General features: G+C 51.9%; 3 protein-coding genes and 1 non-coding gene across 11 annotated transcripts in view; 2 read left to right on the forward strand and 2 right to left on the reverse strand.

Annotated features, from left to right (window-relative positions):
• Positions 1-5,125: 5,125 nt before the first annotated feature.
• On the reverse strand, positions 5,126-5,229 carry LOC138990089 (U6 spliceosomal RNA). The gene has a single exon (XR_011466255.1). It is a non-coding gene; the product is annotated as a U6 spliceosomal RNA (small nuclear RNA).
• An 8,064-nt stretch (positions 5,230-13,293) lies between these two features.
• Positions 13,294-43,332, forward strand: ZER1 (zyg-11 related cell cycle regulator). 2 transcript variants are annotated; one of them, XM_005908488.3, is made up of 16 exons: positions 13,294-13,448; positions 24,527-24,777; positions 26,059-26,209; positions 26,632-27,068; positions 27,333-27,509; positions 28,764-28,878; positions 29,023-29,169; positions 29,508-29,681; positions 32,747-32,962; positions 33,880-33,921; positions 34,081-34,200; positions 35,073-35,188; positions 35,807-35,995; positions 37,041-37,138; positions 39,759-39,861; positions 41,644-43,332. In XM_005908488.3, exons 2-16 carry the CDS (start codon positions 24,620-24,622, stop codon positions 41,699-41,701), a joined length of 2,301 nt encoding a protein of 766 aa, XP_005908550.1. In that variant the 5' UTR covers positions 13,294-13,448; positions 24,527-24,619; the 3' UTR covers positions 41,702-43,332. The 2 variants fall into 2 exon arrangements, with proteins under 2 accessions (XP_005908550.1, XP_070234975.1); XM_070378874.1 differs by having other exon boundaries at positions 29,508-29,675.
• A 4,576-nt stretch (positions 43,333-47,908) lies between these two features.
• ZDHHC12 (zinc finger DHHC-type palmitoyltransferase 12) lies at positions 47,909-51,429 on the forward strand. 2 transcript variants are annotated; one of them, XM_070378888.1, is made up of 6 exons: positions 47,909-48,068; positions 49,723-49,859; positions 50,215-50,292; positions 50,461-50,627; positions 50,667-50,691; positions 50,769-51,429. In XM_070378888.1, exons 1-6 carry the CDS (start codon positions 47,969-47,971, stop codon positions 51,078-51,080), a joined length of 819 nt encoding a protein of 272 aa, XP_070234989.1. In that variant the 5' UTR covers positions 47,909-47,968; the 3' UTR covers positions 51,081-51,429. The 2 variants fall into 2 exon arrangements, with proteins under 2 accessions (XP_070234989.1, XP_005908548.1); XM_005908486.3 differs by lacking the exon at positions 50,667-50,691.
• PKN3 (protein kinase N3) overlaps positions 51,370-61,569 on the reverse strand; it is a 13,503-nt gene continuing 3,303 nt past the window's right edge. For 3 of the 6 annotated variants that reach the window (XM_005908487.2, XM_070378886.1, XM_070378883.1), the window contains exons 4-22: positions 60,389-60,500; positions 60,188-60,315; positions 58,984-59,167; positions 57,193-57,339; positions 56,997-57,106; positions 56,742-56,885; positions 56,240-56,315; positions 55,995-56,163; positions 55,696-55,798; positions 55,520-55,587; positions 55,138-55,201; positions 54,902-54,993; positions 54,296-54,472; positions 53,206-53,268; positions 52,987-53,063; positions 52,405-52,547; positions 52,209-52,316; positions 51,996-52,076; positions 51,370-51,890 (exon numbers count right to left, since the gene is read on the reverse strand). In XM_005908487.2, coding sequence (XP_005908549.2) covers positions 51,678-51,890; positions 51,996-52,076; positions 52,209-52,316; positions 52,405-52,547; positions 52,987-53,063; positions 53,206-53,268; positions 54,296-54,472; positions 54,902-54,993; positions 55,138-55,201; positions 55,520-55,587; positions 55,696-55,798; positions 55,995-56,163; positions 56,240-56,315; positions 56,742-56,885; positions 56,997-57,106; positions 57,193-57,339; positions 58,984-59,167; positions 60,188-60,315; positions 60,389-60,500 — 2,259 coding nt within the window. In that variant the 3' untranslated portion in view covers positions 51,370-51,677. The remainder of the gene's footprint in view (positions 51,891-51,995; positions 52,077-52,208; positions 52,317-52,404; positions 52,548-52,986; positions 53,064-53,205; positions 53,269-54,295; positions 54,473-54,901; positions 54,994-55,137; positions 55,202-55,519; positions 55,588-55,695; positions 55,799-55,994; positions 56,164-56,239; positions 56,316-56,741; positions 56,886-56,996; positions 57,107-57,192; positions 57,340-58,983; positions 59,168-60,187; positions 60,316-60,388; positions 60,501-61,569) is intronic. The other 3 variants (XM_070378885.1, XM_070378887.1, XM_070378884.1) reach the window with 3 other exon arrangements.

A 61,569-nucleotide genomic window follows, 5' to 3' on the forward strand; every position in this document is an offset into this window, starting at 1 on the left:
ACACGCCTTTCACCTGGTCCTCTTCCTTACGGGTTCCACACCTGCAGTGAGCTGCTGAGCTGTCCTTTCAAGGATGTCCTGGTGATGGTGTAGTCGCGAAGTCGCGTCCGACTCTTGTGATCCCATGAACTGTAGGTAGCCCACCCGGCCTCCTCTGTCTGTGGGATTTCCCAGGCAAGAATACTGGTGTGGGTTGCCATCTCCTTCTCCATCAGGGATGTAGACCCCAACCCCCTCGCTAAGCTATACAGGCCTCCCTGGCTGGTCTTTTCACTGCTGAGCCCCGGACGCCTATAGGAGTGATCACACTGAACAGATGGTTCAGTAAATACTGAACGGAAAAGCAGGACCACAATTCAGTGATTCCTTGATTTTTGGATTTCATGAATATGATAGTTACCATAATATCAGAACAGAAAAGGAAAAACAAAATTTCAGGATCCTTCCCAAGAAAAAAAAGTTGGCAGCCATACATATGTGTACTTATGCGCTAATTGTCCTTATTTTTTAATGTCTCCACAGATCGGTGAAAACTTTGCCACTGGACTGTATAATCTTGAAATCTCCAGCTCTCAGCTGCTGCCCACCAAGACTTCACTGCCCCGTGGCCCAGGCACACAGACATCTGTTCCTTTATTCACTCACCACACAGTTTCTGCTCCCACTGTGTGCTAGGTACTGTGCTAAAGGGCTCCGCACAGCACAAAGGTTACGTTCCTTTACATGAAATATAAGAAATGAATAAATGTTGACTTAATTGCTGGTGGCTCAGATGGTAAAAAAAAAGATCTGCCCGAGAGACCCAGGTTCAATCCCTAGGTTGGGGAGATCCCCTGGAGAAGGGAATGGTTACCAACTCCAGTATTCTTGCCTGGAGAATTCCACAGAGGAGCCTGGTGGGCTACAGTCCATGGGATCGAAAAGAATCAGACACAACTGAGAAACTAACATTTTCACTTTTTAAAAAATGACTTAGTTGCACAACAGGAAAGAAATTTTTTTCCCAAATAAAAAGAATACCAGACAGCCCTTTGAAAGTTTGATTAGGAAGACAGGGAAAAACACAAGCCATGTGTTAAGAAAAATAGACCCTTGGCTATCATTTGGAAGAAAAGAAAAAAGATCTATTCCTATCTATTATCTGACTGAAAATTTAATTCTAAATGAATTGAAGCTCTATAAGGGCAAAAACCTATGGGATTGAAAGAAAAATGTATAGAAAAAATATTTATAATCTTGGAGAAGGAAGACAGAAGGCCCAGAAGCTATGAAAGATAAGACAGATGTATAACTACACAAAAATTTTCAGTCTCTAACGTCCTTGGTGATCCAGTAGTTGGGAATCTGCCTGCCAATGCAGGGGACATGGGTTCAGTCCCTGGTCTGGAAGGATTCCATATTCCTCGCGGCAACTAAGCCCATGTGGGGCAACTACTGAAGCCTGAGTGTTTAGAGTCTGTTCTCTTCAACAAGATAAGCCACCACAATGAGAAGCCTGTGAACTGCAATTAGAGAGTAGCCCCCTACATGCTCCATGGGGTCGCCAAGAATTGGACAGGACTGAGTGACTTTCACTTTCACTTTCCCCTACTTGCTGCAACTAGAGAAAGTCCATGCACAGCAAAGAAAACCCAGCATAGCCAAAAATAAATGAATTAATTTCAGTCTCTTAATGATAAAGTAAAAGACAAGCATCAATATGGAAAAATACGCGCAGCTTTTATGATAAAGGGTTAATCTTCATAACATATAAAGAGTTCTTAAATCAACAAGAAAAAGAAACACCCCAAAAGGGGAAAGCAATCATTCATTCAAGAAATGTACTCAGTGCCTCTGATGTGCCAGGTATATCCTAGGCATTGGGGATTTAGTAATGAATAAAAGACAAAATCCCTTCCTTTGAAGCATTGAGGTTTTAGTGAGGGGAGTTAGATTTTAAACAGGGTAAATAAGTAAACTGAATGGTACGTCAGATGGTGATAAATTCCTACAGGGAAGATAAAGCAGGAGTAGGCAGTGGGATGGACATGAATTTGAGTAGGCTCCAGGAGTTGGTGATGGACAGAGGAACCTGGCGAGCTGCAGTCTATGGGGTCACAAAGAGTCAGACACGCCTGAGCGACTGAACTGAACTGAGGTAGTGGAAGGGGGCTGCGATTTTACACAGTGGGATCAGGAAAACAGCTCTGAGGTGACGTCCAAACAAACATCTGAAGGAGGTAAGGCAGCAGAGCAGGCACTTCAAAGAAGAAAGAAAAATCCGATCCCTGAAACGACACTGACTTGGACTCACACTCAGGAATGCCAGTCAAACAACCATATCGTGCCTCTTAGACTCGAAAGAGTCATCAGTATTTATTACACCCACCATCACCAGGGTGTGGAGAACCAGACCTCTCAAACAGCTTTCAAAAGACTTGATGTGGTACAGCTTTTTCACAGTCATTCGACAAGAACTAATGCCATTTAAAAACATTTTTATTTTATTGGCTGTGCTGGATCTTCACTGCTGCGTGGGGGCTTTCTCCAGTTGTGCAGAGCAGGGGCTGCTCTCCAGTTGCAGAGTGCAGGCTTCTTGTTGCAGTGGCCTCTCTTATCACAGACCACACTACTGCACGTGGGCTGGGTCGCTGTGGCTCCTAGGCTCTAGAACACAGGCTTAGAAGTTGTGGCACACGGGCTTAGTTCCTCCACAGCGTGTGGAATCGTCTTGGAGCAAGGAGCAAACCAGTGTCCCTTGCATTGGAAGGCAGACTCTTCACCATTGGATCACCAGAGAAGCCCCAATTTTTTTTAACTTTTTATATTGAAGTATTATAAGCTTTCCCTCAGTGGTTTCTTTTTCTTTTTTTTTCTCGGCCACACCACAAGGCTTGCAGAATTTCAGTTCCCTGAGCAGGGACAGAACCTGAGCCTCTTCACCGAAAGTGTGGGAGTCTTAACCCCTGGACCGCCAGGGAATTACTACAATTTTACCAGCTTCTGGATATAATCATCTGTAAACGACTCATATTTAAAGTGTACACTTCTATAGGCTTAGACATATGTGAAACCACAATTAAAATAATAAATATACCCATCACCCCCAAAGGATTTCTCCTGCTCTTTTCTCCTTCCTCCCCACCTCCATGCCCAGGCAACCACTGATCTGCTTGCTGTCACTACAGATTAGTTTGAGTTTTCTAGACTTAATTTTTTTATCTGGCTCTTTTCACTCAGCATAATTACTTCAAGATTCGTGCATGTTGTAGCATGTACCAGCACTTTTCATTGCCATAGATTCCATTACTAGATGAATCAACCGCAGTTGATGCATTCATCTTGGTTGAACACTTGGGTTGTTTCCATTTTTTGTCTGTTACACTGAAAGCTACTATGAACATTGATGCAAAAGTCTTTTTGTGTGCCCATACTTTCTCTTCCCTTAGACTGGAATGCTGGATGAATTTAAAATTTTTTTAATCTGCTAAAGCATTTTCCAAAATGGCTGTATCATTTTACAGCCACTGCAGAAGTGTGTGACAGTTTCTCTTGTACCATCTCCTCACCACTGGTGGCTTAGATGGTAAAGAGTTCGCCTGCAATGCAGGAGACCTGGGTTCAATCCCTGGGTTGGGAAAATCCTCTGGAGGAGGGCATGGCAACCCACTCCAGTATTCTTGCCTGGAGAATCCCCATGGACAGAGGAGCCTGGTGGGCTACAGTTGCAAAGAGTCAGACACAACTAAGTGACTAAGCGTGCGTGTGCGCACACACACACACACACACCTCCTCACCAGCACTTAGTGTAGTTGGTCTTTTTTATCTTAGACATTCTAGTAGGTGCATAAAAAGTGAAGTGAAAGTGTTACTGACTCAGTCATATCCAACTCTTTTCTACCCCATAGACTGTAGACCACCCCCAACCCCCCAGGCTCCTCTGTCCATGGAATCCTCCAGGTAGGAATACTGGAGTGGGTAGCCATTCCCTTCTCCAGGGGATCTTCCCCACCCAAGGATGGAATCCTGGTCTCCCATATTGCAGGCAGATTCTTTATCTTCTGAGGCAGCAGGGAAGCCCTGTGGTATCTTCCTGATGTTCTAATATGCATTTCAATAAAGATTAATCTTGTTGAACATATTTTCATGTGTTTGCCATCTATGTATCTTCTTTGGGGAAGTTACCTGTTCAAATCTATTAAAATTTTCCCATTGTTTCCTACTGAATTGCTTGTTTCCTTGTTGAAACTGAGTTTTGGGAACTCTTTAGATATTCTGGATGAATGTATTTTCTTTTTAATTGTGGCAAAATGAACATAACATAAAATTTACCATCTTAATTATTTTTAAGTACAATTCAGTAGTGTTAAGTACACTCAACATTGTTGTGGATCTAATCTCCAGAATTATTTTCACCTTGCAAAACTGAAACTCCCACTAAACAACTCCCCATTCTTCCTTCCCCAGCCTCTAGCAACTTCCATTCTATTTTCTGTCTATGAATTTGACTACTCAGGTACCTCACGTAAATGAGATAGAGTATTTATTTATCCTTTTTGTGACTGGCTTATTTTGTTTAGACTCATCCATGTTTCAGCATGAGTCAGAATTTCCTTCCTTCTAAAGGCTGAATAATATTTCATGTTTTGTTGATCCACTCATCCATCAGTGGACACTTGGGTTGCTTCCACTTTGGGGCTACTGAAAATAATGCTGCTGTGAACCTGAGCGCACAAACATTTCTTCAAGACCCTGTTTTCAATGCTTTGGGGTATATACCCGAAAGGTAAATTGCTGGGTCATATGGCAATCCTCTTCTTAATTTTTTGAGAAACTACCATACTGTTTTCCATAATGGCGACACCCATTTACATTTTTACCAAAAGTGCACATTTCAATCTCTCCACATCGTCACCAACACATACTTTTCTATTTTTATGATCATAGTCATCTTAATGGGTATGATATGGTACGTCTTTTTTTTTTTACTTTACAATATTGTATTGGTTTTGCCATACATCAACATGCATCCGCCACGAGTGTACACGTGTTCCCCATCCTGAACCCCCCTTCCACCGCCCTCCCCATACCATCCCTCTGGGTCATCCCAGTGTACCAGCCCCAAGCTTAATGTATCCTGCATCGAAAAAATATGGAACACTTCACGAATTTGCGTGTCATCCTTGCACAGGGGCCATGCTAATCTCTGTATCGTTCCAATTTTAGTGTATGTGCTGCTGAAGCGAGCACCGTCTTTTAATTTTTTCATTAAATTTTTTCCTATTTTTTGGTTGTGCTGGAAGATCTTAGTTCCCCCACCAGAAATCAAATCCATGTCCCCTGTAGAGAAAGTGGTGTCTTAACCACTGAACCACCAGGGAAGTCTCCATCTGTCTTTTGTAAATGTGTGACTTGTAGATATTTTCTTGTGGTTTGTGGCTTGCCTTTATAGGCTTTTTTTTTTTTAAAGAGCATTAGTTCCTAATTTTGATAAAGTCTGAACAATCCTTGATGTCATATCCCTCAATCTTTTACCTACTCTGATATCACAAATATTTTTCTCCTACAGTTTATAGTTTTAGGTTCTATTGTTGGGGCCAATGTGAAGAAAGCAATGAGGACTCCATCTTGAAGTCTGTCATCCATCTTAAAAACAAGCTGTGAACTGGGCCCTGAACCCTGCCCAAGAGTGAGGAAACCATTGCTAGTGAAAACCAAGTCTCCTGGAGACCTCCCTCCTTACAGATGACAAAGGGAGACTGTAGCTGAGGTCAGGCTGCCCCTGTTAGATTAACCATGGAGACATCCCCCCTTGATGTGTAATCATTATTCCCCCACTTTAACCTTAATTGTTTGTTCTCCTAGCACTTACTTGTTGTAAAGCTCAATCATATACAACAAAAAGGTTGCTAACATGTAACCTGTCACATAGTCCGGGCTATAAAACTGTGCTTCTCAGAAACATCAGGGTCCTTGTTGGGAACTGATTCCCCCTGGACCCGCTGGCCTAATAAACTGTACTCCATGGTCCTGAGTGTCCTTTGGGGTGTGTTTTGTGACTCTGGATTCCACGAAACTATATTTAGATCTGTGATTCATTTTAAAACATTTGCGACCCACTTTGAATTAACTTTTGTAAATAGTGTTGGGTATGTATCAAAGTTCATTTATTTTCATATGAATATCTAATTGTCGAAGCACCATTTGTTGAAAAAGTTATCTTTTTTCCAACTGAATCAAAATCAATCATGTACTTGCAGGACTTATTTCTGGACTTTCTGTTGCATTACACTGATCGCCTCGTCTATCCTTTTAGCCTCACAACACTACTTAAGTATCTCTGTAAGCCTTAGAGCTCTACACGTAGCCCTATAATTCTGTAGCTTTATAAATTCTTAAAGTTAAGTAGTGTTAAGTCCATCAACTCTGTTTCCTTTTTAAAGGTTATTCTGGTTTTTGACCTTGATAATTTGTGTTGTATAGGAATTTCAGAGTCTGCTTGTCAATTTCTCAAAAACAAAATCTGCTGGGATTTTGGTTGGGACTTTTGAAACTACAGATCAATTTGGAAAGAGGTGATATCCTAACATTATTGAATCATCTGATCCATGAACATAATACATGGCTCCTGGGATTTTGGTTGGGACTTTTGAAACTACAGATCAATTTGGAAAGAAGTGATATCCTCACATTATTGAATCATCTGATCCATGAACATAATACATGGCTCAATTTATTTGGATTTCCCTGGTGGCTCAGTGGTAAAGAATCCATCTGCCAGTACAGGAGACCCGGGTTCCATCCCTGGGTCGGGAAGATCCCCTGCAGAAGGAAATGACAACCCACTCTAGTATTCTTGCCTGGAGAATTCCATGGACAGGGGAGTCTGGTGGGCTACAGTCCATGGGGTTGCAAGAGTGGGACACGCCTTAGTGACTAAACGACAACAGCCATTTATTCGGGTCTTTAGTTTCTCTCGGGATTTTCCTAGTGGCTCAGACAGTAAAGCGTCTGCCTACAATGTGGGAGACCTGGGTTCGATCCGTGGGTTGGGAAGATCCCTTGGAGAAGGAAATGGCAACCCACTCCAGTACTCTTGCTTGGAAAATCCATGGATGGAGGAGCCTGGTAGGCTACAGTCCATGGGGCCGCAAAGAGTCGGACACGACTGAGCGACTTCACTTCACTTCACTTCACTTAGTTTCTCTCAGCTGTGTTTTGTAGTTTTCAGTGTACAGGTCTTACACATAATTGAGGCCTTAAAAAGCATCACTACAAACAAAGCTAGTGGAGGTGATGGAATTCCAGTGGAGCTATTCCAAATTCTGAAAGATGATGCTGTGAAAGTGCTGCACTTAATATGCCAGCAAATTTGGAAAACTCAGCAGTGGCCACAGGACTGGAAAAGGTCAGCTTTCATTCCAATCCCAAAGAAAGGCAACGCCAAAGAATGCTCAAACTACTGCACAATTGCACTCATCTCACATGCTAGTAAAGTAATGCTTAAAATTCTCCAAGCCAGGCTTCAGCAATACGTGAACCATGAACTTCCAGATGTTCAAGCTGGTTTTAGAAAAGGCAGATGAACCAGAGATCAAATTGCCAACATCCGCTGGATCATTGAAAGAGCAAGAGCATTCCAGAAAAACATCTATTTCTGCTTTATTGACTATGCCAAAGCCGCTGACTGTGTGGATTACAATCAACTGAGGAAAATTCTGAAAGAGATGGGAATACCAGACCACCTGACCTGCCTCTTGAGAAACCTTTATGCAGGTCAGGAAGCAACAGTTAGAACCGGACATGGAACAACAGACTGGTTCCAAATAGGAAAAGGAGTATGTCAAGGCTGTATATTGTCACCCTGCTTATTTAACTTATATGCAGAGTACATCATGAGAAACGCTGGGCTGGAAGAAGCACAAGCTGGAATCAAGACTGCTAGGAGAAATATCAATAACCTCAGATATGCAGATGACACCACCCTTATGGCAGAAAGTGAAGAAGAACTAAAGAGCCTCTTGATGAAAGAGGAGAGTGAAAAAGTTGGCTTAAGGCTCAACATTCAGAAAACTAAGATCATGGCATCCGGTCCCATCACTTCATGGCAAATAGATGGGGAAACAGTGGAAACAGTGTCAGACTTTATTTTTGGGGGCTTCAAAATCACTGCAGATGGTGATTGTAGCCATGAAATTAAAAGACGCTTACTCCTTGGAAGGAAAGTTATGACCAACCTAGACAGCACATTAAAAAGCAGAGACTAGTCAAGGCCATGGTTTTTCCAGTAGTCATGTATGGATGTGAGAGTTGGACTATAAAGAAAGCTGAGCACCGAAGAATTGATGGTTTTGAACTATGGTGTTGGAGAAGACTCTTGAGAGTCCCTTTGACTGCAAGGAGATCCAACCAGTCCATCCTAAAGAAGATCAGTCCTGGGTGTTCATTGGAAGGACTGATGCTGAAGCTGAAACTCCAATACTTCAGCTACCTCATGCGAAGAGTTGACTCATTGGAAAAGACCCTGATGCTGGGAGGCATTGGGGGCAGGAGGAGAAGGGGACAACAGAGGATGAGATGGCTGGATGGCATCACCAACTCGATGGACATGAGTCTGGGTAAACTCCGGGAGTTGGTGATAGACACGGAGGCCTGGTGTGCTGCTATTCATGGGGTCACAAAGAGTCGGACACGACTGAGCGACTGAACTGAACTGATTCCTGCAGGTGTGGTAAGTCGCCTCAGTCATGTCTGACTCTTGTGACCCCATGGACATAGCCTACCAGGCTCCTCTCCCCATGGGATTCTCCAGGCAAAAATCCTGGAGTGTGTTGCCATGCCTTCCTCCAGGGGATTTTCCTGATCCAAGGATTGAACCTGCCTCTTAGTTATGTCTCCTGCATTGGCAGGCAGGTTATTTACCACTAGCGCCACCTGGGAAGCTCAGATTTATTCCTGAAAGTGAAAGTCACTCAGTCGTGTCCAACTCTTTGCAACCCCATGGACTATGCAGTCCATGACATTCTCCAGGCCAGAACACTGAAGTGAGTAGCCTTTGCCTTCTCCAGAGGATCTTCCCAACCCAGGGATCAAACCCAGGTCTCCCGAATTGCAGGAGGATTCTTTACCAGCTGAGCCACCAGGGAAGCTTAAGAATACTAGATTGGGTAGCCTATCCCTTCTCCAGCAGATCTTCCCCACCCAGGAATTGAACCGGGGTCTCCTGAATTGCAGGTGGATTCTTCACCAACTGAGCTATCAGGGAAGTCCTGGGTAATTCTAGGTATTTTTTGATGCTATTGTAAATGGTAGTTTTTTAAATTTCAAACTATGTGTTACTGGAATACAGAAATCAAATTGCTTTTTGTTTGCATTATTATTTATAATGATAAAATTAATTTCAAATAATACATTATTATTTATTGCTTTTCTTGACTCATATCCTGAAATCTTGCTGAACCCAATCATTAGTTTGAGAAGCTTTTTTGTAGGTCCCACAGACTTTTCTATACAAACAGATGATTATATTAGGTTCCTAAGATTTATGTAACAAATTGCCACAAACTCTATAGCAGTTTATTCCGCTAAGAATTCAATTTATTCTGTATTTATTCTGCTGAAAATTCTGTTAAAATATTTGCATCTATACTCACAAAGGATATTGGGCTGTAGTTTTATATTCATCATGTCTTTATCTTTGGTATCAGAGTAATGATGGACTCATGAAATGAGCAGGAATGTTTTCCCTTGTTTTTAGTTTTATGGAAGTTGTATAGAGTTGGAATCATGTGCTATTATTTACTGCTTAAAAGTATGGTAGAATTTATGAGAGATTTTTTTGTCAACCAAATTCCACCGATAAGAAAACTGTGCTGGAATTACTGGAATACAATGCAACTATTCAAAAGAACTAAACAGGACTATATGATCTGACATAAAAAGTGATTAAAAATATGTCACAGAAGAATTTGCATAACATGATCATTTCATAATATGATCATGAAATCCATCCTGCATTATGAGTTAACATATACACGTTTATTAATGCATTTTAACACCTTTATCGGGATATAATTCACATTTAGAGCATACATTTGAAGTGAACAGTTTGGGACTTCCCTGGTGGCCAGGTGGCTAAGACTCTGTGCTTCCAATGCAGGGGGCCCAGATAGGGAACTGGATCCCACATGTCCCAACCAAGAGTTCGCATGCCGCGACTATAGATCCCACACGAGGCAACTAAAGATTCCACATGCCACAACTAAGACCCGGCACAGTCAAATAAATGTTAAAAAAAAAATAAAGTGAATAATTCACTGTTTTTCACTCTATTCATTGTTTTTCTTTCTAACCACAGAGCTGTACATGTACAACTATCATCTATCAACCACACGATGATTATCACCATCTAATTTTAGACCATTTCCATCACCCCAGAAAGAAACCCTGTACCCATTAGCATTAATTCCTATTTCCCCCACCCCTCAGTCCTAAGGCAACCACTCTACTTTCTCCAGTAGCATATTGGGCACCTACCAACCTGAGGAGTTTATCTTTCAGTGTCCTATCTTTTTGCCTTTTCATACTGTTCATGAGCCAAAGAATGCCCTAACTACTGCACAATTGCACTCACCTCACACGCTAGTAAAGTAATGCTTAAAATTCTCCAAGCCAGGCTTCAGCAATATGTGAACCATGAACTTCCAGATGTTCAAGCTGGTTTTAGAAAAGGCAGATGAACCAGAGATCAAATTGCCAACATCCGCTGGATCATTGAAAGAGCAAGAGCATTCCAGAAAAACATCTATTTCTGCTTTATTGACTATGCCAAAGCCTTTGACTGTATGGATCACAATAAACAGTGGAAAACTCTGAAAGAGATGGGAATACCAGACCACCTGATCTGCCTCTTGAGAAACCTATATGCAGGTCAGGAATCAACAGTTAGAACTGGACATGGAACAACAGACTGGTTCCAAATAGGAAAAAGAGTATGTCAAGGCTGTATATTATCACCCTGCTTATTTAACTTATATGCAGAGTATATCATGAGAAACGCTGGGCTGGAAGAAGCACAAGCTGGAATCAAGACTGCTGGGAGAAACATCAATAACCTCAGATATGCAGACGACACACCCTTATAGCAGAAAGAAGAACTAGAGCCTCTTGATGAAAGTGAAAGACGAGAGTGAAAAAGTTGGCTTAAAGCTCAACATTCAGAAAACGAAGATCATGGCATCTGGTCCCATCACTTCATGGCAAATAGATGGGGAAACAGTGTCAGACTTCATTTTGGGGGGCTTCAAAATCACTGCAGATGGTGACTGCAGCAATGAAATTAAAAGACTCTTACTCCTTGGAGGGAAAGTTATGACCAACCTAGACAGCATATTAAAAAGCAGAGACATTACTTTGCCAACAAAGGTCCGTCTAGTCAAGGCTATGGTTTTTCCAGTAGTCATGTATGGATGTGAGAGTTGAATAACTGATGCTTTTGTGGTATTGGAGAAGACTCCTGAGAGTCCCTTGGACTGCAAGGAGATCCAACCAGTCCATCCTAAAGGAGATCAGTCCTGGGTGTTCGTTGGAAGGACTGATGTTGAAGCTGAAACTCAATACTTTAGCCACCTGATGCCAAGAGCTGACTCACTTGGAAAAGACCCTGATGCTAGGAGGCATTGGGGGCAGCAAGAGAAGGGGACGACAGAGGACAAGATTGTTGGATGGCATCACCGACTCAATGGACATGGGTTTGGGTGGACTCCAGGAGTTGGTGATGGACAGGGAGGACTGGTGTGCTGCGGTTCATGGGGTCGCAAAGATGAGGACACGACTGAGCGACTGAACTGAAACAGTATATGGGAACTTAGTTCCCCAACCAGGGATCAAACCCATGCCCACTGCACTGTGAGCTTGGAGTCTTAACACACGGACTGCCAAGGAAGTCCTAAGCATATCTTGTTTGATAATTCAAAATCAAAACACTTTTTAAAGGATTCAAAATTGCACAAACATACTGATACATGGTCAAAGACTAAAAGATGCTGTGCAGAAGAAAAACATCCACAAAATTAGTCATCAAAATTGCGGGGGGCATCATGTCGGAAAGGATTCCTCAAGAAAGTAGCATCAAAGCTGAGACAAGAAGGACAAGAGGTGTGTGCTGGATATAGATGGGAGCAAGAAAAGTGATTAGTAGGGAACAAATGGCTCAGACGGTCAAGAATCCGCCTGCAATGCAGGAGACCTGAGTTGGATCCCTGGGTTGGGAAAATCCCCTGGAGAAGAGAATGGCAATCCACTCCAGTATTCTTGCTTGGAAAATCCCATGAATAGAGGAGCCTGGAGGGCTTCAGTCCATGAGGACGCAGAGTCGGACATGACTGAGCAACTAACATACACACACACAGACACACACACGGGATAGAAGATCATTAAAAGAACCAAAAGTGTTTTAAGGTGTCTGGATTGGAGAAATGAAAGGATGGGGGCGGAGGTGGCAAGAAAGGGGAAAGAGTGGAGATAGAGACAGGGGTGCCGATCACCCTTGTCTATGTTAAGGGTTATTAAGCAAGGAAGTGCCCTGATCAGATTTATTAGTTTTGGAAACATTCACTATGGAACTATGGAGAGCCTGAGGGGAAGGAGCAGGGGGTTCCATCAGGAGGCTGTTGCAGAAATCCAGAGGCGAAACGATGGTGGACAGAGACTGGCCCTACTGGAGGAGGAGAGGGGCTGGTTTGAGAGATTCTTATAGGATCTGACAACTTGGGCAAGGAACTGAGGAAAACGGCAGGGGCCAAAGCCCACTCCCCATTGCCCAAGGTGATAGCCGAGGCGCCTGGAGGGCTTAATTAACTAACTGGAGAAGTAGCACCGCGTTCGGGAAGAAGACAGTGAGTGCTTTTGGACGCGTGGGAGTGAGCTACCTGCGGAGAAGCCAGGGAGAGACGTCCAATAGGGCGCTGGACCGAGGGGCCGGCGCTGGAGGCGCCTCGTCTGTGCTGACGAGGAAGGTGGAGTCAGTCCCCCCTTAACCATTCCTGGGCTCCGGGGAACCTCAGGTCAGAGCGCCGCCGGAAGCCGGTGTCACCGAGCCGGTTCCCCCCATCAGCGACCCAGTCCCGCGAGCGCCAGTGAGGAGCGCCCGGAGGACGGACTGGAGCAGGCACCAACCACCGCTCCCCCACTCTACTACCCACTTACCCGGCCCGTGTCCAGGAGAGGAGGCGACACGGGGCCCCGGAACCTTCGGCCGCCGCCGCCCGCGTTCGCCGCGGGAATCGGTCCGGGGAACCCGTTCGCTGTTGCTAAGGGGCGGCCCCGGAAGTGACGCGCCTGGGGTTTGTTGACAGCGGAGGCGGCGGCGGCTGCAGGCTCCGAGCCGTAGGAGCCGGATCGGGGGTGGGGCCGGGCCCCGGAGTCAGCGCCCGGCGGCCCTCCGCCCCGCCCGCAGCCCTAAGGGCAAGGTAACGGCCACGGGGTCCCCCCCTCCCCGCGCCACGGCGCGACCCCCATCCCGCCCGGGGATCCGGTCCCTGGGATTCCCAAGCTCCGCCCCGCCGACCCCCGGTCTTCCCCAGACCCCGGCCCTAGCGTGGCGAGATCCCCTGCCTCCGCAGAAGCTCTGGCTCGGAATTCTCCCCGGGCCGCATCCTCTGCGCCTCCTCGCCGAGGAAAGCACACCCCGTTCGTTCCCGGGGCCAAGGGATGGATCTGCGTCCTACCCCTTTCTCCTCCTGCCTCCGGTGCCTCACCATCGCCGCTGCAATCATTTGCAAAGGTCCATCTGAGCCGGAGGTGTGGGAGAACTCCCTGGTCTACCCCTGCTGCCAGGTCTGAGAAACGTGCCTTTAAAAACCTGAGCACCCTTCGTCCAGAAAGAAAATGACGCCCTGTCCATGGCCCCTACAAAATGGGGGATAGATGCAGGGCTGGAAGAACTAGCCTCTGCCCCTCCTACCTGTTGGATGAGCTTGAGTTCCCCGAAAGCAGTGCCTGAAAACTCAGGGATGACACGAATGGGGTCGTTGGAATCCAACAGGGTGGGAAAGGGATGGTGTAGTATTGTAAGCCTAAGGGCCAAGGGAGCCTGATAGGTGAGTTGAAAGTGAAACTGACTGCTGGCTTACAGCTCTGTGGGTGGAACTTGATTTGGCTGCGTTGGGGCCCAAGGTGTCCAAGATTGCCAGTCTTTGTGCCAGTAAGCACGGTGTTTGATTTTTTAAATCAGAGAGGGAATGTCTGATGCCCCCATGGAAAAATTCCCCCCATATGGTCTTCCTCAGAAACAGTGTTTCTCTTCAGGATTCAAGCTGGTTAGAATGAGTATTGAGGACAGCTTTGGAAAGGGGCATACACTTGAGTGCAGGAGGTGGTTGCCAGTTGGTAAAGAAGTCTCTCTGTTTCAGTTCACTCGTTCATTCAGCAAATCAGAAAGTTATGGGAGATGGAGAAAAATATATGTAGGGTGGAGGAAAATAGAGCAGGAAGGGCCATGGAAAGGGTCGGATACTGGGTTTGCCCTTTTTATAGAGGGTGATCCAGAGAAGGGCTCTAATAAGGTGATGTCTGAGCAGAGATCTAAAGGGAGGGAGGGAGCAAGTGCAAAGGTCCTGAGGTAGAAAATCTGATGGTTTAATGACATAGCAGGAGGACAGTAGGGCTGGAGCAGAATGAAGGAGGGGAAGAGTGATTGACAAGGAAATCAGAGAAGAGTATGGACGAGACATTGGTGGGGAGGGTGTCAGGGGCTGTTCATGTGATGTACGGTCATAAAGGTGTCTAATGGGACACCTTTCAGAACTGCACTGATTTGAAGTGTCTGGTGGTCAGAGAAAACACAGATTTGTTCTAGGTGACAAATGGCCGTTGTCCTCTGCCTGGCATTGTAAGTATTCTTTCTCCATCTTGGCAATGACCATTGATGGAATAAATTTTAAAAAGGGTGGAAATAGAGTACTGTATTTAAATCTGGTCATAGCACTTGCTTGCTGGTTATGAGAACTGGACGAAGGACCTTTTCCCATCTCTCTGTCCTCATCTATAGCATAGGATTGTTGGGCTAAATGAGAGGTCATGTACTGAAGTGCTTGGTGCACTATTTGGTGCATATTAAGCCCTCAGTAAGTCTTGCAGGTATGCTGAGGGCAATGACGATGGTGAGGAAATGTTTGCATGTGTCTGTCTCAAAGCCTTTCTTTTTAGCACCAGCTAATGATGTCACTAGCTCTCGGCTGCCTCTCTGAACTTGTAGAATTCTGGAGAACAGTGGGGGAGACAAAGTGGGAACTTCTTGTCACCCCTCAGTGGGAACAGTGGTTGCACATCACTGTCATAGAAGCTGGATCCTGGCTTTTCTGATACCAGTGGGAGGTTATGGGGGCTCTTTTTTTTATTAAGGGCCCAGCAAATCCCCATTTTTCCATGTAATGTAGGCCAAACGATGGTGTTGAAATAGATATGACATGGAGATGGGTCTCGGGGAGCAGTGTATTTTGGCATGTGGTTGGGGTGTGTATGGCTGATGGAGACTGTTGATCCTAGATGTGCCAGCAGAGGCTAAGATGTTTGCAGCCTGCCTGATAAGGCGGTGGAACAGTAGTGGTTGCTCTCTCTCCTCAACCCCCAAGCCCGGTTCAGAAGCTTGGGTTCATAAGCTGGGCAGGGCAGCTGGGCCAGAGGATTTGAAAATGAAAAGTCATAGCACACTGACTCTGAGAGCTGGGCTGCTGGAGCCAGTTGCTGTGGGTAGAACCTTGGACCAGTCATCTAGGGAGCTGGGGTCAAGGCCAGCTCTGCAGCTGGTTCACTGCGTGAACTTGGACAAGTCCTATCCCTTGCCTGGGCCTCCATTTTCCTGTGTCTATTCTAGCTCTATGCTGTTGGGAGAATGAAATGAGACACAGGCTTTAAAAGAATTCAGCGCACTCCAACCGGCTTCCCTTGTGGCTTGGCTGGTAAAGAATCCGCCTGCAATGCGGGAGACCTGGGTTCAATCCCTGAGTTGGGAAGATCCCCTAGAGAAGGGAATGGCTACCCACTCCAGTATTCTGGCCTGGAGAATCCCATGGACTGTGTAGTTCATGGGGTCGCAAAGTATCAGACACGATTGAGTGACCTTCACTTAGTGCACTCTAATGTTCCTACGAGGTAAGAACAGCTCTTGTCATTAGCACCACCACGATTCTGCAGGCTTCACTTTGGGGCATAGGACTTCAGTACCTCAGCTGCTCTTGACTCTTGAAATGCAAGTTCAGAGACCCCTCTTGGAGCATTTACTTTGAGACCAATATCCTGTGACTGGTTCAATCACTGACGCTAATTTTTCCAGCTTCAAAAATGGGCATAAGGATCTCTCCAAGCATTAGTCTTGGGAAATCCCTCCATAATTATTGGTTACCACCTTCTTGCCATTATTTCATCATGTCTCCTCAGCAAACCCATGTGGTAGGTGCTGTTGACAACTCGTGGAAAGATAAGGACCCTGATGAATATTGAGGCTGGTGAACATTGCTTGGGGACCTCATGGAGCTGAGGCTCCTTCACCCACAACCAACCAGTCATGTGGTTACTGTGTCATGGAGACCCCATGAGTTACACTGGGTCCCTTCTTCAGGAAGCTTCTAGTCCTGTGGTCAAAAAATAATATATGCCCGTAGGATAGTTAGCAGTGATGCCTGATCATCTATGCTCAGTGCCCAAGGACAGTCCAGGTTGTAAGGAGGTGAAGGCTCATGCTACAGAAGGGGGAGCTGAGGCTTGAAGAAATGGTTCCTGCCCACAGCATAATGATGGAGAGAGCCGAGCTCCTCCTGGGAGGGCACATCATCACACATCTTTGAACCATAGTTTCTTCATCTGGAAAACAAAATCATAGGTCCTTGTAGGTTATCTGTGGCTTCAATGAACACATGCATGGAAAGCACAAAATTCTGGGTCTCAGAGTAATGAATACATGTATACATACTGATATGTACACACGGACCTGGGTATGTATACATAGTCTGTGGCCAGTTCACCACTGAGTCTCAGCTGCCTCATCTGTAAGTGGTCGATTATAACTCCTGCCTCATGTGGTTGTTGGGAGAATTAAATGAGTTAACATGTGCGGAGTACTTAGCAGGGTCCTCGGAATACGGTGCTCAGTATGACTGTGATCACCGTTTGATTGCAAGCATGGAACCCACGTGTCCCCGAGGCCCCTCTGCCTCTTTGTACACCGGTGAGGGGTGATGCGCTTTCCATTTCCACATCTTCCTAATGTCACCCACCCTGCAAATTAGTCTCTGCAGGTCAGAGACCCGCTGGTATGCCCTCAGATCCTCGCCTGCACCCCTGCCCCCAGCATCTGCCCTGACCCCCTCCACAGCAGCCTCCCACCCCCTCTATCTGGCCTGTGATCCGCTCCCTCCTGGAAAGCTTCCAGCCTCTGTAAATAGGATATTTGTTTGGGTTTTCCCTGTAGCTCCTGGGTTAATATTTCACAGGGTGGGCACCGCTTAGAGCTTCTGGCTCCCCCAGCCTCTGTCGGCTGGGTGTCAGGACACTGGCGGGGTCCCATGTGCCCTCCTCTGGATCCCGGATTCCCTTCTCCTTCCACTGGATGGACAGGAGACTGGATGGCTTGGTGAGAAGCACGGGTTTGGTTTAGGTTTGGATTGCACTGCACTCTTGTCAGTTGTGTGACTTTAGACAAGCCTCAGTGTCTTCATCGGAATACAGAGTAACAATCTCTACCTCAGGGTGTTTTAATGGGGCAACTGGGGCAGAAGCAAACCTTTATTCGGTTATGTGCCAGGCACAGGCCAGGCCCCAAGGACCCAGGAGGGTGGAAGCGGAGAAGATTCCTCTCCTCCTGAATCCTCGCAGCCCAGCCCGGGCTGGGGGAGGAGTTGTTAGACAAATTATTATACAAGCGATGAATTAGCCACAAGCACAGGATCCTAGAGAATGTCATTTGTTGGTTAAGTTAGCAACTATATGAAATAAAGCCGTAAGGAGCTTAGACTGGAAGCAGCCAACTTGGAGGCGAGTGTTACTGTTCGCTCCCCACTGCCCCCCACCGCCCTGGATGTCATAGCTCCTGTCAGATGCAGGCAAGAGATAGGATGAAGACGCAGGTTCTTCTGCTGTGTGCTCGTTCTGTTATAATCAGAGTTCTCTCCATCTCCAGTTGCCAGAATCCCAAATGGCCAGTGCCCACCATGAGAATGCAGAGCCCGAGGGACTAGTCGTGGGGTGGGTAGAGATGCCCACCTCTGGCCTGAAGGGGTACAAGTAGGGGGGGCCCCCAGGTGTCTCAGCCTCTGTGCTGAGATGTATGGCCCATTCTTCCTCCAGCTCATCCCCGCCCCCAGCAGCAGGGCTGGCACTGCCAAAAGCTGGTTGCCAGATCCGTGCCATCTGGCCGGTTATCTTTTGAAGGCACTTGGTTCATCTTGGCGGCTGAAAAACTGGTGTTTCTTCCAGCTGAGGAGCAAGGTTAGGGCCGAGCAGCTACCTGGGTGACTGGGCTTGTCCTGCAGAAAGGGCAAACCCCCTGCAGCTCTCCCATTCAGAGTGGGGAGGGTTCTGCTCTGCCCCCTGGGTGCTGGCACTGTCCCGGGCACAGCAGGCAGGGAGCATCCGAGAGTATGCCTTGCCCCCCAGGTTCCCTGCTTGTGCTGAAACCCTGCAACACACATGTCGTGCCCACATGGGGCATGCGGCCTTTGTTCGGCCCGGAGTCGTGGAATCGAGCCTGTGGTGCCAGGGCCCCACACCCTCTGCCCTTTCAGTCTGGGAGCATCTTATCCTTTTTCCTGGAATGCCTTTCCCTTCTCTCCCTGCCACCAGAGTGAACTATGACTCATCTTTTGGGTCGCTGCTGAAATGTCACTTCCAAGGACGCCTGCACTGACTCCCCAGCCCAGGGCAGGTCCCCTGGGGCTCGGGCACCCAGAGCCCCAGGTACCACCCTCTCCTTCAGAGCACGGGGCCCAGTGGCATGGGTTTGTGTGCTTCTTAGGTGGAGGTGTCTGTCTCCCTCTAGAACCAATGTGCTGCACGAGGACCAAGACGTGCCTGATAGACAGTAACCCTGGGCCAAGTACGGGGATAGGGGAAGAGACAGCCTGGTTCCTGCCCTCAAGCAGCTGGCTGGCTGGCAGGGAAGCTGGATTGTTAAACCAGCATCGGTTCAAAATGTTAATTGTGGTAGGGCCCGTGGGGCAGCCAGCTTGAGAACCCTGGGCAGGTCAGGGAAGGCTTCCCAGAGGAAGCAACACTAAGGCCTGAGGGTTTGGAGACATCAGCTGAGTAGAGTTCAAAGGTAGTGTGGGCTGGAGCGGTTGGGAGATGCTTCCTGGAGGAGGGGCAGGAATGTGTTTTGGGGGTTGGGAACGGGGTTTAGGGGAGAAAGTGGATGACTGAAGGTCTGAAGGTGACCCTCTGCCTCTGGCCCATTGCCAGGAGGCCACTGAAGGCCAGTGTGGCTGGAGTAGGGAGTTGGAGGCGGCGAGCAGGCTGCAGAGCTGGTTCCACTTCTGGAGGCCTTGAGTGACTGAAGAGATGAACTCGGCAGTTTCCAGCAGGATCCATGGCCCTGCCAGCGGTGCGCACGCTGGGCCCAGCTTCCCGGGCAAGAGGCTGCTGCCCTCTTGAAGATCTGAGAGTGAGCGCAAGCAAGGGAAGGCAGGGCCCAGGCTGCCTGTTTATTGTGCTTTTCCTCAAGGGTGTCACGGCACCAGTAGAACAGCTGGCATGGTGAGCCTGGTGGCAGGAGACCCAGGCCCGAGGAGCAGGGGCCTGGAGCTGGGGGGAGCAGACCCTGCACTGGGAACCAGGGCAGGTGAGGCAGGAGAAAGGGGTGATACGGTGATGGTGATGGTGATGCAAAAGCTTTTAGTGAGCAGTTACTGTGTGCGAGGCACCATGCTGAGCCCTCGCTATATTGCTTTGTTATCTGCACATGGTGTTCTCTGTTGTAGAGAAGAAACCGAGGCACAGAGAAGTGAAGACGCTTGCCCAAGTTCACCAGCCCTCAGTCAGTGGGGCTGAGACTGGAAGCTGGGTTGGCCTGTCTCCAGAGCTCTTAGAGCACAGTCACCAGTGGTGTCAGAACTTAGAACTGGCCGTTCCAAAGGGCTCAGTGTCCTGTGGCCACCGCTCGGTTTCCCGAGCAGACCAGAAGCCTCAAATGTGGATGCAGAGGCTCCAAGAAGCCAGGGGTGGTGCGGGGGCCTCACCTCCTGCAGAGCTGTCCAAAAGATGAGGTTCCTGTCCCAGTCTGGACAGTCCCTGTCTCTGAGCCTGAGTTTCCTCTTCTGTAAGGTGGGGTCATAACCACTTGTGCACTGAGTTGTGTCACGCCTGAGATGAGGTGTTTTTCCCAACAATCTTGTGCAGTGGGGATTGTTGTCCCCATTTTCCAGATGAGGAAACTGAGGACCAGAGAGGTTAAATAATTTACAAGTGAACTGTGGAACTGAATTGAAACATGGCTCTGTCTAACCACAGAGCCTTCACTTGGAAAAAATAAAGCAAAAACTATTGAAGGATACTATAGACTAGGACAGGCGCACAGAGCCTGAGCAGACAGTTTGAATTTCCGCAAGTGTACATACCTATCCCAGCCCACCCAGAGACCCCTGCCACTTTCTGATTACTGCCTCCTGCAAAGGTAATCACCACCCTGACATCTAACACCATAGATTCATTTTGCTTATTTCCCTGCTCCTGCTTCTTTTTGATCTTTGTTTATTTGGCTGCTCTGAGTCTTAGTTGCGACACATAAAATCTTCCATCTTCCTTGCAGCATGTAGGATTTTTAGTTGTGTCGCATGGGATCTAGTTCCTTGGCCAGGGATTAAACCAGGGCCCCCTGCATTGGGATCTCAGTGTCCTAGGCATCGGACCACGAGGGAAGTTCCTTTCTCCCCCTTTCTGACGTAGACTGTCATAGGAAAATGGTTGGGACTAATTCTTGACTGTCCTTGGGTCTATAAATGGTTGATTGTTTCCTGTCTTGTTCACTCCACTTGGAGTTGAAGGTTCAGTTTTCATTCTCTCTTAGCCACTTATGGTAGCTGAAGATGCATAGTCAGTTGGAATATCACTTACCCGGATCCCGAATCCCTTTTAAATGTGGACCTCTTTGGTGTCCAGGCCATTTTCTTTTTTGTTGAATTGCAATATACATCTTTAGAAGTGCACACGTCGTAATAGACAGCTCTCTGAATATCGACAAAGTGCACACACCTGTATGCCCAGCACTCAGATAAGGGACTAGAAGCTTCTCAGCACCCAGCCAGACCCCCAGAACAACCACAGTCCTGACTTCGGCTACCGCAGATTAGATTTTCCTTCTTTAAAAAAAAATTTTTTTTTCTTTTGACCATGTCACATGGCATTCAGGACCTTAGTTCCCCAACCAGGGATGGAACCCGTGCCCCCTGCAGTGGAAGTGTGGACCACCAGGGAGTTAATTCCCAGATTATCTTGTTTTTTAACATAAGGAAGTTAAAGACAAGTGGCTTCACTCAGTGTATGAGTATACATCTTCTGCGTCTGGCTCCTTTCGCTCAGCACCGTGAGGCCCATCCCGGCTGTGGAGAGGCGGTGCATTCTCGTTGCTGTGTAGTGTGCCGTTGGTGAGTCGACCGGAATCTTCATTCTCCTGTTTGGACGTTCAGCTTCTGTCCTGTTAGGAATAGAGCTGCTGTAGACATTCTGTCTGTCTCTCCATGAACATTTTCCTGCCTTGCTGGTGGCTGTACACCTGGAGTGGAGCTGCTGAACACTGAACGTGTGTGTGTTCAGCGGTAATAGTGTCTCGCTAGTTACACTCACAGTTCACAGCAGTTCACACGCCCACCAGCAGTGTGGGTGGCCTCCTCTTGTTCCATAGCTTCACTCAGGCTCGGTGTTGCCTGTGTTGTTGTTCCCAGTGGAGCTGTTCTGATGGCTGCAAAATGGTATCTCATTGTGGTTTTCCTTTTCCTTATGTTTACTCTTTGTTTCTTTATCCTTTATGAAATGCCTGTCCAAGTCCTTTGCCTGTTTTTTTTAATTGGATTCTGTGTCCTGATCTGTAGAAGTTTTTATACATTCTGAATACAAGTCTTTTGTTGGATATATTATTGGAAACATCTTCTGGTTTGTGAGTTGTCTTTTCTCTCTCTTAATGGCGCCTTTGGATGAAGAGTCTTAGTTTTGAGGCAGTCCAATTTGTCAGTTTCTCTTTATGGGTTTTTTGTGTGTGTGACCTACTTAAGAAATTATTGCCTACTCTAAAATCATAAAGATATACTTCTGTGTTTTCTTCTAGAAGTCTGTTTGTTTTACCTTTCACATACAGATACAGGTCTGTGGTCCATCTCAAACTAATTTTTGTGTATGTATGAATGAAGGTTCTTCACTTCAGTGCATATCAGTTTATCATTTTAATCTTATGAGTCCTTTTAAGAAAACTTTACCTACCTCAAGATCATGAAGATTCTCGGAGACTTCATTCCATTTTTTTTTATTATGCTTTTTATTTTATTTTGGACTGTAGCCAATTAACAATGTTGTGATAATTTCAGGTGGATAGCAAAGGGACTCAGCCGTACATATACATGTATCCATTGTCTCCCAAACTCCCCTCCCATCCAGGCTGCCACATAACATTGAGCAGAGGTCCCTGTGCTATGCAGTAGGTCCTTGTTGATTATCCATCTTAAATATAACAGTGTGTACATGTCCATCCCAAACTCCCTAACTGTACCTCATTTTTTTTATTTTATTTATTTTTTTGCCAAACTCCCTAACTGTACCTCATTTTTTTATTTTATTTTATTTATTTTTTTGCCACACTAGCTTGTGGGATCTTAGTTCCCTGACCAGGGATTAAACCCTGGGGCCGTAGCAGTGAAGGCATGGAGTCCTAACCACTGGACCTCCAGGAAAGTCCCCACTTTTTTTTTTAATTGAGGTATAGTTAATGTACACTGTTGTATGTTCAGGTGTATAACATACTCATTCACAATTGTTAAAGGTTACACTCCGTTTAGAGTTACTGTGAAATATTGGCTGTCTTCCCTACGTTGGAACAATGTATCCTTATACACTGTTTTACCCCTGATAGTTTCTACCTCTTACCCGCCTAACCCCGTCTCGTCCCTGCCCTTCCCTCTCCCCACTGGTAACCACTAGTTTGCTCTCTATGTCTGTGAGTCTGTTTCTCTTTTGTTATATTCACTAGTTCATTCTATTTTTTAAATTCCACATGTAAGTGATATCATATAGCCTTTGTGTTTCTCTGACGCGACCTTGCTTTTTTAATAACAGTTTTATTGAGCTGTAATTCCCATGCCATCCAGTTCATCCGTTTAAAGTAAATCATTCAGTGGGTTTTGGGTCTATTCACAGAGTTGTGCAACTGTCACGAGGGTCAATTTTAGAACATTTTTCTTCACCCCTAAAAAGAAATCCACAGCCCTTAGCAGTCACTCCCCGTTTCCCTGCACCAGCCCCCAGCCTTCCAGCCTCAGGCAACCGCTGATCTACCCGTGTCTCTGTGGGTTTGCCGGTTTGGCCAAACATTTCATGCAAATGCAATCATACCTTAGGTGCCTTTTGTGATTGGTTTCTTTGATTTAGCGGAACGTTTTCGGGGTGCAGTGTTATGCGTGCATCAGCACCTCGCCCCCGCTGAGTAATTCCATGGCATGGTTATACCGTGTTTGTGTATCCATTCGTCAGTTGATGGGCATTTGAGTTGTTTCCATTTTTGACGCTTCAGGATCATACCACGCTGAACATTAATGTACAGCTTCTCTGTGGTCATGTATCTGCATTTCCCCCCCGGGAGGAGCCCTCATTCCGAATCGTATCCGGTGAGATGCAGTGATGCCCTGTCTGTTAAACCCTGGCACGCACTTAGCGTCCCCACCATGACAGCTCTAGACAGGGTAGGTGACACAGTAGCGGACACCCCAGTGTAGCAGTTAGCAAAAGCCCCTGTCAGCTCCACCCAAGTGCTGGATCCCCAACACGGACTTCAGCCCACAGACTTTGGGAAGTCACGGAGATGCTCCGACAAGGCCCCCTGCTCTTTGCACAGGTCAAATCATGGGTAGATGGTAGCGCATCAGAGCGGGGCGGGGCAGGGGGGCAGGGGAGGGAGGAGGCAGGAGTCCTGGCCCCGACCCTGCTAAGCAGCTAAATTTGTTTTTTTTTGTTTTTAATTTTTGCTTATTTATTTGGCTGCATTGGGTCTTCATGTTGGCGTGCGGGCCTCTCTCTTGTTGTGACCTCTAGAGCATAGGCTCAGTTGTGTGACACACGGGCTCAGTTGCTCCACAGCTTGTGGGATCTTAGTTCCCTGACCAGGGATCAAACCCGTGTCTCCTGCATTGGAGGACAAATTCTCAGTCACTGAACCACCAGGGAAGTCCCTAAACTGCTCAATTTATATGTGCCTTCCAGGCACCTCAGCTTTACTACTCAGAGAGTGGACAGACCCAGGGCAGCTGGGGTCCTGGCCCTTGCCCGTGGCTCGCTTAGCTTCTTTCCCCTTCCCCAGGCCGCAGCTCTGCCAATGATCCTGTGATTATCAGAGCGTCACCGTTGCCCCTGGGCGCCCCGTCCCAGTGTGGCCCACCTGCCGGCCCCCAGCATGGCGTCCGACACCCCCGAGTCCCTGATGGCCCTCTGCACCGACTTCTGCCTGCGCAACCTGGACGGCACGTTGGGCTGCCTGCTGGACAAGGAGACCCTGCGGCTGCATCCAGACATCTTCCTGCCCAGCGAGATCTGTGACCGGCTCGTCAACGAGTGAGCAGGCGCAGGGCTGGGGGGGGCCCAAGCCTGGCATGGGTATGTGCAGAGAGGTTGGGAGTCCCGTGTGTGTCTCTGGGGGTGTGCGCACACATGGCTATCCGTGGGTGCAGGAGAGCACTGGATCCCTGTCCGTATCCATCAAGTTGTAATTGCACATGTTGGTATGTGTGTGGCGGGGTGTGCATGTAAAAGAATGTGTGTGCCCACACGTGGGTTTCTGGTGTACAGGGCAGGTTTGAGTGTGAAACTGCCGGTTTGGATTAAGAGGATGTAGAAACTTCTTATGTAAATGGAGGAGTTGCTTGCTGTCCTGTGTGTGTGTGTGCACGTGTCCATGCATGTGTGTGTGTACGTGTGCCTGTGCACACATGTCTCTTTGTGAACCTGAACACGTATTACATGTTTACGCACCAGTGCCTGACTGCTTGACCCCTGAACAGGGATGAGATCATTCGGAAACGCTCTCTGTGGCTTCTCCAAGGATCTCCACACTAGTAGAGACTCCTAGAAGAGTAATATCCATGCTTGACTGCTCGGGGTTCTGTCCAGGTTCCCCAGAGGGAAACAGTTAGCCCAGAAAGTTGCCTATAAAAGTGGGAACCTGTGTGTGACCCAAGAGCCCAGCTCGTAAAAAATGTTCTAAGTATCTAATGTAGATTGGGCACTAGATTAGACACTGTGCAGACCAGAAGTGCGTCCATTTTACAGGTAAAGGCACTGAGGTCTGGAGAAGTTCAGCTACTTGTGTGAAGTTGCCCAGGTAGTGAACATCCAACCCAGGATTTAGATTCTAGAGTGTTTGACTCCACAGCTTTTCCCACCAGGCCAGGATTCTTGGCTCCACTGGTATCTCAGCAGAACTACTGCTGAGTGCTTGCCCTATACCCAGCTCAGAGCTCCAGACCCCTCGGCTCAGTCTTGCTGTTGGATGGGGTCCTGAGTGGGGCTGATCAAGGAATCAGAAGCTGGCTTAAAGAAGACAGGGAGTGCAGACGTGTGTGTTTGTTACAGAAGTGTCTACAGTTTAGGGAGGAAGAGCTTGGGATTGCCAGTGATAAGAGGCCCTTCATCCCCAGTTACTTTTGGACTCCTGGGTCCTGGGGCCACCCTTAAACTCACTGGTCAGGTGCTCAGGATCCAACCAGGTACCATGAGGAGGAGGAGATGGAGGTTGTTGCTAGGATGATCAGGGAAGCCTTGGCAGGGGAGGCTTGTGCTGCGCCTTGAAGGGAGGGCGAGGGGCCCTCCCCTGAACCAGGCTTCCTTCCCTCCCAGGTACGTGGAGCTGGTCAACGCCGCCTGCAACTTTGAACCACACGAGAGCTTCTTCAGCCTCTTCTCCGATCCCCGCAGCACCCGCCTCACCCGCATCCACCTCCGCGAGGACCTGGTGCAAGACCAGGACCTGGAGGCCATTCGCAAGCAGGTGAGACCCGGTCATTCAGGCCCGGGCACGGCCACGGGAGGCCGCCCCAAGACAGGCAGGCAGGGAGTTGGAGCAGGAATCCCAAGGCCCCACCAGCACCCTTCCTATTGTGCAGTGCATGCGTGTGTACTCACTAAGTCATGTCCAGCTCTTTGTGACCCCATGGACTGTAGCCTGCCAGACTTCTCTGTCCATGGGATTCTCCAGGCAAGAATACTGGAGTGGGTAGTCATGCCCTCCTCCAGGGGATCTTCCTGACCTAGGGATCGAACCCTCGTCTCCTGCAGCTCCTGCTCTGCAGGCATCTTACCACTGAGCCGCCAGGGTCTTCCTACTGTGCAGACCCCTCCCCAATCCTACCTGTGGCCCAGGGCCAGGGTAGGCGTGGGCGGAGGTGATGACGGGGCTGTACCCGCCGCCAGGACCTGGTGGAGCTGTACCTGACCAACTGTGAGAAGCTGTCTGCCAAGAGCCTGCAGACTCTAAGGAGCTTCAGCCACACCCTGGTATCCCTGAGCCTCTTCGGCTGCGCCAACATCTTCTACGAGGAGGAGAACCCCGGGGGCTGTGAAGACGAGTGCCTTGTCAACCCCACCTGCCAGGTGCTGGTCAAGGACTTCACCTTCGAGGGCTTCAGCCGCCTGCGCTTCCTCAACCTGGGCCGCATGATCGACGGGGTCCCCGTTGAATCCCTGCTGCGGCCCCTCAACTCGCTGGCTGCCTTGGACCTCTCGGGCATCCAGACGAGCGATGCGGCCTTCCTCACCCAGTGGAAAGACAGCCTGGTGTCCCTCGTGCTCTACAACATGGACCTGTCGGACGACCACATCCGTGTCATCGTCCAGCTGCACAAGCTGCGGTGAGCTCTGAGGTTGCGGGGTTGCCGCGGGGAGGTGGGGGTCGGCAGTCCCAGAAGGTTCCTGAGCCCCCGGCCAGGGAGCACATGGGGCTAGAAGAGACAGTCCCATGCTTTATGCCCCTTGTTCCGGCTGGATCAGGGCTGTTCAGGGCGCCTGGGTCGGCCGTAGCAGGGACCTCGGACTGAAGCATCAGGAGTTTACGAGGCAGCCCCAGTCTGCGTCCAGCTCCTGACCCGTGACCCCCACCCCGCCCCAACCTCCAGACACCTGGACATCTCCCGAGACCGCCTTTCCAGCTACTACAAGTTCAAGCTGACTCGCAAGGTGCTGAGCCTCTTCGTGCAGAAGCTGGGGAACCTGATGTCCTTGGACATCTCCGGCCACATGATCCTGGAGAACTGCAGCATCTCCAAGATGGACGAGGAAGCAGGACAGACCAGGTGGGGCCCCACCTGCCCTGTTTGCGAGTGTGTGCCATCCAACAAGCATTGACCAGGCACCCCTCTGCCAAGTGCCGTGCTGACGAGGAAGAAATAAATCAGGCCCTCTCGAGTGGGTATGAGCTAGTGGGGACAGGCAGGTTATCACTGGGGCTGCGGTAGGGGCAACGCAGGGCTCCGGAGTGGCCTCGAGGATCAGAAGGAAGGAGGAGGAGGCAAGGCATCCAGGCTGTGCCGAAAGCTCACTCTTGAGTTTGCCAGAAGACGTTTACCACGGCGCTCTGGCAGAGGGAACAGCATGTGCAAAGGCTGGAGGTACGAGCACGGGGAGTGACTGGGAGGTTGCAGCACTCAAATGGGCTGAGCCGTGTGGTGGTGTTCACGGGAGGCTGCCGTTCCCACCACTCGTTAGGTGTTAACTGCTGACAGGCTGGACCCCGGGTTGGTCGGGTGAGAGAGCTGATTCAGAACCCCCTCTAGCTGTCTTTGGTGTTTTTTTTTTTTTTAATATTTATTTACTTATATGGCTGTGTTGGGTCTTAGTTGCAGCATCTGGGCATGTGGGATCTTAGTTCCCCAACCAGGGATCAAACCAATCTCCCCTGCACTGCAAGGCAGAGTCTTAACCACTGGATCACTAGGGAAGTCCCTGGTGTGTTTTTTTTTTTAATTGTAGTATAATTGCTTTAAAATGTTGGGTTAGTTTCTGCTATACAACAAAGTGAATCGCTATATGTATACATATGTCCCCCGTTACTGTCGTTGGTCTTAAGCCCTCCCCCCAACCTAGACTGGAATGGAGTTTGGTTGATGGGCATGTCCATTCATGGCTGTTGCGGGAACCTAAAGGTGACACGCCCTCCCTGGAACGGCAAGCAGGATTGGCTGCAACAGTTATCTCCCATCCCACGTGTTCTCTACAATGTGACCTTGTCACCCTCCCATCAAGAGGTGGGGTCTATGTCTGTCTCCTGCCTTTTTTTTTTTTGACCACACCACGAGACATGGGGGATCTTAGTTCCCTGACCAGGGATCAAACCCGTGCCCCCTGCAGTGGAAGCGCAGAATCTTAACCAGTAGACCACCAGGGAAGTCCCCTATGCCTTTAAAATGAAAAATAGACAAGGCTAGAGGGCCTAGCAGAGGGTCCCAAGGAAATGTGCTTCACCACCCCCAGGGAGAGGCTCTCCTTTGTGCTGAATCCAGGGCAGCCACAGGCCCCACGCCACTGATGCCAGCACCCTCTCCCCTCAGCATCGAGCCTTCCAAGAGCAGCATCATGCCTTTCCGGGCCCTGAAGAGGCCACTGCAGTTCCTTGGGCTCTTCGAGACCTCCCTGTGCCGCCTGACGCACATTCCGGCGTACAAAGTGAGAGGGGGCACGGGGAGGGGAGGACCAGGGCGCCCCAGGACAAGGGAGGGGGTGTCTGTCCTGGGATTAGAGATAGAATTAGGATCAGACATCCCACCCCTCAGCCACTTCCGGGATGTTTTGAGCATCCTCCATCTCCAGGTGAGTGGTGACAAAAACGAGGAGCAGGTGCTGAACGCCATCGAGGCCTACACGGAGCACCGGCCGGAGATCACCTCGCGGGCCATCAACCTGCTTTTCGACATCGCACGCATCGAACGCTGCAACCAACTTCTGCGGGCCCTGAAGGTCAGCACCAACCCTGGAGGGCCTTCCAAGGGTCTCCAGTTCATTCTCCCCCATCTCCTCAACCATCCCCCTCCTCCTTCCCAGGATACTGGCCATCCTACCCCCCGAAGCCCAACCCCATCTCTCAGCACCTCCCTTGGCCCAGCCTTGACCCTGTCCCAGGACCATGGCCGACCCCAGTTTGTCCCCCAACCCCAACTCCTGCCCTCAGGGAGCAGGATCGGGCTGAGCCCTGCCCCAGAGGACCTGTCCAAGCCCCCGCACCCCACCCCAGGCCTGTCCCTGCATACGTGCAGCAGGCCTGGCCAACCCCCGGCCCGTGCCCTGTCTTGGTACAGCTGGTCATCACGGCCCTCAAGTGCCACAAGTATGACAAGAACATCCAGGTGACTGGCAGCGCCGCCCTTTTCTACCTGACCAATTCCGAGTACCGCTCAGAGCAGAGCGTCAGGCTGCGCCGGCAGGTCATCCAGGTGGTGCTGAACGGCATGGAGTCCTACCAGGAGGTGACGGTGAGCCCCTGCCCGCTGCCCGCTCTGGCCCCTCGCCCTGTGTCCCGGCCTTGCCAGCAGGCTCGCCGATCCCTGGGATGCCATGCTTGCCCTCCCCCAGGGCCCCAGGCCTTTGCTCCTGCTTGTTCTTCCGCCCTTCTTCCCAGTAATGCTCTGCTGGGTGGGTGTTGTTTTTTTTTTTTTTCCAATAGCTGCTTTTGTTTTAAAAGTAATCAAGTTTTTACTGGAGAAAAATTACAATTATGGGTATAAAGGAGGGGGGAAAAAGCCATAATTTCAGCACACAGAGATAGCCACCGTTAACATCCTTCTGGCTTTTAGTCTATGCGTAATTATTGAGTAAACAGGACCACCCTGTTTGTCTTATAACATGGGTTTTCATTTCAGCAGCATCTTGTGAATATGAATATCTCCCATATCAACAACACTTTACAACAAAATTTGAAAAGTCATGTTTCTATTCTGATGACAAAAAGTGAGCTCCCTGATGCTTGGAAAACAAATTTAAGTAACAGAAAATGTCTCAGACTAACTAGAAAGTGAAAGTGCCTATCCTAGCGCTCCTCCCCCGGGGCAGCTGGTTTTAATAGTTCAGCTTCCCAACTGTTGATGTCAGCACGTGTGCAGCGCCTCCCCCAGGGAGAGGCTGCCCTGGTGCTGACTCTGCTGGGGACTTGGAGGCCGTGGCCAAGCTCCATCCCCATGGAGTAGTGGGAGAGGCTCCCCTGAGTTCGTGGGCTGCACTGACTGAGTCAGCCCCACGGTTGAACATTTTAGGTTGCTGTTAACGTTTTGTTATTTCTTTTTTTTTTAATTCGAACATGCCAGCTCTTAGTTGTGATTAAGTGGGATCTCATTTGCTGTATGCGGGATTTAGTTCCCTGACCAGGGATTGAACCCAGGTCCCCTGCATTGGGAACTCAGAATCTTACCCACTGGACCACCAGGGAAGTCCCCATGTTTTGCACTTTCAAATTAGGCTTTGCTGAATACATGTAAACCATGCTTGTTATGAGACTTGTCTAAAAGGAGAATGGCTGGAGCAGTGGGCCTGTGTATTTTTAAAGCATTTGGTATATACTCTTGCATCGTCCTCCAGAAAGGCTCTGGTGGGGATGCAGCCTCTGCAGGAATGAGGAGGCCCCCTTTCCCACTGACTCCCAACTCCAGACTTTTTCCTTTGTTGAGATAGATTTTATCATCAGGTAAAAGGGTTGTTTCTTTCCCCCTTGGCCGTGCTATGCAGCATGTGGAATCTCAGTTCCTCAACCAGGGAACCTTGGAAGCACAGATTAACCACTGGGTCACCAGGGAGGTCCCGGGGTGCTAGTTGAAGATTTTCAAATTAATAAACTCATTCAAAGAAATAGAAATTAACAAAAACCACTATTGGCTGGGGAGATTGATGATACCCATTGACGAAGGCCAGGGGAAGAACACATTCCCGCTTTCCACGGGTGAGGTATGAATCGGACAGCCTCTTCATGGGGCAGCTGGCAGAACCTGGCAAAACTGTAAGCACACTTACCTTTTGGCCTAGGTATTCCACAGTTCAGAGATATTCATAAAGGAAAGATGTATACACAGTTCACCCTTTTTGATACATAGAAGTCAGAGGAAACCAAAAGCTTTCAACAATAGGGGCCTGGCCCTGCAAAGTAGTGTTAGATCCACTCACATTATGGGATGTGATGGTCAATCTGTACATCCTAACATGGAAACAGGGATGACCCTGTGGGTGGACAAGTGAAGAGACCTTCTGGACCAACATGGATAAAACCTCTTTCACCCTTCCCCTCCCCATATTTCTATTTCCATGGTAGAGAAATCTTGATGGTTGTGCACCAAACTTTTGGTGCACAAAGGGATTACTTCTGAAGAATAAAGTGAGGGACTTTCACTTTCTGCTCGGATAATGTTATTTGAATGTTTCACATTGAGTAAGTATTGCTTCTATAATTTAAAATAATTTTTTCCCAAAAAATGTGTGTATATCATGGGGGGAAGGACAGAGTTAACAAGGGTTCGGCAGTGTTAGTCGCTCAGTCATGTCCGACTCTTTGCAACGCAGTGGACTATAGCCCACCAGGCTCCTCTGTCCATGGAATTCTCCAGGCAAGAATACTGGAGTGGATCGCCATTCCCTTCTCCAGGGGGTCTTCCCGACCCAGGCATCAAACCCGGGTTGGTAATATTCTCTAATTTACATAAGTAATGAAGTGTGGTGAACTTCCAGTATTTAATGAGAAAGGATGGTGGGAAGTTAAATTATGAGAAAAATGTGCTGAGAATACTATGAAAATAAAAAAAAATAACCCACAGATAACACAAAAAGAAATCAAGGAGGTGAAGCAACCGGAACTTTCCTGTGCTGCTGGTGGGAGTGTAAACTGGTACAGCCACTGTGAGAACATTCTGGAGTTACCTGGTGAAGCTGAAGACATGCACACCTTGTTGCCCAGAAGCTCCACCCCACTTGTGGGTGGCCCTGGAGGAGCCCATACACGTGGCTGCCATGAAGTAGCCAAACACCGAAGTCTACCCAAACGTCCACCAGCAGTGGGCTGGATGAATCAATTGGGATTCTACACTGCAAATGAAAAAAAGAGAAATGCATTTCACCTACTAACGACAACGTGGTTGATCTCAGAAAGCTGCAGTGGGACAAGAAGCTACAAGTTGCTAGAGAATCTTTCGTATGCAACGGCCGGGATAGGGCCATCTCGCAGGGAGGGCTTATGATTAGGAAGGGACACACGGGGACTTCTGGCTGCTGGCAGTGTCCTTTTTCCTGACCCAGATGGTGGTTCCATGGTTGCTGAAAATTTCACTTGCTTAATTATTTGCAAAACTATTCCTTGGTATTTTACACCCACCACTCTGTATGTTATAGTTCACTTTTTTCTTTAATGTTAAATAAATGGCCTCTTAGTCTCTCTCCTCTTCCAGAAAGCCTTCCTGGACTGCCACACCTCTGGACGATCCCACACTTCGAGAGAGACTCTCGGGTCCAGCTTCCAGGGCCACCCCTGACTGTGCTCCACTTGTCTCCTGGCCTCACCCAGGTCCAGCGGAACTGCTGCCTGACGCTCTGCAACTTCAGCATCCCGGAGGAGCTGGAGTTCCAGTACCGTCGCGTCAACGAGCTCCTGCTCAGCATCCTCAACCCCACGCGGCAGGACGAGTCGATCCAGCGCATCGCCGTGCACCTGTGCAACGCCCTGGTCTGCCAGGTGGACAACGACCACAAGGAGGCCGTGGGCAAGATGGGCTTTGTTGTGGTGCGTGTAGCCGGGGATTGCCCTTCCCTCCTCCCTCCTCTCTCTTCCAGAGCCCCGCTGCTGAAAGGGTGGATTTGGGATTCACATCCTAGCAGTGAACATTGCTTCTGACCCTAGATTTCCTCCACCTAGAACTCTCTGTCATTCTCTCCCAGCCTCTCCACTGTCCCGGGAGGTCCCACTGTACTCCTGCCTGCTCAGACCAGGTGCCCCTGTTAAGTCTTCCCAGATGAGATTAAAGAAGTATCTGAGGGACTAGCTGTTTAACATCAGCCTCCTCCCTGGGTGTGAGCTCCATGGGGAAAGACACCATGCAACATCCTTCCATCATCCTGACCCAGCACTTCCTAGCACAGGGCCCAGCACGCAATGGGGGAGATAATCAATATTTGCTGGAGAAGGGAAGGGAAGAATGAGGGAGGCACCTCCAGTCTCCTTTCAATCATCACTGGGGAAGCTGAAGTCCACAGGGTGGGAGGTGCCCGAAGCGGGGCGGGTCAAGATGGAGCCAGGCCTCCTAATGCTAAGCACCAGGTCTGTGGGTTGCACTTCTTCGAACAGCCTCCCAAATAGAGAGGCAGGTTTTTTTTTTTTTTTTAATATTTATGTATTTGGCTGTGTTGGTTCCTAGCTGCGGCAGGCTCAGTAGTTGTGGTGCTCGGGCTTAGTTGCCCTGCAGCATATGGGATCTTAGTTGCTCAACCAGGGATCGAACCCACGTCTCCTGCTTTGGAAGGCGGATTCCCAACCACTGGGCCACCAGGGTAGTGCCTAGAGAGGCAGATGCGGTCTCGTCAGGAGGTACTAACAGGAATGGAGTAACTGACTCTTTCCTCCATCTTGGCTCTGGGACGACACAGTAGCTCTTGAAGCCCTGGTCCCCCCGCCCCCCCTCAAGTTCTGTTCTCTGCCCACAGACCATGCTGAAGCTGATTCAGAAGAAGCTGCTGGACAAGATAGTAAGTCGAATCTTTGTGGAGCCACCCGCCCCCTCCCCTCGGCTGAGAGGGGACTGGTTTGCCCTGGGGGTGTGTGCCTGTGTCCAGGGAACACCCCCCTCACCGGGTGCCTGTGGGCCCGTCCCGGCACACCTGTGCTGAGCCCTCTCCCCGCTTCAGTGCGATCAGGTGATGGAGTTCTCCTGGAGCGCCCTGTGGAACATCACAGACGAGACGCCGGACAACTGCGAGATGTTCCTCAACTTCAACGGCATGAAGCTGTTCCTGGACTGCCTGAAGGTAACGCCTCTCCAGCAGCAGCCGGACCCCACTCGGCCTCTCCTCTGTCCCCAGGTCCCCCAGCTACCCTCTCCCCGTGGTTCCCATGGAAGGGCAGTGGGGGCCCACTCAGACCCACCAGCCCAGGATGTGCTGTGGAGGTCTTCCCTGACCCAGACGGCCTGGCTGGGCCTCTCTTAGAGCCCTCCCTCCAAGGGAATTCCCAGGTGGCGCTGGTGGTAAAGAACCTGCCTGCCAACGTAGGAGACATAAATGAGTTCGATCCCTGGGTTGGGAAGATCCACTAGAGGAGGAAATGGCAACCCATTCCAGTATTGCCTGGAGAATTCCACGGACAGAGGAGCCTGGTGGGCTACAGTCCATGGGGTTGCAGAGTCGGACACAACTGAAGTGACTTAACAGACAACACACACTCCAAGGAAAAACCCAAACCGCTCTCTCAGTGTGGTCACTCCAACTGCCCAGGTCTGACCGGAGTCCACTGGGGTGTCAGCTGGACAGAATTCTGTCCAGTAGGATGACCTCTTCATCCTAAAACTCATTATTTTCTTGCTCTAGTTTCCAAAAGGATTCCCTGAAGCTTAATATTTTGAGTTTTGATAAAGAGAATCATGTTTGTCCCATTCATAATTTTATAGGTCAGCTCTGCACTCAGCCTTTGAGTCTGTGGCATGGAGCCCCACCATGTCAATCCCTTGTAGTGTATACGTAGCACTGTCCTAGGTGTACTACGAGGTAGGAGGGCAGCATATTGCACCCTCTCTTTGTCCAGCAGAAATGGCTGGATGGGTGCTCATAAAGCTTCCAGGTCACCAGCATCAGACACAAATCAGGTACTCACTGCTCTGACCCAATGGCTCTTATCTTGCCAGGAGTTCCCGGAGAAGCAGGAGCTGCATCGGAATATGCTGGGACTCTTGGGGAATGTGGCAGAGGTGAAGGAGCTACGGCCCCAGCTAATGACTTCCCAGTTCATCAGCGTCTTCAGGTTGGTACTTTGTTCCTTTCCCTTTTCGCCTTGGCTGCCAGGATGCTCAGAGCTCTAATCAGTGCTCAATTGTAGCAACTGCTGTCAGTTTAGGTTTCTGTTAAGAATGTCACCTTCACTGTATGGTGTGGTTTCTTATCCCTTGAACCCGCCATAAATGGTCCCCTTGTAGCGATATCTTAAATGACCTCAGATTCCCTTTAGAAGTCATTTGGGGGAGGCTTCCCTAGGGGTCCAGTGGTTAGAACTCCACACTTCCAATGCAGGGTGTGTGGGTTTGATCCCTGTTTCAGGGAATTAAGATACTGCATGCCACACAGCATGGCCAAAAAAAAATTTTTTAATGAAAAAGAAGTCATGGGAAATTCCCTGGCAGTTGAGTGGTTAAGACTCAGCACTTTCACTGTCAAGGGCCTGGGTTCAAGCCCTGGAAGGGAATCTAAGATCCCACAAGGTGTGCAGCACAGCCAAAAAAAAAAAAATGCTATCTCGGTGTGGATAATAAGTGATAAAGAAACCAATAGTCTCTCTGGCATCTAATCTATGAGTTGGAGTCAGCAGCCTGTATCTGAAGTGGGCCTTGGGGATCAGGACTCCATTTTTCTCCATTCTTGGTAGCAACCTGCTGGAGAGCAAGGCAGATGGAATTGAGGTTTCCTACAACGCCTGCGGCGTCCTCTCCCACATCATGTTTGATGGGCCCGAAGCCTGGGGCATCTGTGAACCCCAGCGGGAGGAGGTGGAGGAGCGCATGTGGGCAGCCATCCAGAGCTGGGACATCAACTCACGGAGAAACATCAATTACAGGTGCGGGGGCTGTGGACGTGGGGTCAGTGCTGGGACAGGCCGCTCCTTCCTAAGGAGGCGTGGTCGGCACTACTTGCCCTTCTAGTCCTGAGTTGGGTCTTTATAACTGAGGTGTGGTCCGTGGAAAGCCCACATGTGGTCCATGAGGTGTGTGCGTAAAGGCGCATACCTCACCTCTTCAGCTTGGTGCCTTTTCCCTCACATCAGCACCTGTGTACGCTAAGCCTGCCATTCACAGATGTTCAATCCATGTTCAGTTGTGAGAGAGGAAAAAAAAAAAGGAGAAAATACATAAACAACAGGAAACAAACAGAAACCATTCATTCCTGAAAAGAGCATCCCCCTAACATTCTGGCGTCTCTCCTTCCAGCAGTTTTCTGTGCACAGATTTAACTACCTCCGTCCAGCTGGCATCAAGTCTTATTATCACGTGATTGAATTTCCAGTCGCAGCTATGGGTCTCCTTCCCTATTGTATAACTGAGTCACTTCTATATGCGCCCGGACCATGGCATAGTGATTAACACTGAAGCTGAAAACCCATATCGGGAGGAACAGGCTCGTGCTCGTGGCTTTGCCCACGCTCCAATTACTGTCTGTTCAGAGGAGAGAGGAAGTAGAATCACTTCCCCTTCCCCCTGGGGAGGGGGTTGATGGAGGTCGAACGTACATCTTGCAAGCTTTTGAACCATGATTGCAGATGGCGTGTAGAAGGCCATGATGGGAAGTGCAGTCACAATCTCTTCTCTTCCCAGTGTCCTCCACCCCGACGGCCCAGGTTGGGGCTCTCCTCCCTGCCCCTGCCGCCATCTCTGCACCACCTGATCTGTGTTCCTCCTCCCTCCCTCATGCTCATGACCTCTCTCACAAGGGAGCTCTCCTTATGGAGCCTGAAGTGGGCTGAAGGACCATATGCCTGTCTCCAACTGTGTCCCCTCCATCCTGCTGGCCTGCTCATTATGAGACCCTCCTCCAGCAAGGAGGAGCCCCCAGTGCACCCTGCCAATGCCCAGCATCAAAAGTGACCTTGATTTTTCTTCCTGCAGGTCATTTGAGCCAATTCTCCGCCTCCTTCCCCAGGGCATCTCGCCTGTCAGCCAGCACTGGGCCACCTGGGCCCTCTACAACCTGGTGTCTGTCTACCGTGAGTACCCGCCTGGCCCTTGGCTCCCTCATCCACGATGATCCGGGTGGGAGCGCTGTGAGAGCTGGCGTCAGTGTCTGCGCACCCCCGTCACCTCTTTCTGGCATCAGTGGGACACCCAGCAGCATGGCTCGCTCTTGCCTCATCGGCAGAAGCAGGCCTGGCAGGCCCATCCAGAGACCCCACACACGCAGCTTCCTTACTATTTCCTGCTTCAGATGAGTGGGTAGTCAGAAATCCCCATGCTGCAACTTCCCTGGTGGTCCAGTGGTTAAGACTCCATGCCTCCACTGCAGGGGGCACAGGTTCAATCCCTGGTCAGGAAACAGATCTTGCCTGCTGCACCACGCAACCAAAAAAATAGACAATAAAAATCTCTGTGCCTTCTGTAAGGCAGGGTAAGACCAACCCAAACCAGAACTAACCCCTGAGGAAACAGACATCCGAGAGGACAGGAGAGAACTTGAGAACAACTCTCACTTATTTTCTCCAAGAGTGCCCCGCCCTCCCTGAGAAGAGCCTGGACCGAGTCCTGTGCTCAGTGCCTTTCAGGGAGAGGAGAAGGAGGGAATAGCACTAAGAGACTCTGACGGCAGGCCAGGCTTTCCCCTGGTGCTCTGCTTTGCTAGCTATGTGATCTTGGGCAGGTAGTTTAATCTCTCTGGGCCTTGATTTTCTCCTCTGTAAAATGGAGATGATAATGCCTATTTCATAAGGTTGATGGGAAAAGAGAACCAGTGGAAAGTGTTGAGCCCTGGTGCCTGGATACCACTCAGTCCTGTTAACTGGCAGGCAGAGGGGATGAGAGTGCAGGCCCTCCGCAGAATTAGGTGGAAATTGAAGGGGGTAGACTTGAAACTTTGATGTGTTCAGACCAACTTGTTTTGTTCCTGCATATATGTGTTTATCCATGGATAGCTTGTTTGGAGTGAACATTTGGGAGACCTTTTATATAAAGGTGTAAAGAGAAGGGTTAAGCAGAGACATTACTTTGCCAACAAAGGTCCGTCTAGTCAAGGCTATGGTTTTTCCTGTGGTCATGTATGGATGTGAGAGTTGGACTGTGAAGAAGGCTGAATGCCGAAGAATGGATGCTTTTGAAGTGTGGTGTTGGAGAAGACTCTTGAGAGTCCCTTGGACTGCAAGGAGATCCAACCAGTCCATTCTGAAGGAGATCAGCCCTGGGATTTCTTTGGAAGGAATGATGCTAAAGCTGAAACTCCAGTATTTTGGCCACCTCATGGGAAGAGTTGACTCACTGGAAAAGACTCTGATGCTGGGAGGGATTGGGGGCAGGAGGAGAAGGGGACGACAGAGGATGAGATGGCTGGATGGCATCACTGACTCGATGGACGTGAGTCTGGGTGAACTCTGGGAGTTGGTGATGGACAGAGAGGCCTGGTGTGCTGTGATTCATGGGGTCACAAAGAGTCAGACACGACTGAGCGACTGAACTGAACTGAACTGAAAGAGAAGAGTTGGCTTGCAAGGCATGGAACAAGGACTTTTTTAAAGCAAAAGCAGATACGTTGTTATTCTGAAGATTCCAAAAGCATTTATGACAGCAGCAGTCACATACCTTACCAGGTGACAGGCAGCTGGATGGATGCTCATGGGAGAGATGAGCAAACAGCTTTCCATTTTAATAAACATTTATAAACAAACCAGAAAAAAAAAAGGCAGGCCCTGGGGGAAGACTGCCTGTGCTACTTTGAGCAGGTTTCTCAACCTCTCTGGGCCTCATTTTCCCCATATTTAAAATGGGGGCTAATAATAGTACTTACCTCATAGGATTGCTGTGAAATAAGACATGTAAAATGCCGAGAAGAGCACTTGGCACATACCAGCTCAGCCAATTTTTTTATTATTCCTTGAGGTTAGTCTTACTAAAAAGTAGCACCTTACCTCAAAAAGGCAGTGTGGCAGGTGGGAAGAGCTCTGAGCCAGGACTCTCTCAGACAGGCCTCTCGAGTGACTTCAAGTGGGCTACTTCATTTCTCTGCACCTCAGCTCTTTCATCATTAAATGGAGATGATAAAAAATAGTTCCAGTATATCATAGTATACTGTACAGCTGCTAGAAGCCACTGAAATGCCCATGTTCTCCCTGAAGTGTCTATACAGCCCTGGATCCCGAGCCCTAGAATGTTCTTTGTGGGAGTGAACCATGAAGCTCTGTGGTGGGCAGGCCTGGTAGTTTCCGCCCCGGGTCCCAGAATCCCCTGGAGATATTTTGTTAAAAGTGCACATAAATACAGGTTCCTGAATCTGTTGAATCAAGACACCCCGGGGGCAGTGCTTAGGAAGTCCCTGTTTTTACAAACACTTCTCAGAGAATAGAAGGGGCTGGAGTGGGTGACATTTGGGGGGAAATGCCACCACTAAGCGAAGGGAAGAGCCTTTCCCAAGGGATTCACCCCTCACTTCCCCCAGGTGGCCTCAGGAACTTGGCCTTGGGGCCGGGCCAACATGGCTCCTGCAGCCGCGCCCTCACTCAGGCCCACATCTTCATCTCCCGTCCTAGGGGGGCCGTCCTCAGAGCAGGGGAGGGTTTCGGGGCCACAGGCTAATAGAAGGCCCACCCTGATCACATGCTGTCTGCCCTCACCGCCCCCCCACAGCGGACAAGTACTGCCCTCTGCTGATCAAAGAAGGTGGGATGCCCCTCCTGAGGGACATGATCAAGATGGCGACCGCGCGGCAGGAGACCAAGGAAATGGCCCGGTGAGAGACTGGCAGTGTTTCTGCCTGGAGCCTAGACTTGGGGGAGCCAAGGGCACACAGCTGGGCCCTCTCGTGGTTGGGAATGGCTAACATTCCCAGGGGCGACTCAGAGCTGAGAGTGGAGGCAGACAGCATACTGATGTCCAGCTGGGGCCTCCCTGAGTGTCGTAATGGCCACCACGTGGCCAGAAACTAGATGATCAAGCTCTGAACAGCATCGTTGCCCGCATTTGTAAGTTTTGTTTTCCTTTATTCCCAACAAATCCCGTCCTCTCATCCCTGGGCATTAGCAAGTCAGGTCAGAATTTGTCCTTATTTTTGGCCAAAGACATTCCAACTAAAGAAAGGACACAGTGTGGTAAAACGTGTTCTAAGGCTGGGCAGAATGCACAAGTCTCTGAACGTGCAGGTCCTGGACACAGGCCTTCCACTGCACCGTGGCTTTCACTTCCGGGTCTAAGCTATCATCTACGGGAGTCTCACAGCCATCAGTGCACGAGAAAGACCCTTAGGGGCGCTGCGTATCGCGATCATCAGTGACAACCGTGCTTCCTCCAGGATCCCTTCTAGAAGGGGACGTAGTTAAGTTTACCCTGGTTCTAAAGACAGTGTAGAATAGAAAGTGTCATGGTGGGGTGGGGGGGCGGCGCCTGGAGTTCAGAGTCTCCCCAGAGAAGGACTCACTGGCTGTTTCTGCAGTTATTTTTGGCAAAAGGCACTGCTTAAACATTTAATTGACAGATTTGTCTGAGTTTGTGAATGGTAAAAATGAGTGGTTCTCCAACTTAATCTCCCCAAAGGATCACCTAAAAAGATTGTTAAAAATGTACAGGGCCTACCCCAGATTTTCTTTTCCAGCGTGTCTGGGCAGTGGGCCTGGGAATATGCATTGTCAACAGAGCTTCTATGAGATTTGAGAAGTACTGGCTAAGACTGACCCGTAACCTACCCCACCCACTTTGAAATCTTTGTAGGACCTGAGCTGTGTACCTGAGCTGACCAGCCTGAGGGCAGGGTGCTTAGGAGAAGTCCACAAGTCCTGTCCCACCCCAGGCGTCCCTTAACTCCTAAAAGGCAGTGTGGCGCCTCTTTGGCACAAAGAGGCTGCAGTGAACACCACTCCCCCCACCAAGCCAGAGGCTTAGTGTGAGTGGGAAGGCTGTCCAGGGTTCAGGATGACACCTGACAGCAGTTCCCAAGGGCCAGATAGAGTGGGAGAGACACTGGAGGTCTGAGGATGAGGGGTGGTTCCCAGCACTGCACTGGGACCTGCCCCTGCAGGGTGTGGAGCCCCTGTACTTGGGCAAGGACAGCTGCCCTCGCCCTACCCAGACCCGCCCAGATCCTGCTGGGTCAGGATCTCTGGGTGAACCTCATGTGCAGCCAGTTTGGGGACCACCAGTAGACTCGGGGGAAGAAAAAGGCCTGGGTGGGCAGGGAAAAAGTGAAGGACGATGTTGCTGAAAAAGATCAGAAGGTTTTGGGGGTCAGGCCTGAGCTGATTCAGGGAAGCCCCTGACCACAGATGCCCTGGTGCTGAGACATGGGAAGGTATGAGGGGGAGGACAGGGGGCTGAAAGTATTCGTGGCCCCAAGTACCATTTCCTGGGTACCCCAAACACGCCGGCCACTCTGCCAGCCATTCGGCACACATCATCTCATTCAGTGTCAGCATGATGGTTAACACTTGCCAACAAATCCAGCAGCCTGATCAGCTGGGAGGGGCTGAGCCCACCCCAGTGCAAGCCCACCCTCCAATCCTCTTTCTCCCATTGTCTCCAGCAAGGTTATTGAGCACTGCAGTAACTTTAAAGAGGAGAACATGGACACGTCCAGATAAGGCCTCCGCCACCATGGCCCGCCACTGCTCTGGACCACGAGGTCGAGAGGAAGCGCGCTCAAGCCTCCCAGCTGGCAGATCCCCACGCCCCGGGGAGCCTCCCACTGGACGAAGGGACACAGGGGAACTTTTGCACAACCGACGCTTTTCCTTAACATTAGTGAGATATATATATTATATATATATATATATTATTTTTTTTTGGTTAGGAAGTGTGAAGTTTTGTGTGTATGATTTCTGTACAAAAACAAAAGAAATAACCCCCTGAGTCCTTGCAGCTTCCCTGGCCATCCTCAAGCCCCTACTTTCAAAGCCTTCATCGCTGCCACACTCACTCCCACCCCTGCCAGACTAAATGCCTCTAACATTGTGAGTGTCCAGCCCATGCCCTGTAATCTCCGACCCTGGCCTCGCTTCCCGTTCAGAGAGGCAGTGGGGCCCCCAAGAGCCCACTCCAGCCTCCTAACCCACCCACCGAAGCCCGAGAACGCCGTCTAGGTTCCTCGGTGCAGCTGATGGGGTTTGGGGATTAAAAACTAACCCCACTGGGTCTCCCCAATGCCTTGGTGCTCCCGGCTGTGGGCCTCTGGGGTGAGGAAGTGAGCCGTACCTGCCTTGGTCCAGGCAGTCCCAGCCCCAGAGGGCCTTCAAGGCGTCCAGTGGCTCTGCTGCCCTCTGGCCAGGCCTGCCTGAGGCCACGCTGCTATGGAGGCTGCGTCCTAGTCTCCCACCAGGCCCCAGGCTGTGGAAGGCCCCAGCCCAGGGCTGGTCAGAATCCGGGCAGACTCCACTGCCCCTTCCGCCAAACATACCCGGAACCTACGCACCCCACCACCCGCCTCCCGCCCTGGAAGCCAACAGCTCCGGGGGCCAGGGGCTTGCTCTCTCACTCCCCACCCCTCATCAGCCTGCAGCCCCCACGGTGCCCAGGCACCCCACCAGCAGAACTGAGCCTGCCTCACTCGCCCCTGCCTGCCCCGTGGCCCAGAGGAGCCCACACCTCTCCCACGGGCAGGGGGGTCCACACGCCAGCCTTCCTTGGCGGCCACAGGCAGACACCTCCAGACCAGCATCCACCCTCTCCCGCCTTGCCCCCAGGCTTCCCCTTGGAAACCTCTGCACTGGGTTTCAGAGAAGTGTGTGAGACACACAAATGTATCTCAAAAACAACTTGTGGTCCTCCCTTGACATCACTCTGATGCTTCTCCAGTGCTTCTCATGGCACCGACAGCAGGGAGGAGGCCCTGTCTGGAACAAGGGGCCGGGGAGCAGAGCTGACTGTAGGCGGCCCTTAAGGGGTGGCTTTTCGTCCCTCCTTCCCTGGGCCTGTGCTCCCGATTCTCCTGGCATTCCTGCCTCCAGACAGAACAGGCGGGATGAGCAGCCCAGGGAGAGGCACCCGGTTTTCTTCCCCTGGGGTCTTCCCCCCACACCCCAGCCCTGGGAAAGGCCAGCTGCCCTGTGGCCCCTCCGCTCAGCACACGGGCCCCATCTGCCCTCCCTTCCATGCTCACATGGCCTGTGCCAGACCCCAGGCAGAGCTCATCGCATCGCTTTACCAGCCGGGGCCTGGGTAAATGTCTGTACTTTGGGATGTCACAGAAATACATTTTTGTGCAAAGTGGAGAAGAGCGGAGTGTCTTTTTTTTGTGGAAGGGATGGGGCCATGGAGAGGGGGCCTGGGCTGGCTTGGGCACTGGGCCTAGAGGGCGAGAGCAGTGACGGGAGGGTGCATCGGGTCAGTTTGTGGGCCCGGCCCAAGGGGACAGGTGGCAGTTTGGTCAGTTCAGTCGCTCAGTCGTGTCCGACTCTTCGTGACCCCTTGGACCGCAGCATGCCAGGCCTCCATGTCCATCACCAACTCCCGGAGTTTACTCAAACTCATGTCCATTGAGTTGGTGATGCCATCCAACCATGTCATCCTCTGTCGTCCCCGTCTCCTCCTGCCTTCAGTCTTTCCCAGCATCAGGGTCTTTTCAAATGAGTCGCATCAGGTGGCCAAAGTATTGGCGCTTCAGCTTCAGCATCAGTCCTTCCAATGAATATTCAGTACTGATTTCCTTTAGGATGGACTGGTTGGATCTCCTTGCAGTCCAAAGGGCTCTCAAGAGTCTTCTCCAGCACCACAGTTCAAAAGCATTCGTTCTTCGGCAGTAGCAGATGGGGCTGGAACACCTGCTTTTCCTCTGCGGTCTCTCCACACCCCTGTGCCCAGACACTGAGGGTCCAGCTGGCCACAGACCAACAGGGTCCCTGCTTCCAACGGCTGTCTGATGGTAGAGACAAATGTTAAATACGAGATGATGATGGTGTGTGAGAAGCAGGGAGAAGGGAACACAGAGCAGGCCCCTCGGGCGGGCCAGCAGCACTGCTGTCCCGGTGCGGGCAGGGGAGGCTTCTCACAAGGGGAGACCTTCGAGCTGAATCCAGCAGGAAGACTGGGCTGCCAGGCCTGGCTGTAGAGGGCCAGGAAAAGGGGGGTCCTAGACAGAGGGCCTCTGCCAGGAGAAGGGCCTTTCAGGGAGAACCATGAAGCAGCCCCTGTGGCTACAGCAGAGGGAAGGATCAGGGGCGCCAACAGGAGGGGACGAAGGAGCTGGGGCCAAATCGTGAGGTGACTGGGCTTTGCCCAGCAGAGTCCGCGTTTACACCGGCTATTTGTCCCAGAGTAACTCTCAGCAGTGCTCTCCATGCCCCCGAGGTAGTACTGAGGCCACACCCAACGGTGGAGAGCTCTTCCCCAAGAACAAACAGTCCAGGCGCTGGTCCCAGATCAGGTGGACCTGTTTCCACACGTGCCAAGTGGGTGTGTCCCCAGCGCCCAGTGAGAGATTCTCTGCTAGACCAGACTGGAGCCAGCTCCATGCCCTCTTCTCCACCAGGCCTCAACCTCGGCCTATGAAAACTACAAACTCTTCAGCTCCAGGGATTTCATCCACTCCCTCCTCTGACTTCACACCTAGAGTTTCTAACAGCCCTGAATCACACCTGGAAGATGACCCTACCTGACCGACCCCCCTCCCTGCCCCTGTTAAAGCGCCTGCCCAAGAAACCTCCAGGCTGCCAAGAGAATTTACTGTTTGGGGCTTCTCTTGTGATTCAGTGGTAAAGAATCCGCCCGCCAATGGAGGAGACACAGGATGGATCCCCAATCCAGGAAGATCCCACGTGCCACGGAAACTAAGCCCACACAACTACTGAGCCTGTGCTCTAGGGCCTAGGAGCCGCAGCTACGGGGCCCATGTGCCACAATTACTGAAGTCCATGCTCCAGAGCCTGTGCTCTGCAAAAAGAGAAGCCACGGCAATGAGAAGCCTGCACACCACAACTAGAGAGAACAGCCTCTGCTTACCACAACTAGAGAAAAGTCCATGCAGCAACCAAGACTCAGCATAGCAAAAAATTTAAAAAATTAAATTATATTAAAAAAAAATGAATTTTCTGTTTAACATCTGAACAGCCTTTCTTAGAGCATTTACTAAAAACAGCTTAAAGTTGTGAATGCTTCCTCTGTCCCTCTGAGGTGTATCTGTACCTCCTATAACTCAGCAGCATCTTTCTCAAGGACCTGAAAGCCATCCCTTTAAAATGTAATCATCAGGAAGGATCAGGCCTTTGTCTCCCAGTCTCCAAGGGAGGACAGAAGCCTAACTTCAGTTGCTGCCAGCTAGCAGACACAGTTGGCTTAATGAGCATTTACCCTGACCCGCTCTTTGTAAGTCTTCAATTCCCTGAGTCTCATCAAGCCCCTGTCCTCCCCCATCTCTACTCCCTCATTCTCCCTTTAAAATACCCAATCACCTCTGTACAAATCAAAGTTACATTCAGTTCTTGTTGGATCCTCTTCCCTACCACAATAGTATTGTAAAATACTATTGCGGTATTTTAGTATTTTACTGAGTAAAATCTGTCCTTACAAATTTAACTAATGTCCAACCTTATTTTAATCTTTGACACCAGCATAGGGGCTGACTCATGGAATCCTCAGGATTGTTTCTTTTTTAAAATTTATTTATTTTTGTTTGTGCTGGGTCTTCATTGCTGTGTGTGGGCTTCCTCTTTCTCACTGCAGTGAGTGGGGGCTACTCTTTGTTGCCACGTGTGGGCTTTCCACTGCAGAGCACGGCTCTGTGGCATGCAGGCTTCAGGAGTTGCAACATGTGGGCTCAGTAGTTGTGGGTCTCGGGCTCTAGAGCACAGGCTTAGTAGTTATGTCTCACGGGCTCAGCTGCCTCAAGGCATGTGGGATCTTCTTGGACCAAGGATCAAACCAGTGTCCCCTGCACTGCCAGGCAGATTCTTTAGCACTGAGCCACCAGGGAAGTCCCATAATTAGTAGATGTCCCCACTCGGCACACTAAGCCATGCAACCATTGCAGTGATTAAGACAAAGCCGCAAGTGACAGACACTCAAACACTTACCTAAGTTAGTCAAAGGTAAGAGGAATTTCATTCATTAATGCAACTGGGAATCTAGTATTAAGATCAGCTTTAGTAACAGTCAGATCTAGGGGCTCAGACCATGTTTTTAAGACTCTCTCTCCAGACTTCCCTGGTGGTCGAGTGGCTAAGACTCTGCACTACCAGTGAAGGGGGCCTGAGCTCAATCCCCTGCCAATGCGGGGAACATTGGTTTGATCCCTGGTCTGAGAAGATCCCACATGGGGTCAGGGAACTAGACCCCACATGCTGCAACTAAAAATGCCTCACGCTGCAACTAAAGATCCTCCATGCCACAGCCAAGACCCAGCACACCCAAATAAATAAATATCTTAAAAAAAAAAAAAAAGACTGTTTCTCACTCCCTACTTCAGTGCTGGTTATCTCTACATCTCTTTATAGTTGGCCTCCTCTTCTTCCAGAATCTCTCACCACATAGCATAAAACTGGCTGCCAATTGCCATTATATCCTATTTCTCATGCTTGAGATCCAAAAGAATGCCCCTTTCTCTCTCCGCATCTATAGCATACTCTCATGGAATGATTCTGATTGACCCTGCCAAGTCACATGCCCACCACTTAGGTCCAATCACTGGGGATAATGAGATGAGGACCCTGTTTGCCTTCTAGTCACAGGCCCACGGTCTCTCTCCCACCACCCTATAAGTGAGGGACATAGTTCTTCCAGATCCACACAGGAGTCAGTTCTCCAACAGAAAAAGGGATGTTGAGCTGACAAAAACAACAAATGTCATAAGAGTATATTGCGGAGCCAGGAGGGCACTAATCTGATGGAGGAAGGTGGATGTTGGTATCAGTGGGAGGAAAAGAAGGAAAGGCAGGGCTGGAAGGGGAAGGCCCTGGGAACACAGTAAAGGAATGAAAGTACTGAATGACTAGGCTTTATGGTACCACTCCAGTATTCTTGCCTGGAGAATTCCATGGACGGAGAAGCCTGGTAGGCTACAGTCCATGTGGCTGCAAAGAGTGGAACACGACTGAGCGACTTTACTTTCACTTTCACTTTACATAGATCAGCCTGAAACCCTAGGTTGGGCAATGTAGGTGCTGGTTTACAGCTGAGGCGACCAGTCCTGTACTAGACACTATTTCCAATATTTAGTCCTCCAACCACCTGAGGAGGGGTACAATTATCATCTCCATCATATAGACAGAAACAGAACTCCGCGTGGTTTTGTAACTTGCCCAAGAGCACACAGGTAGGAAGGGGCAGTACTGGGATTTAGGGCTGTGACCCAGTCGGGCCCCTCATAGCCAGAATCTGCTACCACGTACCTCCACTCTGCTCTCATCCTGTCTGCAAAATCTGAAAATGAGTAGACGGAGGTAAAGTTATCACCTCGGAGTCACTTTGGGCTAGTCCTGCCTCTCTTGAGGCTTCGAGCATCTCATCTCCGAAGCGGGCGCAATTCTGCCACCTGGAGTCACAACACTTGGATCTTCCGGGACGCATGCGTGAGGCTGTGGCCTGGGGGCGGGTGGTGGAACTCCAACGGGACTGGGTCGGGACTCGCAACGGGAGCTCGGTTTTTGAAAGTTACCTGAATGCTCAGGTCGGGGGGGTGGAGGATGGAGCTGGGGGAGTTACCGGCTGCGCGCGCGCCGGCCCCGCCCTCAGCTTCTTCAGGCACCTGTTGGCTCGAGGGCCTACTAAACCGCAGCTGTCGCCCAATAGGCGGCCTCGCTGGCCCGATCCGGCCACGCCCACAGCCCGTATCCGCCAATCCCCGGGTGGCCACGGGCCCTGTTCCTCGGAGGGCCCGCCCCTCTGAGCGCTTCTTCCGGGTGGGGCCCGGGGCCGAGGCGATGGCGCCCTGGGCGCTCCTCACCCCTGGGGTCCTGGTGCGGACCGGGCATACTGTGCTGACCTGGGGGATCACGTTGGTACTCTTCCTGCATGATACCGGTGAGCCGGAACCCTCGCGACCCCGGACCCACCCGATCCCGCGTGATTCCTCAGATGTTTGGGTCTCACTGAGTCCCTTGTCGAACCCCTCGGAGATCCTGGGATTCCCCCGACTCCTCCAGCGCCAGAGGCCCTCTCCCACCTCTCATTCCAAGAGCCACCTGCTTTCCGCCTAATACCCAGTTGATCTCTAATTAATCCCAGAATCTTCCTGATCCCTGCCAGATACCCTTGCCTGTCCCAGGACCCACCCGCTGCCCACCTGATCCGACGACCTGTTCGAGACCCCATCTTCCCTGATCCTGGGACCCGCCCGACCCTTCCCAGGAATTGACTCCAAGATTCTGAGGATCAGCTAAATGAAGGGCTGGCATCCCGCCCACCCCATCCCTGTGTGGCCCTAGCTGCCCCAAGTCTGGGCTCCCCACCTCAGGCAAGAGGACACGGCATAGGGGAACAGCCTGTCCCTCTTGTTCTCATCCCTGTGAGCGCTCATTCATTCCACCCACCCACTTCCATCCTTCCCCCTCTTTACCTGCCACAGGGCACCTCCAGCACAGGCTTTCGCCCTTCCTCACTACCACCACCACAAGCCCCACCCCTTCCTCCTCGCTGCAGCCTAACCTCCTGGACCAGGGGCATTCTCACTTTCCTCCCAAGACCTGAGTCTCCTCCACTGGCTTCACCCCTTAGCCTAAAAACCTGCTCAGTCTCCCCACCAGAGAGAAACCCCCCACTGCAACCTCCTTTTCTTCTCCACTCCCTTTTACAGTCAAGGGGCACCTGAGTTGTCCATACTCTGATGTCTGGCTGGCTGACTCCTGCCTCTCCCTGCTCAGCCCTCCACCCCTTTCCCCCAAACCTTCAGTCACCTCCATGGGCTGGACCCTGAAGGTGGCCTGGACTCCCCTACAGCATTCCAACCTGCCAGCCACACCCTTCTCTCTCTCTGTTTCTTGTGTATCTCTGACCTGGCCAGCCTCTTCCCATCTCAGAGCCAGAGTCCTCCTCCCTGTACCCCATATCCAGCCAAGTCTGGTCCCCTCACCCCTTACCTCCAATCTGGCCAACCCCCCTGCCATTACCCTTGCCCAGACACGCTCCTCTCTGTGTCCTGGATAGGCCTCCCCTCTGATGCATCTTTACTTTAGCACTAAGAAGGCTTTCAGAAACATGCATGCTAAGTCGCTTCAGTCATGTCTGACTGTGCAAACCTACGGGCTGTAACCCACCAGGCTCCTCTGTCCATGGGATTCTCCAGGCAAGAATACTGGAGTGGATTGCCATTCCCTCCTCCAGGGGATCTTCCCAACCCAGGGATGGAACTCGAGTCTCTTATGTCTCCTGCATTGGCAGGAGCTTCTTTATTGTTAGTGCCACCTGGGAAGCAGTTCAGAAAAATATCTGACCCTGTAAGCTTGCATGGTTCCCTACTGCCCTCCAGAGATAGTGTAGATTAACTGCTTTTTTTCTCTTCTCCCAAACCTGAACTTCTCCCTCCTGCACCCTATGTAGTGGCCACACCCGACCATTCATCAAACCCCATTTCCAGGACTTTGTTCAGCCAGGGACACACTTCCCCCCTCCAGTTGCACCCTCCCCCGCCACGCCGGTCCATGGTCCTGGCCTCACTCTCCCCCTCTGGCCTCTCCAGCACTTCGGCAGTGGGAAGAGCAGGGGGAGCTGCTCCTGCCCCTCACCTTCCTGCTGCTCGTGCTGGCCTCCCTGCTGCTTTACCTGACCGTGTCACTCATGGATCCGGGCTACGTGAATGTCCTGCCTCAGCCCCAGGTAACGAGGAGGCCCAAAGCCCTCCTCCCTCCACCAGGGAACTCAAGACTCCAGGGAGTCTCATGCTAGACCTAGCTGAGAGCTTTCCTAGGGAATCCCAGGGAATTGTCTTGCCAGACCTAGGGCCCCGTCCTACAATGAGAAAATTGCCAAGGTCCAGAGGGGAAGTAACTGGCAAAAGTCACACAACCTCGCAGTCCAGGGCACCCTGCCCCACTCTACCACCTCGATGACACATGGGATGGGCCCCCAAATGTGCACACCCAGAGCTAAGCTGGCCCCCAAGGGAGACACCCACAAGTCTCATCTGCCTCCCAAGGGACCCCCATCTCATCCTCTGTCCCCCGTTTTTCAGGAGGAGGCCAAGGAAGAGCAGACAGCCATGGTTCCTCAGGCCATCCCCCTTCGGCGCTGCAGATACTGCATGGTGCTGGTGGGTGATGCGGGGACCTCGGTGGGAGGACTCAGGCAAGGCCGAGACTCCTTGGCCTCACCCCCCTCCTCCAGGAAGCCCTCCCAGATGCCAGCCCTGACCTCCCGTCCTCATTGCTGGGCCTAGAGGGGAGCCGGTGTTGAGGCCCAACTCCCTCTGTGCCCACAGCAACCCCTGCGGGCTCGGCACTGCCGTGAGTGCCGCCGCTGTGTCCGCCGCTATGACCACCACTGCCCCTGGATGGAGAACTGTGTGGGCGAGCGCAACCACCCGCTCTTCGTGGCCTACCTGGCGCTGCAACTGGTGGTGCTTCTGTGGGCCCTGTACCTGGCATGGTGGGTTTCCCTGGTGCCCTGGGTGTGGGGGAGGACCAGCACCCCCCAGGCTCCCTCTTCAGGGGCCTCGGACCCTCTCCCAAACGGCCGTCGCCTCGGGCGACCCAGCTCTGGATCCTTGTCGCTCTCCTTCCGTTGCAGGTCTGGCCTCCGCTTCTTCCAGCCCTGGGGGCTCTGGCTGCGGTCCAGCGGGCTCCTGTTCGCCACCTTCCTGCTGTTGTCGCTCTTCTCCCTGGTGGCTGGCCTGCTCCTAGCCTCGCACCTCTACCTGGTGGCCAGCAACACCACCACCTGGGAGTTCATCTCCTCCCACCGCATCGCCTACCTCCGCCAGCGCCCTGGCAACCCCTTCGACCGTGGCCTGACCCGCAACCTGGCCCACTTCTTCTGTGGATGGCCCTCGGGGTCCTGGGAGGCCCTCTGGGCCGAGGACGAGGAGGAGGAAGGCAGTAGCCAAGCTGTTTAGGGTCGCTGGAAGCCGGGGCTACCATCTGGTGCCTGAAAACCAGAGAGGCTGAACCCAGAGGGGTCGACCCTCCAAGGGCCTGGGGCTCCTCACTCCTGCCCACTCCTTCCAGGCCTCAGAGTAGAGCCGAGGGACTATACCCAGCCTCGGTGGGCAGCTCTGACCTCCCCAGGCAGAAGAAAAGGAAGAGGACCCATGGTGGAGGCTCAGGCACAAAGAGACACCTGGGCTTCGGACATCTCCATCCCACCCCCCAAGCCAGACTGCGTCCACTGCACAGTTTTATAAATTTAATGAACCATAAAGCAAGTCAAGTATTAAAAAAAACAAACCATTCCTCACTGTGCCACTCTTTCTGGTCTAGGTCTCGCAGCAGGCAGGGGAGAGGAGGTTGGGAGAAGGGGGCGGGCAGCACTCGCCCGGTGACTGAGCAGTGCCCACAACAGCAGCCCCATGTCCACCACCTCGAGCCCCAAGGGCCCATCAATCCCAGGGTGCCCAGGTGGGCAGACAGGTGGGCAAAGCAGAGGCTCAAACCGTCCGGGGTGGGGGAGCGGGCAGGGGGTAGAGAGGCCGGGAGGCCCTCAGGGCTCCAGGAATCTCTCAGACACGAAGTCGAAGTCCCGGAAGGCAGCCTGCTGGCGGGCGGTGAGGGGACTGCGGGGGTCAGGTGGGGTCAGGGCAGGCGGCAGCCCCGTGAACTCGCCCTCGAAGTAGCGCAGGTCTGTGGGGCCGCAGAGGGTGGGCACAAAGGGGGGCTGGACGGCGCGGGCGAGCAGAGCCTGCCAGTCGGTGGTCTGGGGGCAAAGGCGTACCTCAGATGATGGGAACAGCAGCCCTCGTGGGCCCTCGACCCCTCCCTCTGCGCCAGGCACCGGGACCACCGTGGCACGACCGCTCACCCTGAAGAAAGGCTGGGTCTTGATTTCCTCAGCATCTCGCTCGCCTGCCCCCAGGCGCTTCTCGGGGCACTTCTGGAGGAGCTGGGGGCGAGGACAGGGTTCATTCAGGGCGCTCAGCCCCAGGCACTGCCGCCTGCCCCCAGCCTCTCGGGTAGGGAGCCCGGAGAGCCACGAGTAGCTCTCTGGCCCAGCCCGGGACCCTGCAGCAATTACCTTCTGAATAAGCTCGAGGCCTTGCACCGACAGAAAGCGGGGGTACGGGGCTTCCGCATTGACGATGCAGTCAAACACCTCCTCCTCGGTGTCCCCTGGAAACGGGCACTGCAGGGAGGGGGCTCAGCAGGGAGCGCCACCCCCCCACCTCCACCCAACCTGGGGGCCCCAGAAGCTCTCCCCATCCAACACTCACCTCGCCCACCAGCATCTCATAGAGCAGCACGCCCAGTCCCCACCAGTCCACAGCCCGCGTGTAGGCCTCCTGAGTCAGCACCTCGGGGGCCAGAAACTCCGGGGTGCCGCAGAAGGTGCTTGTCCGGTCCCCGAAGCCGATCCCTGCCAACCAACACCCACACTGATGCCAGCATGCTGTGGCAGCCACAAGAACCTCTGGTTGTAAGAATCAACCACCAACCCTTAGGACCCCATGCAAGGAACCTCGTGCCAAGCCCTGCCCCACATCCTTGGAGGTGGGAATGGTTTTTATGCCACCTGATAGATGAGGAACATGAGTCTCAGCAAAGCCTGTGTGCCAGGGCCATGCAGAAAGCAGAACCCAGTGCCCTCTCCTAGCCCAGGCTCTCCCTCCGGCCGAGGCCAAGGGGGTCTTTCCAAGTTTTTAGGGCGGGGAAGGACAAGCCAATGCGTCTAGCTGGTCCCTGGAAGGAGGGCTGGGAGGCACATTTTCTGGAAGATGCCACTCGTTGCCACCCTGCTGGCCTCAGTGGAGCGAGCAAGGCGGGAGGACACAGGCTCTTAAATGGGAGGCACCCACCTTCCTTACAAAGCCCAAAGTCCGCGATCTTCAGGAAACCCTGGGCGTCCAGGAGAAGATTATCCAACTTAAGGTCTCTGAGGGCAAGGCAGGGCAGACCCCGAAGGAGCTGAGAAGTGCTGAGGCCCAGGGAACAGCGGCCCCGCCTCATAGCAGCCCAGGAGGAGGGCAGCCCCTGACCCCCTTGCCTACTCCCCCAGGATCCTGGGGGCAAGTTACCTGTAAATGATCTTCTGCTCGTGTAAGAACTGCAGCCCCAGGACCACACAGGCCAGATAGAACCTGGAGGGTTGGTGCAGGAGGGAGTTCAGGCCCAGGACTGTGGGAGACAGGGCAGGGAGGCACCAGGGTGGCCATGGCCTGGGGACCCCCGATATCCCTGCCAGCGTCAGATGTGGGCGAGAGGCTGGGAGGAGCCTCATGGGGCAGGGGTGGTGCTCCTTCTGATAACAGCCTACCCTTCCCAGGCCCTTAGATTGTGCCAGGAATGACACCAATTGTCCACATGCCCATCCTGGCATCCTCCTGGCAGCCTCCGTTGGTCCCCTCATGCTTATTTTTTTTTTTAAATTTTTAAAAAATGTTACGCATTTTTTTTTTTTAACTGTGCTGGGTCTTCGTTGCTGTGCACAGGCTTCCTCTAGTTGCGGTGAGCAGGGGCTACTCTTCACTGTGGTGCCTGGGTTTCTCATTGCGGTGAATTGCGGGTAATGATAACTGTTTCATAGGTTCAGCTACAGAGCATGGGCTCGAGGTGTGCGGGCTTCAGTAGTTGCAGCCCTTGGGCTCGGTAGTTGCTCCGAGACATGTGAGATCTTCCTGGACCAGGAATCGAACCTGTGTCCCCTGCACTCGCAGGCGGGTTCTTAAGCATTAGACCACCCAGGGAAGCCTCATCATGACTATTTTTTTAAAAGGATCTGAGACTCCTGGTAAACAACCCACCCTGGGTCACAGGGCTGACACGTGAATCTGGGCTCCAGAGTCCATACTCTGGTGGGCAAGACATAACAACGCCATCTGTCAGTCCCTTACTGCTCACCAGTTCCTAGGCGCCACAGTTTTAAATGTTATGTCCGATGCACCAAGCCTATAAAGCAGTTATCATTATTCCCAGTTCACCACCATATACACTGAGATCTGAGGTCACAAAGGCTGTGAGGGCTTGATAACCAAGATGTGAACCAAGACCTCCCTGACTGCACGCGCTCTTTGGCTGATGGGCACCCTAGAGGAAGCAGGATGAAGGGGCCGCCAGGGACAGAGGGCCCAGGGAAAGCTGGCGGGAAGAGGCGAGAGGGGGACCCACCGGGCCTGGGGCTCAGGGAAGACGTCCTCATGGATCTGCATCATGAGGTCACCGCCAGGCGCGAACTCGGTCACAAAGCAGGCGTGGCTGGAGGTCTGGAAGCAGGCGAGGAGGGGAAGCAGGAACGGATGCCCTGTGCAGCCCACAGCCTCGAGGATTCGCTTCTCACAGTACAGGCTGCAAGAGTAGGGCGTGGGTTTTACAGGCAAGGAGGGAACCCAAAAGGGAACTAAGACCTCCCCTGGCTGTGCCCTGTCACCCACACAACTCCCCTGGGTCACTGGCTCTTAAAACTGCCAGGCAGGTAGAGTGACGGTTCATATGTACCCAGGGCTGGCACAGGGCTCGAACTTGTACCCCACCCTGTTCCCATTTCACAGATGAGGAACCTGAGGTGCACAGAGAGGAGACCTGCCCAAGGGTACACAGTTCACAACTGCAGTTGCTAATAAAAGAGCCCAGGCCTGGCTGGCCCCACAGGGTCACTTCTTCAAAGCCCCAGCAGCATTCAGCTGCCTTCTGGAGCCACCAGTGCAGCCCAGGCCTGCAGTCCTGAGTTCTCTCCAGACACCGGGGTACTGGGAGACCCCCAACCTCAACACACACCTCTCAATCTCGTCCCGGCTCAGCACCTCCTGCTTCTTCAGTGCTTTGATGGCATAGTATTGCCCCGTCCCCCTGAACTGGACCAAGAGGACCTGGGGACCAGAGAGAGGTTTGGGCTCCAGGTGGGAAGTACAGGAGCCTGCTTCCCCTGCCCACTGCCCCCAGAGCCCAGAGCCCTCTAGCAAATGTGCTGAGGGCTGCCCACCCCCTTCTGCTGCACCTCCTCAGCCCCTTACCTTCCCAAAGTGGCCCCGGCCCAGCACGGCCAAGCAGCGGAAGTCCTGAAGCCGGGGGGGTTTCCTGCAAGAGAGAGGATACAGGAAGCCCCCAGAACAAGAAAGGGCTGGGCCTCCACCAGGAGTCGCTCCAAACCCCCTGTGTTCAATCCTGGGTGGTCCCCCTCTAGTGGGGAGCTGCAGAGCCCGGGGTGGGGCAGGGTTCCCGGGACTGCAGTTTCCTGGGGTCTGGCAGGCAGGCTGAGCTCAATAATGTGGGTTCAGCGAGTGAGAACCTGAGAGCAAGCCAAGGAGCCCAGGGTGAGATGTGAACATCTGACATGCAAATACCCAGATGAGTGGATAAAATGTCTCAAACACTGAGGTGAGCCCGCCGGGGTACCTGGTAGCCGGGGCTGGCAGAGGCGGCTCGAGTCGAATCCTGGGCTCCATGTGGGGGCGTTTGGTGCACTGCGAGGGGAGAGGGTCTCAAGGCAGAGCAGGGCTTCCTTCCCTCCAGCCCTGCCACCCGACCTGGGCAGCACCCAGGGTGACCAACCCTGCCCTGCTGCCCCTCACCGGCATCTCTTCGGGGGTTGGCTCCTGGGCCAGGTAGAGGCGAGGGGGCTTGGGTGGGGGTTGGATCTCTTCTCGCAAGGGGGTCTTCTTGGGTGGGAAGTTACTGTGGGATAGAAGCAGACATATACTGGGCACAGACGGCTGGAACAGTGGCAGGCAGGGAGGGCGGGGGTGGACGCACAGCCACGCGAGACAGACAGACAGGTCAGAGGGTGAGCCACGGGGCAGGCACCATCTGCGTCTGGAGAGAGGTGACACCGCAGAGAAGCAGGCAGCCTGGGGTGAGCGAGGTTCCTCACCTGGGCGAGTCGGGATCGGTGGCCCGCTGGGGTGTGGCTGGGGTCTGGGAGCACGTTTTGGGGGGGCTGATGGTGCTTGGGGAGCTGCAGGGCGGCAGCAGGCTCATGACCAAGCGCCCCCAGGCTGCCATGCTGAGGTTCATCTGGGAAGCCCTCAGGAAGTCCTGACCTGGGACAGAAGCGGCCTCAGTCTCGAGGTCTCCGGAGGGGCCCAGCCCTGCTCCCTGTTCGCCAGCCTTCCATACCTCTGCGTTTTGAGAAAATGCGTTTCTGCCTCTGCAGTCGGGGCCTCCTCTCAATGACAGGGTCACAGAAGGTCACCTGTGGGGGCAGGGGGCAGGGCTGAAGACCAGTCCCCTCCCACCTGCCAACCTGCCCTGGGCACCTCCTCAGCCTCCAGGATCCCAGCCTGAGCCCATTGTCAACAGATGCAAGAGCTACAGGGATTCACAGAGAATGGATCCAGCATCCTCACTGGTACCAGGAGGGGAACTGAGGCCTGGAGAAGAAAGGGACTTGTCCAGGGTCGTGCATGCGGAGGGGCGGTCAGGACAAGGAGAGGCCGTTCCTCTCCTGTGAAGTCCTCAGAGAGCGGCTGGGAATCTTTCATCCCTGGAGAGCTCCTCCCTCAGGGCCTCAATTTCCACTCCTAGCTGTGGGTTGGTGGGGGAGCACAGTCTCCAAGGCCCCTCTCGCGCTAACAGAGCCAGGGGCCTGTGAGGTCAGAGGGCAGGGGCCGGGAGGCACCTGGGCGAAGAGCAGTCCCTGTGGCACCAGGCTGAGGGACAGCTGGTGACAGGCATTGTCCAGGAAGTCCTCCAGCCGCAGGAAGGCCACGCCGCACAGCTGCCTCCAGTCCCGCCAGTGGACCCCGATCTCCAGCTCCCGGGCCTACACAGGAAGACCAAATTGAGTCAGGGGGAGCCTGGCACCAGCCACTACCCATCCAGCTTTCCACCCTGCTGCCCACGATCACCCCCGTCCACACAAGGGCAGCCTCACCCGCTCCAGGGCAATGACAAAGTTCTGGTCCCAGGACTGCTTGGCCACAGGCCCCCAGCCTGTCTGGCCCACAACGCGATTGTCCACCTTCAACACAGCCAGCACCTCACCTGCAAGGCCAGAGGTGGGGCTCAGGGCAGGCCAGCAGTGGTGGGGGGACCTTCGCGTTCCCCAGCTGCCCGGGCCCCCTACTCACTGGCCAGCTCGCCTCCCCCACGCTGCTGCTTGGCTCTGCTCCGAAGCCAGCCTTGGGAGGGGCTCCCGGCCAGCGCGGCCGCGGGGGAACGTCCAGGCACCGCTATCAGCAGCTGCTCACAGCCCAGGAGGCGGACCTGCAGCGTCCCTGTCGGGGAGCGTAGTGAGGGGCCATCATTGGACACCATCCTCCAAGGGGTCGCTGGGACCCCAGGAATGCTGCCTTCTCACGGAGGTAGCAAACCAACAGCCTGCTTGCCTTAGGCCTCGGCTGCCACCTGGGGGCCACCCTGGGGGCCGACCAACTGGTCCTCCCCTCCTGCCAGCCCTCTATGTGTGGGAAGAAGCAGGGACACAGAGGCAGAGGAGTCAGACTCAGACCTCAGTCCGCATGCTGCCCAGGGCTCTGGGCCTAGGGAGCACCATGCCAGGTTCGAGAGCCCCAGAGGAGCAGGGTGCCTGGCCAGCCACCTCTTCCCAGGGCCTGTTTCCCCATCCATTCAGTGGAAAGGAGTGCCAACTCAGCCCCACTTCCTGCCGTGGGTACCAGTGTGTTTTGCCAACCAAGTGGGTTCATTCTGAGGACCAGTAGAGATTTGTCCCTCCAAGGGTAGAGGAAGCAGTAGGACTCTAGCAGCTCTTGAGGCCACACATGGGACCAAAGAGCACCATTTAGGGAGTTGGGGCCTGGAGGGTTATACTCCGATAGACCTTGTAAACCGAGGCAGTGCTCAGGATGGGAAGGTCATCCTAGAAAGAATGACTGGAGGAATGTGGGTGTTTAGCTGGAAGACAGCTTATGGGGTAGCTTCAAGTACCTGAATTTTAGGCCTTTTAACAAGCCCTAGAGATGGTTGGATAGCATCACCGATTCAACAGACACACACTTGGAAAGACTGGGAAATAGTGAGGGACAGGGAGGCCTGGCGTGCTGTAGTCCATGCGGTTACAGACTCGGACAGGACGTAGCAAGAGAACAACAAATAAGACCTTGCCCTCACCTTTCCCAGCTTGTTGACTTGGTCAACTCCCATAAGCCCTTCAAGGACATGCCTCCCCCTCCAGGAAGCATTCCTTGATTCCCCAAGGCCAGGTGAGGGGGCCCGTGCAGTCCCTGTACTTTTCCCCTTCAGCTCTGCTCACAATGGGACAAGGCCTATCTATTCTGTACCAGCTCTGTGCAGGCAGGGGCTGGGCCCTCTAGTTGGCACTGGGTCCCAGGTGGGAAGCTCAGGGCTTCCATAGTGTCAGATCCACTTGGGATAAGGAAGAACTTTGTAATAGTGAAAACTGCCCAGAACTGGGTACCAAGGTCTCCAGGGCTGTGAGCTCCCTAACACTGTCAAATCCAGCCTAACACTCTCATGGTTCCTCATTGAAACACACTGGGGAAGAATTTTGGAGAAGATTTTCAATCCTGGCTTTGCCATCCCTTAGCTGTGTGACCTTGGGCGACTGACACCCCTTCTCCAGACCTCAGTTTATCACTCTGTCAAATGGGGGTGATAACATCACCTACTTCATAGGGTTGGTGTGAAAATTCGAGCACTTCACATGCAACAACTCACTGAATTGTCACACCAGAGTCCTATGAAGTAGGAGCTGTTACCACCCCCATTTGACAGAGTGATAAACTGAGGTCTGGAGAGGGGGTGTCAGTCGCCCAAGGTCACACAGCTAAGGGATGGTGAAGCCGGGATTGGAAATCTTCTCCAAAATTCTTCCCCACTGAGTTCCAGGCTCCTCCCTGGAAGGGAAGGAGAGCTTTGAAGTAGGATGGGCTCCCAGGTACCTGTCATGGCGGTGGGCTTCACGAGCGTCCCTGAAGGCTGTGGGTTCCCAGACGCAGCAGTCCGCAGCTCCCGGGCCACTCTGCCGCGCAGAGGGTGGGCAGGAGGCAGTCTCTCCAGCAGCTGCTCCAAGGCCAGCCGCAGGAGGTCCAGTTTCTGGCAGGACTCCTGGAGCTGGGCCTGAGCCTGCAGGAGGCATACGGGCAGGGGATGCAGGGCCCTGGGGTAATGGCAGGGGCAGTGGCTCAGGCCACCCAGAGGCACTCTGGATGAGGTCTAGACTAGTGGTCCCCAACTTTTTTTGACAGCTGGGACTGGTTTTGTGGAAGACAATTTTTCCACGGACTGGAGGCGGGAGGGATGGTTTTAGGACAATTCAAGCGCATTACATTTTTGTGAAGCTGAAGCTCCAATACTTTGGCCACCTGATGCGAAGAGCCGAATCATTAGAAAAGACCCTGATGCTGGGAAAGATTGAGGGCAGGAGGAGAAGAGGACAACAGAGGACGAGATGGTTGGATGGCATCTCTGACTCGATGGACATGAGTTTGAGCAAGCTCCGGGAGATGGTGAAGGACAGGGAGGCCTGACGTGCTGCAGTCCATGTGGTCGCAGAGTCAGACACGACTGAGCGGCTAAACAACATTTTTGTGCACTTTACTTCTAATCTAATGCTGCCGCTGATCTGACAGGAGGTACCGGTCCGCGGCCTGGAAGTTGGAGACCCCTGATCTAGATAAGAATGTGTCTTCTGGGCTTCCCTGGTGGCTGAGTGGTAAAGAATTTGCCTGCCAGTGCAGGAGACATGGGTTCGATCCCTGGTCTGGGAAGATTCCACATGCCTTGGGGCAACTAAGCCACACACCACAGTTATAGAGCCTGTGCTCTAGAGCCTGAGAGCCACAACTACTGAGCCCTGAATCCCTGTGCCCTGCAGCCTGTGCTCTGCAACAAGAGAAGCCACCACAGTGAGAAGCCTACGAACCGCAACTAGAGAGTAGCCCCCGCTCACCACTACAGAAAAGCCCAAGCAGCAACAAAGACTCAGCAGAGCCAAAAAGAAAGAAAGAAAGAAAATTATATATATAAAAAGAATGTGCCTCCTGTTTCCTCATGGCCATTGCTCATGTGGTCCATGATACCCGTCGAGCGGTATCATGGCCACTACAAAGGGTGGTACCAGTCAGACAGGAAGCACGGTCTGACCTCGGCCAGCACCTTGCGGTCCTGCGTTCGCCGGCTACCGAGCAGCTTCACCACGTTCTTGGCACCCTCGGCCACAGCAGCCTCGATGCGTAGACGGTGCCGTAGCTCCTCTACCATCAGCTCAGGACCTGGGAGGAGGAGGGGTCAGCCTCAGGCCCCTGCCCTGCTCCGCCCTGCCCAGCCCCCTTGGCCAGGCCTCACCTGGCTCGGGGGACCCGCTGGCCTCCAGGCTACTGATCTTCATTCGCAGCAGGGCCACCTTCAGCTGGCTGTCCTGGAGCATCTGCTGGGCGGCCGCCAGCAGCTTCCTCTCCTATAGGGTTGCAACACATACCCCATCAGGCCAGGACTAGGCCAGAGCCTTCCTGGTCAGACTGGGGACTGGACCAAGCCTCCTCCATCAGTCTGAGTTGAAGCTAAGCCTTCCTCAGTAGACCAGATAACTACAGCCAGTTCAGCTCAGTTCAGTTGCTCAGTCGTGTCCAACTCTTTGCGACCCCATGGACTGCAGCACTCCAGGCCTCCCTGTCCATCGCCAACTCCTGGAGTTTACCCAAACTCCCATCCATTGAGTCAGTGATGCCATCCAGCCATCTCTTCCTCTGTTGTCCCCTTCTCCTCCCGCCTTCAATCTTTCCCAGCCTCAAGGTCTTTTCCAATGAGTCAATTCTTCGCATCAGCTGGCCAAAATATTGGAGTTTCAGCTTCAGCATCAGTCCTTCCAATGAATATTCAGGCCTGGTTTCCTTTAAGATGGACTGGTTGGAACTCCTTGCAGTTCAAGAGACTCTCAAGAGTCTTCTCCAACACCACAGTTCAAAAGCATCATTTCTTCGGAGTTCAGCTTTCTTTACAGTCCAACTCTCACATCCATACATGACTACTGGAAAAACCATAGCCTTGACTAGACGGACCTTTGTTGGCAAAGTAAGGTCTCTGCTTTTTAATATTTTTTATATTTTATTTTTAAAAATTACTTATTTATTATTATTTTTGGGGGCCCAGGCCACATGGCATGTGAGCATCTCAGTTCCCTGACTAGGGATCGAACCCGCACCCCTTGCATTAGAAGTGCAGTTTTAACCAGGAAGCTTCCAAGCCTCCCTTTTTAGACTATCTCTGCAACAGAGCCTCCCCCATCAGACTAGACAAGGAAGGGCTCAGGTCAAGTCTCCATTTCCACATCATGCTGGGAGTTGGGACAGGAGCTGGGACTTCCCTACTAGACTTGGGGTTGGGCTGGGATTTCCCATCACCCTGCTGTTTTGCCTTCTTTGTTAGACAAAGGATTGGAGTCAAGATGAGATTTGGGGCCTGCCTCCCCCATCAGACTAAGGGTAGAGTGTCTCCCTTACAGGATCAATGGCTAGGCTGCATTTCCC

The sequence above is a fragment of the Bos mutus genome, chromosome 11, assembly GCF_027580195.1.
Source record: "Bos mutus isolate GX-2022 chromosome 11, NWIPB_WYAK_1.1, whole genome shotgun sequence".
NCBI lineage: Eukaryota > Metazoa > Chordata > Mammalia > Artiodactyla > Bovidae > Bos > Bos mutus.

Coding starts and splice junctions, on each gene's coding strand:
- ZER1 (XM_005908488.3), top strand. CDS start 24,620: ATGGCGTCCGACACCCCCGAGTCCCTGATGGCCCTCTGCACCGACTTC. Junction 33,922..34,080: donor AGAAGCTGCTGGACAAGATA/GTAAGTCGAATC, acceptor TCCCCGCTTCAG/TGCGATCAGGTGATGGAGTT. Junction 37,139..39,758: donor CAACCTGGTGTCTGTCTACC/GTGAGTACCCGC, acceptor GCCCCCCCACAG/CGGACAAGTACTGCCCTCTG.
- ZDHHC12 (XM_070378888.1), top strand. CDS start 47,969: ATGGCGCCCTGGGCGCTCCTCACCCCTGGGGTCCTGGTGCGGACCGGG. Junction 49,860..50,214: donor ATGTCCTGCCTCAGCCCCAG/GTAACGAGGAGG, acceptor CCCGTTTTTCAG/GAGGAGGCCAAGGAAGAGCA. Junction 50,628..50,666: donor TGGGCCCTGTACCTGGCATG/GTGGGTTTCCCT, acceptor GGGGAGGACCAG/CACCCCCCAGGCTCCCTCTT.